A 72,089-nucleotide genomic window follows, 5' to 3' on the forward strand; every position below is an offset into this window, starting at 1 on the left:
TTGCAATACATTCTGCAAATGTGTTTTTTTTATTCAAAGCCTACACCATATGCTAACAAACAAAGCTGCTGAAGCCTTAAAATATTATTATATTATATAATAGCATTGTTTTACTCACATTTTAGACATTCATTTTGACCCCACAAATATAGTTTATTTTTATATGTTTTCGTAAAGAATATGATTTTATATGCAGCCTTTTGATAATAATAATGAATTTAGTTTGTCAAATTTGAATATTTGCTATTTCTTTGCTCTTAGTAAACTGAAAATAAGTTTTAGATTGTAGGTCAAAAACAAGCTATTTAAATGGGCAAATGTCTTTAAAAAAAACAAAAAAACTTGACCTTTTTTTATTTTATTCATTTTATAGCCTGCACCTTATGTTAACAAACAACGCTGCTGGACCCTTAAATATATATTATAATATAACATTATATAATATAATATAATCCTCCACCTAGACCCACAAATAGCCAGGATTAGCAGCCACGCTGAGGTCTGGCTCGAGGTGACCGTCTGGGCGTGGTCTGAGAGGGAGGACCGCACCTCCGAGGCTCCACCAATCCGAGAGAAAGCCGGCTTCCCCTCAAACCAGATGGCCGCTGATATATAGCTTGAAGACGAAGCTGATGCAACACTGGCCGGAGATAACACAAGCATCACGTCAGAGCGCTGTACTAAAGCTCAAAGGGGGAAACTGCATATCATTCTTACGAAGCAAGTCAGACCAGAGTTTCTGCTGCTTTTCAATCCTGCACATTAACCGGTGAGTAAACTGGTTCCGTTACATTTCCTGTAGCGCGCTGAGATTTAGAAACTGACACGTATGGTAATAATTTAAACAATTGAAACCTGATTCATCAATTTGTAAAATTGTGTATTTCATACTTTGATAACACTCAGCTGCTTCTATTAATGTGCTTCTTTTATACCATTTTAATTAGCTTTTTTTGGCCTTCTTATGTATCTAGCGTAATAGTGACGTATTGAGCTCAGACGGTGAGCCAAGAGGCTGCTTTATCCCGGCGCATTGGCCTGGTTTCATTTGTCTGGCTGGATGGTTCACTGTCCCACAAACCCCCTTTTAAAAAAATCTGTTAGAGCTAAGAGAGCCACTGTTTTCATTTTATGAAGCAAATTCGCCAAGTCCCCCATCATACATCACCACAGTCCACGTGGAAAAGCAACCTGGCTAAATGGAGCTCAGCAACCCTCTTATTACGAAACTAAATGATAGACATTTCTTAAAAAGATCCACCACTACGCGCCGCAGCAGGTGCCCAATGGGAACAGCTCGAGCCCCCTGTTACACAACTGGCTTACAGGCACGTAAAACTATGTTGGCACAACAGTGGACATGTGATGGAGGGGAAAGGGTCAGCATGCGACAAGAGCGCACGACCTTTTTTTACTTTTGCGCAAAATAGTCTAAAACTTTGAATTATGCTGTCAGTAGATTAGCTCCCTTATATTGATAATAATAACAGTCTTGTAAATATTACATTAATGCATACATAATACATTCTGTATAACACGTACATTTCAGATCTCAGTAAAGTCTCCAAGAAAAAGTTTCCTAAATCGTTCTAAAAAAATTCCAAAGCCTGTCACAGTGATTGTGCCGACCTGTTCTTGGCACTGTTTTCGTCCCACACTGTACGCCCTCTCTCCCTGATTGGCTCTCGGTGAAGGCAGGGCAGTATAAATACCCTCAAGTTACTTTCTTCCTTCCTTTTTTTGGAAGAACGGAGCTCTCTCGGTAAGTGCACTTCTGAAATGATGCGTTGCGCAAAATTGGAGGCAGCTCAGTGATGAACGAGTGAAGAAAAAAAGTGCTATTTATGAAATGAAACTTCCTACGCTTTAATGTCTTTAAATGGTTGAAAGCATGTAAGTGTAGCAATGTACAATGTGCTGACTCAGTCTCCCATCCTCTCTGTAGTCGTGTGCGCTTCTTAAAAGTAAATGCATGATTAAAAATATGTAGAGAGTAATTTAATGTTTGCAAAAGTTAACCGTCTGTGAGTGAGACGCTCGATTAAGTGTCTGGTCTTTGGGGTTGCTATGAGCGCGAGTGCGCCTCTTTGGAAACAATAGCCCTGTATCATTTGCATCAAACTGAAGCCTACGTGTCTCTCCTGCTGGCACATTATCCCTCCACCCCCAGGCCGTTTCATTGTAGTTTTTTCTGCGAGTTTCACCATTTTTCGGCATTTGAATTTAAGTAAATTAAGTCGTCTCTCCCTCAGTGCCAGTTATGTCCCCTGTCTGTCTGTCTGCCTGTCTCTTGGCGCCTGAGGTCTGGAGAGCAGCCTAAATCTACTGACAGAACTCCACAACGTGGCCAAAAAACGTACTGAAAGCGGCCACCAGATGATGGCAGTCGAACATTTTTAAAAACAACCAGATGTAAAGTTGCTTTCAATAGACTGATGGAAAAAAGGATAATTTTCCTGCTCTTTGAGTCGGGGAAAAAATCATGATTCAAATTTTTCCTCTTTCAGCCTAAAACGTGATTTTTTTCTCTCTGCAGGTACCAACATGCCTGTCATCAGAACCCTCAGCAAGGTTGCCAAGCAGGCCCTGCTCAGCACCCCAGGGTGCGGCTGCCAGCCCCTAACAGTGGCTGTACGCAACATCAGCTTCTCCCCTCGGCAGGTGACTTCAGATGCCAGCTTCCACTCTGTGTCCTTCTCAGAAACAGACCACCCCAAGGTGCTCATTACAGGTACGCAGCATCTTCTTTCAGTCCTACAGCTTTTTTTTCTCTTATCATGCACGGTAGCTAAGATGCAGATAAGTTATTCAAGACTAGCAGGATTTTTTAAAAGTTAAGGCAAACCAAATGTAGGCGTCAAGTGTTGTGACCTTTTTTCTTATAGCCCACTCTCCTAAGTTACTTCAGTCTCTATGGAAACCAGCACTGATAGTTATTAGCTGCTGATGTGTGCAGAGATGATAGCGACTGTCTTTCTCTATCTCACACAGGTGGCCTGGGACAGCTCGGGGTGGGGCTCGCCAAATTGCTTAGGTAAGACTTTGCACAAATTACACATAATTTGCTCACAGCTGGCGATTGCCCAGTTGTCAAATACACTTTCTGCAGCATTTCCATGTTCAACACTGATTTCCTGGTTTACAGAAAGAGGTTTGGAAAGAACAACGTCATCCTGTCCGACATCAGGAAACCTCCAAGCAACGTTTTCCACAGCGGTGAGTCAACTCACGTACTGTTGAATTAATCGGATTAAAGTCATCAACATGTACTTCTTCAGTGTCTAGACAGTGTTTCATCACATCAAAGATCACAAAGTTGCGTCCCTCTGACTAATATGAGAACCTTTAAAAATTCTGCCATTTAGTAATCAAGGTTGTTAATGTGTTACAAATGTACCAAAGCTTTATTGCAAAATAATTGAACAACTGTGTTGGCAAATAAAGGCCTGTCAAGTTCCTATTGATTTTTTTATGCATGCGCAAGAGGAAGTCACATTGTCCTAAAAAATGTTGAAAAGTCAATATGTGACGCATGATGACTTTGTTCTGCGTTTGTCCAGTAACGAGCTGGCCAAACATGTGATGAATGCAGCAGCTTCGGGTTGTTAATTAAATTGAACTGGAATACATCTAGCAGGAAAAAAACGCATAAAGAGCAGGTTATTTTTTGTTTGAGAATTGCTTCTAATAGGGATCATATAATAATAATAATACTTTTTTTAATTCTTTTTTTTCAAGGCTTGAAAAATGCATGGATTTTGAATAAAGGTGCTCGAAAATGCTTGAAATTTAGGTTATATAGTGATAGAATGCTATCAGAAAACATTATTGTGGTTGTTAATAGCACAATATCATCTAAATTAATGTGATGAAGTGAAATAATCAGTTTACTTTATCTACTGTGTCCAAATCTGTAATTTACCTCAGCTGTAAAAGTGTAAAAATGCACCTTGAAAATGCTTGAAAAATGCTTACGTTAGACTCTTGGTATGGTGTAGGAATGCTGAAATGGGAAGATAAGCAATCTATAAGAAGCTTCTACTTCTTCTGCTTAATAATTATACAATAAATGGTCATTAAATGCTTTATACAAGATGAATTAAGCTGTTGTTTTATAAAATCTTCCATCCTCTCTATCACCTTCAGGCCCCTTCATCTACTCAGACATCCTGGACTACAAGAACCTGCGGGAAATTGTGGTGAACAACCGCATCACTTGGCTGGTTCATTACAGCGCCCTCCTCAGTGCTGTTGGAGAGGCCAACGTGGCCCTGGCACGCTCTGTAAACATCACCGGTGAGCTCTTGCTTACTCCATCTCTCTTGGTCTAAGAGGGTTATCATTTGAACTGTCTTACCTTAAATATATGTGCAGAGAAGTGTCCTAATGGGATGTTTTTTTAAATCCTTTCTTAGGGCTTCACAACATCCTGGACATCGCAGCCGAGCACGGCTTGCGTCTGTTTGTCCCCAGCACCATTGGTGCCTTTGGTCCCACTTCTCCTCGCAACCCTACGCCAGATCTGTGTGTGCAGAGACCTCGCACCATCTATGGCGTCTCCAAAGTCCATGCTGAGCTGATGGGAGAGGTTCGATTTCTCTCTTTCCTTTTGTCAATCCAAAACAAGACTCCTCCTCTGCATATATTGGCATTTTAACATAGCATTATTCTCTATGGACTGTATGTACCTGTTGTTCAATATGTTATCAACCATGGATTCCTCTCTTTTCTCCAACAGTACTATCACCACCGCTATGGCCTGGACTTCCGCTGTCTCCGCTACCCAGGAATCATCTCTGCTGACTCCATGCCCGGTGGCGGCACAACAGGTGAGAGGAGAAATTGTGACCATATACAAGGTTTCCATTTTAATGGACGTCTATTCCTGTAACGCTGCTGTCCAGTCACAAGTTTGTTATGTAACTGACTTTTTCCAGAGAGTTGTCGTGGCTTGATGTATTTTTAGGCGAGCGGATAACTCGATGCACTATCGCCATATCTTTACTTGTCTGAACACACCCTCCTCAACACACCAAATCAGTTTCATAACCACAGTAAATGTTTTCTCAATCAAATAAATCTGCAGTGATGCACTTCACCTTTTTTTTTATTCCATCAGATGACTTAATTTCAGTATTTTTTTCTCTCTCTGTCCAGACTATGCTGTGCAGATTTTCCACGATGCAATCAAAAGTGGCAAATTTGAGTGCAACTTGAAATCAGACACACGGCTGCCCATGATGTACATCGACGACTGCCTGCGCGCCACGCTGGAGGTGATGGAGGCGCCAGTTGACACGCTGACCATGAGGACCTACAACATCAACGCCATGAGCTTCACTCCCGAGGAACTGGCCCAGGAACTCCAGAAACAGATGCCCGAACTGGAGGTCACATATGATGTTGACCACGTACGGCAGGCCATTGGTAAGTCACATTTAATACGTTAAAATATTGAAGTGCCATTGTAATAGGTAAGATAAGATAAGATAGAACTTTATTAATCCCAAAGGAAATTCTGGTTCCAGATTACTGCAAGTTACAAAAACAACCACAACAAAGGATAATATAAGAAAAACAATGAACAAAATAGGTAACAATAACAATATATAATATAAGTATTACTATAAATATATATATTTTTTTTAATAAGGTATTTGACCATAGTCAGTATATTACCTACAGTACATGGCAGTTGATACATCACCTGTTGGAAGAAGAAGTTAGTACTAAGAAATGTACTGCTGTGGACGAGATTAAATGCAAAATGTATTTTAGCCATCACATAAGGCCCACCTGAAACAAACACAATATGAGGGTTTTTTTTGACAGTCCTGTTTAAGTTTACATGGGAGGAAGTATTCTATGCTCCCTTCAAAGCCACCAGACTCCATTAACAAAAACATAAAAAATAATTTTACCTCTCAGAAAACAAGTGTTGCTTGTCTACTGCCAGACCAGCAACTCCCATGATTTTTGAGGTAAAATTACATTTTTGTCAATGGAGTCAGATCCCCTCATGTAAACTTCAACAGGACTGTCTGACTGCATGGTAAAATGGTGAATTTTTTTAGATGTAGCATACTAAAATTGATACTGATTTTTGTTTTGATTGATTTTTCTAACTAAAAGTACCTCTTACAGCCCACTTCAAAAATCTATCCCTTCAAGACAAAGAGGCTATTGACAAATACACATCTGAAGACAGTTAGCTTTAATTAGAAACCAATTCAGGCTGTAAATAAAAGCCAGCCAGCTAAATTATTTTCTCTGTTTCTTTCCAGCTGACAGTTGGCCAATGAACTTCGATGACTCCAACGCGCGGAAGGACTGGGGCTGGAAGCACGACTACGACCTCCCAGAACTCGTCCAGACGATGCTGAACTACTTTGGCGCGGAGACGCGCATGGCTCGTGCCAACTGAGGATGTGAAAACATCACTCTGAGTTTCCTTTGTACATAATGTAAAGACTGACCAAAGAGAATAGAGAAACATGGCCTGTACATAGTCGTTCTCTCACTTCTCTCTGTAAAATCAGAAGGGCTCTGCTTGCCTGGCACACCGAGTCTCCAGAATGTGATGGTCGGGCTCGACAATCCTCCCCGCTCCTGTCTCCTCCCTGCTTCTTTGCTGTTTTCCCTCTTTCTTCTGCTTGGAGAGTTGTGCGAAGAGCAGTCTGTCAGTGGAAGGCTGCAGGCAGTATCAGGGAAAACAACGTGGCCTGTGAAAACTTGTTTGGATGGAAACGAAGATGCATGTTGATGAATTGTGCAAAATGTGGTAAAAATCAATTTAACAGCGTGAGAATGTTGCGTGTATTTTTTTCCACCAGTTTTTCTTCAGAGATCCAGATCGGGACGGGTTTCGTTTTCTGCTAAATTTCAAGGGGTTGTCCCGGGGCTAAAATCAGGTATTGAGGGGTGTGCAGATACACAAGTCGTGTCCTTTTGATGCACTTTACACAGATTCATATCTTAAATTTACTGACGAGTAAATGAGTCTAATCACCTGATACGGTGCATCTGTATTTTTCGAGAAGTGCGGAGCGATAATTCTTAAGAATTGTTTTTTTCTGTTTATTCCACGTTACTTTATTTATTCTGTCTGTTTCATCGAGTGAAAGCATTTCTTAACACTTTTGTTTCTGAGCGTTTCTGTCCACTTTTATGTTATATTATTTTTTTTCATCAACTCTGTGGGAATATTTTGGACACAAAAGGGAAATGTGGCTCTGCACGCCACATCTTTGTTTGGCCACATTTGGTGGTTTCTGTACTTAAACATTTTGTATTAGAAATGTTGCAACTGGTTTTTATGTGAAAGTCTGTCTATTCTTTCAATCACACAACAAGCTTTGACAATAAAACCTTTTTCCACATACCTCTGACTGTTTCTGTTGGCATTCTGACACCTTCACAACCAGGACAACCTAATCTCTAACCAGTTCATCTTGGCTCTTACATAAACCTGCCGCAGGCACTTTTCTTCCCCTCTGGGAAAATTTGAGCACAAATATGTCACAGTTGACTTCTCATGAAAACAATGATCTGTTTGTCTTCACCAAAAGAGATTTGGATTCGTTAAATTTTGCCAGAATTTCCATTTGTTTTCAAACCGTTGAAAGAAACCGAGCAGTCTCAAAGAGTTGTGCATTATGCAGCACCAGATGAATCGCACTTTAAGCATTAGTTGCTAATAAAATGTATCAGAGCATGCATTTAGTGATCTTAAAGGTCATTCTGTAGATCAAAGCTTTTTATGCTCTGACATGCAGGATCACTCGAAAATGCAATTTTCACATTCATGTCAAATTTGACGTTAATTGATGCAACTTGTGGAGCTGTCAGCCCCCCCAAAATAATTGAAGGGTAAAAAAGGTCACATCGTATTTCCAGCATTTCTGAACAGGTTGAAACCGGCTCTGTCTGATTATATAAATGAGAAAATATGCAGAGATGTGTTTTTTACTGCAAGGTGTGAAGACTTGGCAGCCCAGACCTGTAATTTAAATGTATAAATAACTTTTGTGTGTTCAAGCGAAAGGGACTCAAAGCATCGTGCGACTGGAAGAAGAGCTGAAGTACACGTACGTGGAAATTTGAGGACACACGTCCAGCTGTAGAGAAACTGTTTTACACAGCGTGATCCCACTGTACTCGTATTTCTGCTAAACTGTGGTGCTGTAAATGCACCAATTTTGTTTGCACCAGTTGACCTCAAACTGAAATTCCTGTTTTGTGAATCATACTCGAATCATACTAGAATCATAGTGCAGGTGCAGCTGTAAGTGGCTGTTGTTGTGGAGCCAGATCAACACTGGAGATTCTACTTACATAATGTGAGCTCTAATAAATAACATTATTTACATTTACATTTCATTCATTCATTTATTTGATTTTATTTATTTTGTCAAACTTTACTTTATTATAATTTTTTTTTCTATTTTATCTCAGTTTATTTCTTGCATCTTTATTATTATTATTATTATAACATTTAAATCTATTTTAATGTCTTTTATTGTAATTTTTTCATTATTCTTTTGTCTTTTTATCTAGCATGTTATCTTACTTTTATTTCTCTTAATATAGTTTTAAAAAAAATTGTTTTTAATTTTCAATCATTTTATTGTCTTGTTTCCATAGTTTGCTCAGAAGGCACAAAAGATGAACCCAGATGAGAAAGCGTCCTCCTCAGCACATCAATAAATGCAGTAAACCAAAGCTGCTGTATTGTCTTCAGAAAATGGGATCATAAACTGCAACCCTGAGGACAGCAGTGTCCTTCACTGCACGCTTGATAGCCTTTCTTCAATTTCTCTGTGTCAGTAGTTTAGCTGTTCCCTGTGACCTTGTTTGGTTTTGTTTTGCAGCTGAAAAGAGCTCAGAGAGCACACAGACAGCCTGAGTGCTACGAGAAATTTGCTTCATTCAGCTGAATTAAGCGTTAAGTAAAGTGAGGCGCATTTTTCATTTGGTCTCAATCATGAAACCACTCAGACTGAAGAGCGCGCAGGCTTTCAGTTCAACCAAAGCCTGCAGGAGCTCTCATCACTAATTAGCACCTCTCCTGTGTGAATGTGTGTCAATAGAACTGCAGGTGTGCTTGTTAGTTTTGGCAGGAAAAATGATCATTTTCTCATCACAAATTTCCACAATCCTTCAAAAAGTTGTATGCTGTTTGGGTTTTTTTCACACTTCCTTGTAAGTAGGAATGATTTCACAGTGTTCTTGCATCCAGCAGAAGTTCTGCAAATAATATTATCTTTGTTTTCCTAAGATTTAGCAGCTTGTATAACAGTGGGCAAACAAAACAATCTTAACACCTCATGGATATGGACTCTAAAGTAGCTTAGTCATACTGACCGGCATGACTACAGAAGTATGGCCTGTGCTTTCAATGCAGAATTTTTTTGTAGTTTTTCGTTATTTATAAAAGAGATTCAGCTCACAGAGAAAGATAGGACAACTATGCGTGAACCAAACAGTATACCTGTCTTTCTTACCTGTAAATACTGTAAAAACCCTTTTTGAATACAATTACATTTCTGTCGTTCCTCATATGAAAGACTGCAGTTCATCTACCTTGGAGCTTGGTAGAAATGTGGAATGGCAAATGAAACATCAATATTTGCACTGGATTTGCAAAGCTCCAATGTACAGTTCTAATTCAGTTTTCTTGCCCTCGGGAACAGAGTGCCTTTTTGCTGACATTTAGCTGCGAGTGTGAGATGGTCTTAACCCTTAAAGACCCATCATAGACCACTTTTAGACCAGTGGGGGGCAGGGGATTTAGAGATAGCAGGTCAACAGTTGATGCCACATAAAGTGTTATACATCATCTGAAAAATAGGAACCTGAAAATTAATTTCTTGCAGCTCAACAATTCAGTTAGGCGCAGATTCAAATTCTGTGTATGTCTTAGAAGTTGCTGTCAAAATTTGGGGGTTGATACCATTTGTTCCACAGATGTGCTGCAAAATTTAACCATATTTTACCACTTAACAATTGATGGTCTGAAATCACTCCAAAATACCACTCTAGGACACATAGATCTCGAGAAACACCCAAAAAGTCTATCAGTGGTTTGGCATCAAAACTTTTTGGAGATTTCTGCAAGAATTCCATTTTGTGACAATTTGATGGCTGCTGAAACTGCCGAGAAACCCCCTTGTTGTCAATATACTTAGGAAAGCTTTACATCATGTAAATGCTTTAGGTCTCTAGTTTGTGGTTGCAAAGTTTCACGAGGCTGTGATTATCCTAGAGGTCACGGCAGCTCATTTTATACAGCGAGGTCAAGTTTCTAAAGATGGTCCCATTACAATGAAATGGCTACCATAGGGAATTACATAACAAAAAACAAAATACAATTGGGCTCATTGAATTCAGAAGAGTCTCAGCTTTCCACTGATACCAATTGTTTGCAATTCCAAGACTGTTAAGGGATCCCAGTATGCAGAAATATCCAAACACAATAGGCCAAAATAACACATTTAGAATCTAGAAATGTTTTCAGGCAAATCAACATATAACTGTAAGGATGTACAGCACATACAGGCACAAGTGCAAGCAAGCCCAATGCATACATGCAGACTGTTTCAGGGGCAATACATTCCTGCACACAAATGTTGTTTTTCATGTGTGTGAATGTGATCGAACATGTGTGCTTCCCAGACGAAGCTTCCCATTGGAGGCTGCTGAAGGAAGGTGTTTTGAAACAGAATGAAAGCACATGCGACGGCCCTCACTTTGACTCCTTGTTCTCTTTCTAGTAAGGGGAAACCTTGCCTCTTATGTAACACAGTCTCCCCGGGTGCACACATACACACACACACGTTTGCAAGCCCGCCTCCCACCAGCCAATCAGGAGGCTTCCTGGGCCGCCCGGGCCCCCTGAGTGTTTTGTTCGTCATCGTGTAATAAGATTCACACAGTGTGCAGCAGCTTATGCTGGACCGGGGCAGAAAGTGAAGGACGAGACGTTAAAAGAAGGCCGGGGGAGGGAGCTGCTGGGCGGTGGGCCAGAAACGCCATAACACTCTGTGCCACAGCTGTTATTCCACATGGAGACACGTTGTCATGGTAACAGAGCCCAAGACCCCCCCAACGCCACCACCACGACCCTCCTCTCACCCTCTCTCCTCAGGAGAAATGTAAAGACCTACTATATATCACCCTCCCACAGCTACAGGTTCAGTCTAGTGGCTCTCTTATTCTTTATTTGTTTTACACTCTTGGTTTAATGAATGACTCAAATAAAGAACTAAATTTCTTCTTCTGTTTGTTTAAGAAATGCTCCTCCAAAGCATTTTAATGTCCCCTTTCTGCTCCAGTGGCCTGGAACCGGTCTGATACTTTAACGGTCAGAAAATCAATTTTGACTTTGATGTCATGGTCACATTTATGAGCTCTATGATCCAGTGATGCCTGAGCTATAAATCCTGAATGACGTTTTTGACCCGATCTGACCTTTACATGGCAAGTGCATGCTAAGGCGTTTTCTTTTTCATCTTAAATCAGGACGCAAGGGCTGTAACTTACATTGTGAGCTTCTTTGGAGCACACAGTCTGCAGTCTGCCAGGCTGCTGACACGGTTACACAAGCTCACTTTAATCCCGAGCTTGAGGAGGTAACTTTAACTACAGATTAGGACAAGATGCTGTGGTGTATGAGACTGTCAATATCTTACGTCTTATTGTACATATTTTACATTCAAGCTAACCATTTTCATTTTACAGTTACCCATGAACTATATGTTTAAGTTATCTTTAGAACCAAAACATCTCTATACCAAAACCAAACCGCCACCCTCAAAAAACTGAAAATCCATGCCTACATTTCAAGAAAATGTAGGCACGGATGGATTTAACATATTTAATATACATTAGAATGTTTTTTGCTGGTTAAACTAAAACACTGCAGGTAAAAACATTGTTTTTCATGAATTGGCTGCTTTCTTTCCTTTCTCTTTTTTTTTATTTTGGCCTATTTTGCTTCTATAATATGTCTTCTTTCAGACTAAAAGAAAGAAAATAAATGACTACAAAATGACTAAAATTTTACTACAATTTGTCTAATTGTGTCTGTAGCTTTCTCCTAATACTCACCAACAGTTGGCATTAGATAATGCCGCATTCGCATTATTTAGAAATAAAATAAATTTAAAAAAACTTAGTACAAATAATAATTGCCTTATTGTATGAAATCAACTGGGGAAATGGCATGGCAATATCTGTTAGGTCCTTACATACACCAACATTTTCAGCTCCTTTACTATTTATATTCTTATATTCCTAAAAACATGGTGAAAACTGATTTTGATTGAGTTTTAAAAAGAAATTCCCTCTGTAAATATCTTTTACTCTAATAAGTCAATAAAATAAAACATTTTTTTAAAAACATTGCTTTATCCAATAATTCAGATTACTGTTTTGGAAATATATCCAAATTAGGGCATATTTAATTAGACAATGCCTCATTTTCATATTTAGGCATGACATTTCAGACCTTGTAATGCAAAAAAAATAATGTAAGTAAAGAACTGGGGAAGTTTCATGGTGATATTTACAGTTAAAATGCATGCCCTGTTCACCTCTAATAAAAAGTAAAAGTGGATATGACCAGGGGACATGCCCACGTAGAATGGTACCTATGCTGCTGTACAGACAAGCAATGCAGAGATAAAAATAATTGCATCTTACGAGAGAACATCAAGGCTAGATCCGTGTCAGTTTCCTAGAAACTAAATGAGAACCAATAAAACTGAGACACATTAATGATTTGGTTTTTACACGTGTCCGATCACAATCTGTCCCTGCCATGGTCTCGTACATCAGGCTTTCATAATCATACTGCTTATCACTCTTTAATCGTTTAATTTTCACATCAACATTCATCTGACACCAATTTCCACGAGGGGGAAATGTTTCCTTAGTGACATAATTTCTTGCTTCCTTTCTAAGGAAAACAACTCCTGAAGGTGACCTCTGGCGGCCTTTTTCAAAGATCTACAAACATCTTTGTGTGGCTTTCTAGCACAAATAAATATTAGGCTAATTTCTTGTGTCATTAGGCACACAAGAATTGTAAACAGCAGGCTTGTGTCAAGTCTACGGTTTTTCCTTTTGATATGGCTGATAAATTTCCCCAGAGAGCTTTTATAATCCATAAGTAGCTCAAGGACAATCACTGGTGCACTGTTTAAATGTAATCTGCTAATAAACTAACTAAACACCCTCACAGGAACTCTAAGTCATCCTGCAAGCTACCACTTTCCACTAATGTTACTGATTGATTACTGGTTGTCTATTTAGGTTTGTGTATGTGTGTGTTTTTTTTTTTATATATATTTTGGTTAGCAAGTTACATAAGAGGACTTCAATATTCATGTTGAATCCAGTTGGTCCAGTGTGAAGTGTTGCGTGTAAGCTCATGTTTCAGATTGGACGTGTTTCTGTTGGCAGCAAGAGCTTGAAACAATACCCAGTCCAAAAACAACAACACAAAAGTTTGAATGAGTATTTGAAACTTGTCTTTTTCTTTGTCCCCGGCATTTAAAGAAACTTCTCAGCTCGGCACTGTAATAAGATTTTCATGGTCCCTTGTGATATTGCAATATTTCTGCCAGTAGCCAACAAAAAACCAACAGCTTTATACCAGAAACTGCTGAAATGTGATCTGGAAAAGGTGAGGCTCACTGCATCACATGGTATCAGTAAAAACATTATGACATTGGCTGCATGTATTGTAGCAAGAACACATTATGCAATGCTGTTTGAGTTGGGCAGATCAGTTTTGGGTGGAGCTTGATGATAAAATGTGATGGGGTGATATCAAGTGATACTGGCTGATCACAATTACAATATTGGCCAAAAGATATACTGATAAAATCGTCTTAATGTCCTTTTTGCAATCATTGTATCCTTGTTTCAAGGATGATAACCTCTATTGTTAGCATTGTTTTTGCAACATTGATGTAATTGTTACATAATATGACAATTATTTTCTTCAATATGATATAGTGTAGGATATATTATGATTATATATGATATTATTAGGCTATAGTTTTGGGTTCATTGAACCTGGGTGACCCAGGACACGTAGTGTTTTTATGCTGTGGCGCCATCTGTTGGCAAATATAATTATTTTCAATGATAAGAATAAAATAACGATAATTTCAATCCTTAAAATAATGCAGTAATTAGTCCACTTTTCTCCATATGGAAGACGACAAACAGTAAATATTTTCATAAGAATTATATTTACGACAAAAAACAGCGTGGTCTTATATTTTCGTCAGGCATTTTCTGGGAACCCTACGCGGACGTCGCAAAGCTGTTTAAGGACCCCAGGATGTCCATGCTTGCTGAGCGTAAGTACATTTCTCACAGAGTTTTAACGGTTATATTCCATTCCTTTTTCGATGTAACGTTATGTGTTCATATTATTTGTGTTCGTTAAAAACATCGCCACCGGCTGGCGAGAGTCTTTCCTCTGAAACTATTCAGTATTTCGTACTTGTTAAACTTATCGTGTAGCTAACATTAGCATTAGCATCACTGTTGCAGTCTGTGTAAACACGTGTTGGCGTTTTAATTGCCGTTACTTGTCATTAGTTCAGTTTAATTCAGTGTATTCACCTTCATAGCCGGATACTTGTATTTATTTATTCGCCCTCTGTTTAATAAACCTGTTGTTAGCTATGAAACATTGTTTTCTCGTGTTATTGTCGGATGCTGCAGTGTTAAGCATTGCTTCTGGTCTGATGTCCTTTGACAGTTGTCAACCATTGTGTTTACATGCACCTGACAGCTCATGTTTCTTTTATCTGGGCCGCAACAAAGTTTTGTATTATTTGCATAGAATTGATAAAAGTCACAGGGCAGTATAGTTACAGAGCAATAGGGTTACCTATAAAAACATCAACAAATACAATAATGTATTCATATAGCATCTTTGAAAATAGCGTTTACAAAGTGTTTTGATTGACAAAGCCAAGCAAGATCACAAGGCAAAAGGCTAAACAGTGCAACCGAGCAATAGCATGACCAAAAAACAAGTAATATTTTTCAGGGGGGAAAAAAAGCATAATAACGCAAATAAATAAATAAATACATCTAGATATACAAACTGAAAACGCAAATAAGTAAAAGCCATATACACAATAAAAATATGTTTTAAAAATGAGATAACAAAGGAAATTACATCACATTATGGCAAGTCTATAGAAAATGGGGCTTAAGAAGGGATTTCACTAATTCTTCGAGCCTTATCTTCTCAGGCAGGTCGTTCCAAAGCCCTGATGGCACAGTCACATTTAGATTTGAGCCTTGACATGATATCATAGGAAAAAGAAGGATTATCTGTTTTATCTTAATTCTTCGCAATGACATGTTTTGTATGCATAAGGTTTAGTGGGCGTCACCTCACAGTATGAGTTACTTGACATGCTCCTTATGTAATGTTGTTTTGGATGACTGTTATGTAATGGTGTTGCTGCACTCTCTTCAGCCCGGAGGAAACAGAAGTGGTCTGTTGACCCCAGGAACAGCACCTGGAGTAATGATGACTCCAAGTTCGGTCAGAAGATGCTGGAGCGAATGGGCTGGTCCAAGGGCAAGGTGAAAGCCACTTTTCTTGTTGGAGGAAGAACTTTGCATTATAAATGGAAATGCTGGTGAACATTTGTGACACATATTTTATATCCTCTTTTTCATGTGAAGGGCCTGGGCAGAACTGAGCAAGGGTCCACTGAAAATATCAAAGTAAAGGTTAAGAACAACAACTATGGTCTTGGTACCAGTGTCAGCCATGAGGTGAGCACACCCAACACTTTGTGACACTAGAATAATATAATGTTGTTGCTCTGTTCACTGTTTATATGGTGCATATTTTTTTATACATTCAACAATGTAAGGGATGCTTTATGAAAGGATGATTTTTAGGAGTACTCTTGAATTAGACTGCTTTACTTTTAGCTAGGTGTACCAAATATCCAAATCAACTATCCAAATAAACTCCCATCTTGCTTTTGAAGTTCTTGTCTGTTCTGCTGTGTTGACATTTTCTGTGTTCACAGGATAACTGGATCGCCCACCAAGATGATTTCAATGAGCTCCTTGCTCAACTGAACAACTGCCATGGTCAGAACAGCGGCACGGGTATGTACAAACAGCAGCGTTAATGCCGCCTTTCACAGGTAGTTTGAATAGTGGCAGAAGAGAGGCCCACCAGAATTATGCCATCACAACATGCAGACGATGTGCACTTTTTAATGAGGCATATTTTGACAAACTTGGACACGAGGAGTCATTTGCAAGAGTGCAACGTGTTGAATATAGATAGCGTACTGGCATGTTGTTGTCATAAGTTGGCATTAACTACTGTTTATTTAAACACAGTGATAAACCTGTAACATTTTTGCTGGAGAAACAACATTCATTGTTAGCTTTAAGGAGCTAAAAAGTTGTTACAGACATGACAACATGCTAATGTTAGCCACAGATGCAGCTTTAACATTAAACTGCTGCCACAACATGATTTGTGTTTATGTGGTAAGCCCACTGGTTGAACTGAAGCAGCTAATGACAATGTAATAATTTTCATTGTATTTTAAATGTAGTAAATGTGTACATGGGAGAATAAATATGAGGCATGTTCATTAGTCTGCCCTCTCATTGGCCCTCACTCTGCAAAAAAATGACCAAAGTCAACTTTTGGACAGTGGCAGAGCGTTGAAATGTTGAATGTTGAAAACGTTGTTATGCTGCTGTCAGCGGACTTTGCTCATACTGCTGTTCTCATAGAGTATTAATTAAACTGGTCCACTCTGTCGCTATTGAAGCTGCTGTAAGATGTGTAATGTTTATATAATGTACTGTTTATAATCAGTTGTTTCTTCAGAGTTGCGTTACTTATTACAATTATATCTGCTAAAAACAAAGTTTAAGGCCATGCACTAAATTTGTGTGATAACTTACATTGACACTGTGTTATCTAGAGTTGATAGATGATGTACAGGTGCATCTCAATAAATTAGAATATCATAGAAAAGTTTATTTACGTCAGAAATTCAAGTCAAAGTGGAAATAAGACATTATATAGATCCATTGCACACAGAATGAAACATTTCATGTCTTAATTTAATTTCTAATTATAATGTTTATGGCTTACATTTAATGAAGACCTTAAATTCAGTATCTCAAAAAATTTTGAATAATACAAAAGACCAATTTTAAAAAGTATGTTTAATATGGAAATGTTGGCCTCTGAAAAGTATGTCCTTCTATATGCACTCAATACTTGGTTGGGGCTGTTTGACTTGAACTACTGGAAATGGACTTTCCTATGATATTCTAATTTATTGAGATGCACCTGTATGCTTTCAGTGATAACCTTCCCTACTGTGGCTCTATATCAAACTCTACATGACTATACTAAATTGCAGCGTAGCCATCTCTTTTTGTTTTACTTCGTTGGCCAGTAGAGGCCGCTGCACTGCAACATTTCGCATCTAACTTATTATGAGTATCTTCATTACTGCTGTTCTGGAAAACAAAGCACACATAGAACACTGTTTTATCTGAGTTTGCTCAGCTATGCAATGATACTGAACATCTTAAATTTGTAATAATGTGAACATGTGATATTTATTTTGTTACATTTTCTTATATTTCTGTAGAATCTCCACCACCAGAGGAGCCTAAAGGATTTAGCTTGGAAGCAAAGTCCAAGACCTCCAAGAAGAGGGTTCATTACATGAAGTTCACTAAAGGTGGGTGTATGTTTTGGCACCTGACAGGTCTGTACAGCTACAGACGGAGATCACAGGGATAAACATAGCTCAGGAGGATTCTAATTGCGCACTAGGTGTTTTCTTTTCTTATCCTCAACCGTCATTACATTGATTACCTGTAAAACTATTTCTGTAACAAATTCAGCCAGACAGGACGTCACACCAACTGTTTTTCTGTAAGGGCTCGCCTAAGTTGAAAAATGAAGGAGTTGATAAAGAACTTCCAATGCATTGAAAATGCGTCACATAATGTGTTTTTCTGAGAGATAAAAGAAGAAAGCAAAACAACTTAATTTATGTGAAAACAAAAAGTACACAATGATTTCTGCTTTTAACTATTTCCTTAATAATTTGGTAATTATTTATACATTAAACTACTTAAGCTTCAAGGTACATTTGTTGCATTGTACCACACAGGTTGCACAATGAAATGCACTTGCAGTTCCTTTATGTAACACAGCAAAAACAAGGAACAGTATTGCATTCCAGTAGTGCATTAGAAAAAAAATATGCATGGGGAGGAATGCAAACAGCAGCAACAAAAATGCTGCTGACATCTCTGGGCAGATTATTAAGGCAGTCATCTTGGCATTAAAAAGTTAACCTCGGGGAAACTTTGTCCATCAACTCTGACTCGTTTTTGGCCCCAAGCATAATTAATGCTTGAACATTTTTCTAATAGACTTATGGCTATATATGTAGTAAACAAGCATTTTTTATGGGAGAGAGGATTTGTTTTGTTTATTATCATGTGTATTGGTTCATTAATACCTACCTAGTCATGCAGACTATCTTAAGGCGTGTAGAACCTGATAATTTAATAAATTCCTGATAATGTAATAAAGTGCATTTACCAATAATGTAATACACTTTTTTTTTTTTTACCAATAATGTAATAAAGTATAACATTAATCGGAGGTTATTACATTATCAGGTGAGCCTTCATTTCGCAAGTCCTGATAATGTAATAATTCCCCAATATTGTAATAATTTAACAGCAAACCACTCATTACTTGGGTTCAAGTGGTGATACTGTGTAGACAACACTAGCTCCAGAGCTCTAGCGCCACCAACAGGTCAAAGTTGAACGTTTATTAACTTTTGACCCGTTCATCCGTTTTTCACAAACGAGGTATCCATGACACACGAATGCATTCAACAGCTTCTTGAAATCTAAAGGTGCTTGGTGTTATACTTTATTACATTATTGGTAAAAAGTGTATTACATTATTGGGAAATGCACTTTATTACATTATCGGGAAGTTATTACATTATCAGGTTTTATTCCATTTTCAATAGACTCAAGTGCAGATTTTTATTACATTATCGGGGTTATTACATTATCGGGAATTTATTACATGATCAGGTTCTACAAGGCGTTCTATGGGAAGTTTTTTATTTGGGCTTTGCACCATTTTTGCCAGTAGTAACTCAAGTGTAGGCCTCTACTTTTTTAGTTTTCCAGCTGTCAGACAGACAGACAGACAGACAGACAGACAGACAGACAGACTCCTTAACCCTTCGCTGAGCCTTGTGCACTTGGCTCAAACCACAGATGCTGATCAGAGCTCTGTCAGCCTGTGCTGGGTCAGTTGGCCCGGTCATTGCTCGGGAGGTTATTAATAACTCTTCCTTCTACTTTCATTACTCCTTTACACGTCAGGAAGTCAAGATTTGCTGGTCAAGGCCAGTACACTGATAGGCACGAGGAGGAATTTGGTGTTCAGGACCACTGGAGACCAGAATGAATAACCACTAGCCCATCTTTTACTGTTGATGTGCTTTTAAGCTTGGAGCATATTGAGTGATTACAAGCATCATTTCTTAATAAGATTGTTGGGGTATTATTTAGTAATGTTTTTTTCTGGTCATTCGTAGCTGTTTATTAATTAAAGGAAGCTCTTTTTGTTATAGTAATTCTGCAAATCCGAGTGAAAAAGTAATGCAAGCTCATCAGATATTAACATCTGTTAAAGTAGTTAATCTATAATCCTCATCCGTATCTCATCAGGTCAACATACATGGGAAAATAGAATTTCTCAACTTTCGCCTCACCTGGAAGAGTCTTTTTATATTTTACGTCATTCAGTAGCAACTTCCTGTTTCCTGTTTGGGGCATCTGGCATGTCCATTTGCTGGCCCCCCAAAAACAACACCTCCCAGGAGCTGCGTGACCCATTAGATGACCCCGCCAGATAAAACGTGGCCTCAGTCTCTTCCCCAGACCCTCTCACCCTGTTGTTGTGATCTTAATTTGGCAGCAGCCAAGAAAAGACCATGTCCCTGGTGGATCAGATGCATCATACAAGGTGCACTTAAGACATGAAGTACAGACATTAGTGTGTGATGATTTCCTCCAGACGCTCTCCTTTCTGCATGCTCTATACACACTTTATTCAAGTCACACAACTCACTAAAATGGTGAATTTTTGCTGACTTTTCTGATTTGTGCAGAAGTGCCTTTTTCTCAGTTGGAGTCTCGTATTGTGGGTCCGCGTTTGTTTTCTGCTTTCATTATGAATGCATTCTTTTCGTCTCTAATATCACCTCACATTGTATGCAGCACAGCATGATTTACCATATTTGCTTTGGAAATTTGGATTTGTGACCAACAAATGTTTTTCCCCTCCTCAAGGAGTTTTTTTCTGTTCTATTTTAAAAAAAAATGTTTATCAGCAGAATTAAGATAAAACTTCTGGCCCAATTTTCATAAAACTTGGTGTAGGGGTGACGGATAGGCGAAGGAATTTAATTTAATTTTGGACTGGATTGGAATCACAGGCACACATTATCTTTTACTTTTAGTTAACATTAGAAGAGAGGGCTTTTGATCAGAATTCATGAGAGGTTGGAATAATTGGAAAAATAAGCTCCCAACTGGAAAAAAGTCAGAACAACATCTTGGAAAGTCTGTGAAACTGTAGGTACACATTTAATGGATCAACTGATCATTTCCTTTGCTTTTTATTGTCGTGCAAATACTGGAAAAGGCTGATGTGCTGTTTGAACACTGAGAAACAAGATGCAACACTTTCTATGTCCGTGTTGCTTCCAAATTACAACTTAAAGCTCATAACATCATCTAGACTGTTTTTTTTTTGGTTCAAATTTAGTCAAAATATGTCTAAAATGCATCAAACTTTGACCATTTTGAATTGCTATAATTAGCATAGTGAGTATATTTAGACCTTTGTATCCTTGCAGCTACATTCACTTACAACAACCTCATTGACCCCATGAAAACTGCAGACAATACATCACAAAGAGTTTGAGCAGTCATACGAGACCTACATTCATCTGTTGTCTATCACTGGATATTTGTGTTAATGGTGAACTTGGCCCTCTGTTATCATCTTTGCATTTGAATGCACTTGCACCCGAACCTGTCGTCAACTAATAAAGTCTGATCCAGCAGGACTTTACGTTCTAATCCATTTGAGGAGATTCCTTTGAGTATCACCACAAGCTGTTTATAAATGTCAGAGGAAGCTAAAGAGCAGGTAGCAACCTGACTGTTTGTTACATTAAGACAGCTGACCTCTTCGTTCCACTATGTTAATTTTCTCACAATTTTCTCTAAGAGAAGGCAGAGCAGGAGGCAGTGTAAGGGAAATACAGATGGGAATGTTTTCACAGGAATTTAATCTTGAGTTTGTTTGTTCCTTTGTAGGCAGTACATTTGTCTTCGGCAACATAACACCACTTTAACTTGTTTCTACTCCAAAGAGGCGGCTACTGTTGTCATGCAACAGAAAAGACGCTGGCACTTCTTGTTAGTCCATAAAAGGTGTATAAATTGATCGGAAACTTGAGAGTGAAGTGCTCCTCCTCCTGCCTTGAATGCTCTGACAGGCTTAAACTGTCAGGGCGGTTGACTGGGAAACTGTCCATTTTTAAATTGATTATTATACGTAGGATATTTAAGGTCCTCTCACAGTGATAGTAGGCAGCTACATTCTTTTATTCATGAATATACTCTTATAGATTTTTTTTTTAATAAATATCTCCTTTTGTTGGCATCACCTTACTGTGTACAGCTTGTGCTCTGGATCGGCACGGGCAACCAAGGAGTTACCTGGAAACATATAACCAGCCACGCCTTTTTGCATGATCCCACTCACTGCTCCGATGCCGACTCCCCTCCCTGTGAAGCTGTTGCCAAGTTAAGACTCGGTAATAGATTTAGTGTTGCTAAGCTCGTTACATGAGGGGTTGAAAAAGTCAGTACTACTCATAGTTCTGGATGTGCAGAGATCAGGAAAGGGTCAACCATTGAAAACCTGATTTTTATATCCAGTCAGATAAAAAATATTACAAGATATATGATTTGCATGGTCTGTAATTGGTTACTAATTCATTGAATTGCTACTGAAATACTCATCTACTCATTTGTTACATCTGCTAAGGAGGTCATTGGTTTGTTTGTTTTGGGGACGTTGGAACTAATTTCGATACTCTAAATGCAATTTGGAATGGTAAAAAAGGAAATACTATTTAAATATGTTGCTGCCATTTCTCCTGAAGCAGCAGCAGCGACTCTCCAGCCTGATCTGAACTAGTCAGCCCCACGCACGTTTGCTATTGCACTGCAACCTTTCTCCAGTGCTATCAAGTAACATAGCGGGCTAAAGCCAGCTAGCTCAGTGACTCAAACTCTCATGCTATGACAGTAATGACAGAAGCAATGCCAGACCAGAGTGGACACTAGGAACATAATGATTCCAGCACGGTTTAAAATATGATTTGGTTATTGAAAAATTTTATAAATTGCTCTTGTGATATTCACAATAATTTGGAGAATGTTTGACCATTATAGGTTATATTTTGCTCAATGTTGACTGTTTCCTGGAATTGATTTTCTTTTTTCAGACCGATTGAAGAATCTCAGTTCCGTCAGTTGTCAGAAATAGGGATGGGTGTTCGGAAGGAACCTGCCAACTGGATTATCTATAACATTAATGATCAATTAACAATCATATTTTTATACATACTCCAGAATGTGTAAAAACATGCACACATGGGCAAAATAAAAGATATGTATACAGTACTGTTTTGATAACAGACGCTTTTATTTTGAAAGGAAGAAAAAAAACTTCCTGTCGATTGTAAAATAACTCAAGTGAGATGATACTATAAAGACAACGTCAAGTAGTTCAATGTTTTAGCCCCCGAAGAGGCATGAGGTTCGGTTTCACACTAATCTTGCATATTTAAGTGTGTTTTGTGTTTAAATAAGTTTTGGATAAAATGAAACCAAGTAACCCTTTTGGTTTGTGTACCTTGAAAGTGCTAGAATTCTAGTATTTAAAAGCCCTACAAACCCTGTATTGGTTGATTGGTTAATTTTGTATGAAATCTGTAGAAATAATAATGCAAAACAATGTTGTGGCCACAGCAGCATGTGAGAACCTTCCAAACATCTTCCTCTGCGTCTCAGCACAGGCCTCCTCCTCCTCCTCCTCCTCCTCCTTCTTACTCTCTCCTGCTTTTTATTGATATCCTGTTCAGGCTGGTTCCCTCACTGCCAGCACTGAGGATTGATGGCCTTTGTTTGTGGGGAAAGGCACCAAAATCTCTGCTGCTTAGGTCCGGGGCCCAGAGCATAAACCAGTAACCCAGTTTTAATTGCTACCTCCATCTATCACCTGTCATGGCAGTAAGGGTGGTTGATGCAGAATTTAACTACAGCCCTCCGTCCGTTGCTCCGTGTGGTTGGCTTTATTGCAGTTTCTGTACTTTTATTTATTAGTTCTTGGAGAAACATATCTACCTTTTGTTCTGCCTTTAATACTGGTGGGATTTAAATGACGAGACATCATCTGTCAGATTTGTGTGTTTTTCTGCACAGCCACAGTGATTGGTCTGGTCCGACTAGTTATCTGTCCTGGCAGTTGTTGCCGTTTCACTGGTGTCCTTGGAAACCAGCGTGTATCCACTAACACTTTCCACTGCACGACAGCAGCGCACATGCTTCCTCCTGCGTAATGGCATTCAGCCACCTTCTGAACGATTACGCTCCTTTTTATCTGAACATTGTTATTTGCACTTTCACCTGAAAGCCTGAGAATTTTGACAGGCACTTCCCGATCCAAACAGCAGAAAGGTCGGGTTTGGGCATAATTTTACGCTTGACCCGAGTTCACTAGATGACAAACACCACAGCCTTCCCCCATCCTCATTTATTTTAGTTTGCAACATACTTTCTTGGTTTTACTTCTTAGACCTGCATGTGCAGCGACTTTCAAAGCCAAGAGCAGGGGAGATAGAGGTTTAAAAGCAATAAATAACCAAATGTTATCAGAGCCCCGCTGAAGGAAGAGGATGCAGCTGTACGAACAGGACCTGGGCCTGAGACAGGCGACTGTGCTCCAGGAGTCTTTGAGGCCCGGCTTGAAAATGGGAATCCGGAGGCGTGGCATAGCAGACCTTGTCGTCGGTTTATTTTTCTTTTGCTGTTTTATCCCTGGAGCAAGAAGCAAACCACCCAAGCCTCCCCTTTCTTTGCTTAGCAGACTACCTCCCCCTACCTACTACTCCCAATACACACACACACACACACACACACGCTTTCAACTGCAACCATTACAGGTTGCTCTTTAGATGTCTGATTTTAAATTTATTTATTTTTATTTATTTTATGTTTGTTGTGACTGAATTTTTTCTGGTCACCTTTTGGTAAAACCTTAATTCCAAAGAAGTTATTATCAATAGAAACAGCATACATCAGTGTGTATTTACAAATATAAGGGTCTGTTTGAACATTAACTCTATTTTCTTAGTTGAATCTATGTCCAAGTATTAGCAAATCATCACATTCTGTTTTATTCAATGTTTTTAGACTATTTTTTTAAAGGTTTCTGTGAATTTTTTTTATTTTATCTTATTTGATTTAGTCATATTAAAAGAGCCCAAAAAACAAAATGTTTTAACATGAGTTTGTAATTGCACTGTGATTTTAATTTAAATTTTTTTTTTTTTTTTCCTTTTAGGAAAGGACCTGTCCTCCCGCAGTGCAACAGACCTGAACTGTATCTTTGGGAAGCGAGGAAGGCCTACAAATGACCAAGAGCAGGTAAGAGGCATCAAGATAATCTTCATTACCTACAACTTCATTTCATTTTAACCTACAAGCACAGGCTAATGCAAGATTTCTAAAAATCCAAACAAAATAAATCCTGCACACTGTTGTTGGTTTGGTTTCACTCCATCACAAAACAACCTACATATAAAACACTGATCCAAAAGACAGATTCAGTCCAACATGAAACATGAACATGCAGAAACACAAACCAATAAAACAAACTATAAACGACATATAAAACTAGTGTAATGCATATAATTGAAGCATGACACATGGTATAAAAACTAAAAGTTTAAATCACTCCTTTCCATATTTCCAAAGTGTGTTCAAGTGATTTCATCATTTTTTATCATTTGTGATCAGGCAAACTTGTCTGTAGAACTTTTTGTGCAGTAATTATATCCAAGATAGGAAATATGTTCATGACTGCCTGCAATAAAATTAAATGTATTGGATTTGGTCACTCGCTGTGTCACTGCATTATATCCAGTAACTAAATGTAGAGAATACTCGTAATCAAAGGTGTAAATTACTCTTTCTGTAGAATTTTCTTTTTTAAATCGAGAGGTCAGCCCTGTGATCTTCTTAACCCAGTCAATGTCAAGTGTTCATACCTGGCCATACCTCTGGCCAGGTGGCTTGAGCTTATCCGCCTCTGTCTTGGTAATTAAGGGTGACCACTGGTGCTGATGCCTCCATCAGCGGCTGCGGTATCATGTGATCCTTGTGCTTCTACAGGGTCCAGCTCCTGAGCAGCCTGTGGCTCTAGATTAACCATGTCACAGCATACAGCTTTAACACCGCCAACAGGCCACTGATGGCGGCAAGAGCACCTAAATCCAGTTAAGGGATTTGCACTCTTACCCCGTACTCCTCTCTCCGCACTTGCCTTCTTCTTCTTCTACCTCTGTCTTGGAGCGCTCACATCAGGTAGTTATACTGCCAGAGGGCATTATTAAAGGCAAATCAAAATTGGGGTGAGGTGTGCAGAAATCTGAAATGATGACGCTTGCAAAAAAAGTTCTGTTTTCGCTCTTGGCATCGGCGGACGGTCACTTCAAACGTCACTTTGCCATTTGGCGTTCTGCTGGCTCTCATGCTTTTTGAAACTAGCTCACAGGCTCAGACAGGTACAAGTTGCATTTCAGGCCCAGTAACTTCCATTGGCTTCATCAAAAACAAATCCCTATTATTAAATTAACCTGTGCTTAATCTCTTCCATTTATTATAGTATTTTTATTTGAAAATGGGCTGCCTTGGATAAGAAAACTGTTTGAGTTTTAGAAATAAAACACAAGTGTCTGCTAATGGAACTTGTGCACCCAGAATTTAGTAGAACTTATGTACATTTACATGAACTATGGTCGAGTTACGCCACCATTTACATGCATCACTAAGTTGCAAATACTGATCAATAAATCCTCATATTGCAAATCTAAAACCACACCAATCCCCCCAGTGAGATTTACAAATAAATATTCAAATATTGGATGTTTTGAATGCTAATATATATTGGCCTTTTAAAGTTTTGCATGAACATGAACTGTTGGATTATCATTGTAAAGAAATCAAAGGTGTCACAAGCAGACACAGAACTTCTATTTAAATAAATCTTCGTTTAGCAAACTGGTATTTCTGGTGTCACAAGTTCTGCTGACTCCATACAGAGGCAGAGGGACAATGACAAATGTAGCTTTTGGACTCGGAGACACACAAGCCTCTTGCTGGCTTCCTCTGTTTATCTCAAGCATTTGGCTTGAAGAAATTGGCATCTTAAAATCCATAAATTGCACGAGAAAAACCTTTCCTATTCCCCCACAGGTGCCGAGCCATAACATCACAATGGCTGCTGCTCCCCAGCTGATTAACATTGGAAATGCAAGCAATACACACCATCTTTTCCTCCCTAATCGTTTGGTTATGGGTTGTTATTTTTCAGCCAGGAGGGACGCCATTGACCATATCGAAAACACTGAACACAATTACAATGGCATCCCACGAGGCCTTGTGTTGAAGCCCAGCAACATCTGAGGTTGCTGGGAAGAGGTAAAGAGGGTGATGGACCAATCAAGCTCGAGGCATTGTGCAGGATCTCCTGTGAGTGTGTCAGTGACACTGCCAGTGACCCCCAGTGCACCCTGATCTGTGCTTAACGTACTCCACCATTACTGTTGCAGCACAAATTACGCGCTTCTATATAAAGACCTGCAAAAAGACCTGTGTTCCTAACTAGTGGCTGTATCACCCTTTGGTTTAGTAGTTGAGTGGATTGGCAGTGGTTTGCACCAGTCGCATTATCACATATCTGCATCCTGACAAGGTGAGGCAAGGAGACCCGACCAAATCTGGATCGGCTTCTTCAGCGCTGCCCTCCTTCCCGCTCATGAATCTTCCAGCACTTCACCCACCACCCACTGCTGTCTCTCCAGCCTCCCTTTCCACCAGTCCCCCACTGCTGGGGTTTTCCTTCCTCCGCAGTGATGTGCTTCCTGCTCGCCTCTTATCGCTGCTCACAACGCTCCCTGAAACGCAGACAGGCAGACACGCACACATACACAGCTGTCCCACATGCCCCTGTTAGTCAAAGGCAGCACTGGATGTACTGAAAAAAGCAAACGAGCACGTTGGAGAGATTAAACCCCTTCACATTGACTGCTTGTATACAGGCAGCCACTAAGTTTCATCCATTATTGCGTTTTACCTGAACACCTCTCCTTCTAAATTATATTTTCCTGTAACCCTCCTGTCCTCATAGTTCAGTTGTGTTATTATTATTATTATTAGTCACCCTTTTAGCTGCAACAAATCATCATCAACTATTTTGGTGATTTAACCATGAAAGTATTTTTTCAGCCTCTCTAATATGGAGATTTCCTCTTTTCTCTGTTTTGTTAAACTGAATATGTTTGGGGTTTGGACTGACAAACCAAGACAATTTAAGACCTCACCTTGGAGTTTGAAAGAGCTTTTGATGTTCTTTAAACTATCACAGGGCCAGTTGCAAGAGGAAAGAAGAAAACTGAAGATTACAGTACACTGGCTGTGTGACATAAAGATCTAAACAGTCTATATCCGACCCCCAACAGACTTAAAGGCTTGTAAATATATATTTTTATTTAGATCATTTCTTTGATTTCATCATAGTTGGATATTGGATCAAAGAATAATTGAACAGGCCTAAAGCAGCATGTGAAGTTTGTCTAAAGTATTTGATTATTTTTCGATTCCACATATTATAAACCGTTTGATTTAAGCCACATTTGATGACATCAAATCAACAAAGCCATAAAAAATATATCTACAATGATGTATAATCTAATAATAATAATGATAATAATAATAATAATAATGTTTAGGCCTACAAGGCAGGGGAACTATTTAAGAATACGTAGTAATAACAATGTTATTTAAGATTAATATTAATTGAGTTAGTATTTGTCCAGTAACTTTATGTACCAGCACTGTGTGGAGGCATGTGATATTTTTTCTTTTTGCTGTAGTATAACAATCAAAGCAAAGATACACTCAGTGTCCATTTTATTAGGTTCACCTGTACAATGTAGTTTAGTCTACTTTCATGATGCCCTGATCATGACCAGATTTTTTTTTCTTGACACTTGTCATCAATCTGTTAATTAATTTAATATGTTTAAGCATCAAGGTCGTAGATAGTGGTGTTGTTGTGTTGAACTGCATTATATTGAAAGGCAGTTCTAATATTTTGCCTGCCTAATTGCATGTACAATAAAAAGTATAATTAACACTTCAATATAAAGCAGTGCGGTACAACAACACCCCTAACTGTGACCTCAGAATTAAACATATAATAGGACTGAGACATTTCTGACAAATTATTTCTTTAATGCAAACCGTGATCTAGAAGATAAATGGTTGACCACCGTTTCACCTCATCATGTAGCTACCTGAAAAAAGGTATGCTTATTTACTCTCCCTGACCAGTGAGGGTTACCAGGTTGTGTTGGAGCACCTGTCCATCTGCATGGCTCTCTGTTATCCATCACCCATCCCACGCCTGCAAGCCCCCTCCATCTCCTGCTTCCTCTTGTGCCCCTCAACACAATTACTCACGGCATGACAAACGACAGGCTCTCTCTGCCGAGATATCAAAAAGCCCCGGCCACTTCTAAATGAAGGCACTTTGGCAGCCCTGTGCTCCCTGTGCTTATCGGCGGGCGAGCAGTGCCCCTGGCCGTCCTGCGTCCCCCCTCTCCTTCCTCCTCCTTCTCCACCACCGTGCCCTCCTCAGGGGGTTTAGTTAGGGGAGCCACATGGAGGGCCAGCCCGGCTTGATTTATCTCCCTTGCCCCTCTGCCCGGCCACTCAGGCAGGCCGAAAGAGCCGACGAGGCTCCAACGGGCCTCAGCTCGAAAGCCCGGCATTAGCTGAAATAAACCATTCTGCCGCCCAGTGAAAAATGTCCTCTGATTGGCTAATTAATCAGTCAAAGGGGAGCGACGCGGCTTGTGACTTGAGGGACCCAAGCGGGCGACCGCAGAGGGCCTGCTGATAAATAGACTCCCCGCCGATTCATACATCAACAAAAGTTAGTCATTTTTTAAAGCCGCCAGCGCAGATGAAAGGTGGAAACAAGCCATAGGTTTATTTTTCCACCTACATTTCCTTCTACATTTCTTTTTGGGTGTGTGTGTGTGTGTGTGTGTGTCTTGAGAAAGACAAAAATTTAGTTTTGTGGGGGGGTGTTCTTACTGTTATATATAAATTTTTTTTAAAAGCCTATTTTTATTGAAAAGTATATGTCTTAGATATTGACATTTAAACTTCATCGTTTTAGTGGATGATAAAGAAAATGAAATTAGATTTCATATTTGAGTTTTTCATTTATTCTTCCAGACATTACATTTTGTGAAAAATCCCCAGCATCATTTATAATGTAATTCGACTGTAGCTTAATGCAAACTGCAGAATTTAATTTTCACCCCTTAATCAGCCTCTTTATCAGTACACTTAAAAATCCCCATCTATAATGAATTCACTTTGACAGTCGACAGATACGACGATATTAGAAACCTCAAAATTGTTACAACATCGACCCGTTCATTAGTTCTGTACTCCTTAAAAACGTCAGAAGAAAAATGGTTGAGTATAATTTGGTACAAAGCTTGTTTTGACGTCTGAACCTTTCAGTCAGACGGTCGGTACGGCTCACCCTGCTCTCGGGTCAGCGTGACCCCAGCGGCCTCTCCCACTCCCACTCCTGCTCAGGCACAAAGGGCCGAGGATCAGGCCTCATCGGGTGGCACCTGTTGCAAGTCTTTCCTGCCCACGCGTCGTCCACATGAAGGATCGCACGTCAGCGGGGGCTCCCCCGATACCACCGTCTTAAGGAATATGGGGCAGGGGCGGCGCGGGTTGGGGGCCCGAGCGTTTGGCAGATGCGTCGGCAAGGCGCCAGGGACCTGATGGGCGGAGTCGAGCGGTGAAACTTTGCTGACGGCGCAGAAGCAAAATATCTTTTCACTACAGAAATTGTCTTCCAACTCTAGAACGGGTTCACAGGTTGCTGCTGAGGCCTGTGCACTGCCGAGTGAGTAGTGTTGTTGAATTGTGACTTTTAAAGTGTCAAAATTATTTGTTACTTTGCTGATGGTTGTAGAAGATCCATAAAATGTTTTCATTATATCTTTAGTTGCTATAACCATTTAAGACTAAGACGTCTTTTTTTTATTCAAGCAAGTAAGCACATTGAAAATTGGTTTACTATTTTTTGTCTTCCATTATTGTTGTTCTAAATGTTATTTTTTTCACATGTTGACCCTCATTATTAGGGCATAAAATAATAACTGGCTTCGATGGCTTAACACGTGGCCAGCATTACGTATTTAAATATTTGTATCAAGCTGTTTTATTGTCTCACTTCTATTCTTCAAAGGGTTAAGTGTCTGCCCTGTCGGTCTCCACTAACAGGATTATTCTTTACTTACTGCTGAGTTCCAGTGCATTGTGTAATTGACAGTATAAATAGAAATTCGGCACCATAGCAGCTATTTTCTTTTTGCTTCAGATGTCCATCAACCTTAGCATTGATCTGTTGAAAGGGGAATGCCGGTGTAAACGTGCGTTGTCGCAGTGTGGTTGGCGCAGTTTGAATGGGCCAGTGCACTCATGCAGGGTGCTGGTTTATTGTGAAGCTCAAGAGCTCTAATTCATTCTCAGATAACATCTAATTGCCTCAAGCTAAAGCTCTCCCTTTCTTGAGCGTGTTTGTTGACAGGCCCTTTTGCTTCTACCGCCGAAAATATCAAGACCCGCCAAACGACCCACCCCCCTCACTCCACCCCCTGCTGCAAAGACACACACACACATTTACCACCTACCTCCCTGGCAGTTCTGTAGACTGCTCCCTCCTGGCCATGCCAGCTCGCTGACACTTACAGATTAGCACAGGACAAAAAAGAAAAAGAGGGCGTCCGTCTCTTAGTTACGGGCCTAAGCTAGAATACATGGGGCCAGGGTAATTACCGCCTGGTGAAGCTAACCGCCCAAAGATTTCCAGCCCTCTCGGCTGTTTACAGCCGCCGACTACCGTTTAATCACTGACTCTTTAATCTAATAAATCACAGCTGGGGAAAATAATCACTGTATCTTCCCTCTCTGGGGTCGGGGTGGGGGTACCCCGTGCTCTTGAGGGGGGCATTGTCGGCAAGCGTTTGCAGTGTTGAACAAGCACAGGGCAGTCATGCTGCATGCATAATGTTGTCTTCATTTGTTACTTATGATAAACGTTCTCGCACCGGGCACAAAGTGCAATTTTTCAACCCCCTTTTTTTTTCCTCTCTCGTCTAAACTACACACAGAAAGTACACCTTTTGTAAAAGTATTGCTTTGTGGAAGCTTCCATGTGTGGCGTTTAATGCACTGACTGTACATCATATTATAGTTTTTAACTTTGTTACTTGTGTAAATATAATTTCAGCAGAAAAATGAGCAAAATATTAGAATCATATCTGAGGCAGTGACGTTACTTAAAAAATATTGATGGTCCAGCAAAGGGTGTGCTTATTTACCAGGGACTAAGGTATCCACCTGTTTTTCTGTCCGCCCACATCAGGCTCATGAAGGATGGGCTGCTGGACTCGTGTGCTCATCAGGGAGAGACAGCTGGCTAATCAGGGCCTGATCCATAGACCTTGAGTATCGCCAAATTTATTATTGTGGCAGGACAATGAGGGCACACTCATGCAATTACAGACCCAACCAATATTGGCTGGAAATTATTGAAGAAGAAAAAACGGCAAGTAATGCAAACAGGCAGTTTTTAAGAAAATAAATGGGCAACTGCACCTTTGTCAAATGCTAATTAACATGTGAGCCAGAAAGGGACTTTATAGCATTTTGTAAAGCTGATTAGTAAGACACATTTATATTTATTTATTAATAACTTTTACCACATTTGATACAAGTAAACCCCCAAACCTTGCATTTAAGTCAAGTTTACATTGGTAAACAAGGTTTTTCATGACCAATACACAGAATATGTACCATGAAAAGCCCTGTTTACAATCTGCAGCAAACAAGACCGAAAACCTCCTTTTAATCTGGTTGTCTTAATTGCCAGCTTTTATTATGACATTTTCCTGCATGGGTTGTTGTTTGACACTGTTTTTTACTCAAATGGTTAACCAAGAAAGTGGTATGTTATGTGTATGTTGGGTATTGTGGAAAAACTTTAGAGTTCGATGCTCCATTTTATAACCAAACACATTCAGTTTTAATTGTTGCAACAGGGAAACCCTGAGAGCCCTCAAAATCCCAATGCTTTGCCACACAAGGACCTTCCAGGACCTTTGTGTTCATGATAGGAATTGTGGGGAGTGTGATTAAGAGTTGGATGGAGGTCTTCAGATTCCTCATTTTCCCCACAGTTTAAAGAGACACAGAACAAAGTTAAACTTTATGAAGCTTTAACAAGAAAATGTATCATGTCAAGATAATATGATCGGCACTTGATAGTCTTTCGTAAAACAAATTAAGATTAAACGTGTCCAGACATGTCCTGTGCTGATCCTGATGGACACATTGGCTAAATGCAGTCCATTTCCTGTCCTTTGTTATGACCTTCAGCCAGTTGACAAATGACAACACTGATTCCAGTTGGGACGCTGTGTAAAATTTAAAACCTGATTGTATCAAATTCAGAGTGTGTGTGTATATATATATATATATATTTCTTTTTATTGGTTTTTCACTTTTTATAAGCACAAACTTTAGAAAACACAAAAAACAAAAGGACAAAACAAATAAAAGAAGTCCCACCCCAAACTAACAGTGAGTGATGTGCTATATATTTCTATTTATACATAAAACAAGTAAGTAAATAAAAAGACAACAGGAGACAGGTAAACGAAGAGCACATACATAAAATAAGTGAAAGGGCAGACAGTCGTCATCTTCCAGGGACAGGTGAAGACTTATAGCTTCTGTAAAAACAAATGCAATGGTTCCCAGATTGAGAAACCTCCAGAACTTGTCCGATTTGTGATTAAGGCCATGAGTCAACTTTTCGAGAGGAATAAGAGCAGGTGTGGATATCGCAGATTTCTGCTCTTATTCCTCTCGAGAAGTTGACTCATGACCTTAATCACAAATCACAGATTTGGTGTCCGTGCCTGAGAAATAGTCTGGAACATGATTAAGTAGATAGAAAGGAGTCAACAAAAACTGTTTACCAGTGACCTCCTGGATTACAGAGTGAACTAGAGTGTACATTTACAGAAACAAAAGTTTATCAGTTTGAACATTTACCTCTTATACCCCACCTGTATTGCTGAGGGCTCAAGGAATTGCAGTATTTATTTGTAGTGTTATATACACACTGTGTAGGGCATTAAGAGGGGACCACTAATATCTGTCACACTGCCAAATGGCATGCTGGGTACATTCAAGAAAAAATAAATAAAAAGAGAGCGGAGATGTCACATCGCTGCAAACTCAAACATTTCAAGCATCAGCATTTAACTCTCAGAATTAAGGCTTTTTGTTCCTGGAAATGGCCTGGTTGGCAATAACTTTTGGCAAATGTCTCATCTACTCTGGCACTGCTAGGGGACACAACTATGTTATGGCATGCAGCAGTTCTCCAGAGAGCTGCAAGAGTCCAAATAATCGGGGCATTCTAAACAGGCATGTTTTTAATGGGCACCGCACTAGTGTAGGGGAAAGATTAAAATAATTAAACTCTTTATTAGCAAAGACTCAGTTTTAAAGGCTTTGGATTGACATCAATGGCTAAACACTTAGTTGGGACATACCTAAAAGTATTGATTCTGGAATTTTATTCTCTCTTTGGATCTGAAAACCTTACGGCGCAAGTAAACGACTTTGTTTACTTTTTTCCTAGTCAGTCAATTAAATTTCTCTGTCGATCTTGTTGGGTCAAAAGTTTCACATGCACTCCAGTGAACCGTACACCATCCATCTGCTGGCTTGATTGACTCTCCTCCTGAATATGTTGGCCTCAGTTTCTTTGGCACCTTGGCACACGTCTTAGCGTTGGCTTTCCATCGGCTACATTAGCAGGGAGAGATAGAACTGGAGTGTCTTGAAGGAGGCGGCCTGTTGAATGTCTTCCCACCCTCTCCTTTTCTCTGGGACCCTCTGCGGGCCCTCCCTGTGTTCCCTGCCCAGCCCCAGCCCCCGCCAGGGGAGAGAGCGGAGCAGGAAGGGCCCCGATAGCCAGCCAGACCGCTCCTCTGCCGAAGGAGCCTTATCTCAGAACTGCACACAGTGCACTGAGCGCATCCTTTTCCTGGGGTTCTGGGTCCGGGAGGAGGAGGCGGAGGAGGAGTAGACATGGTTGTATATAGGTGTGTTCTCCAACCCCCTGCTCCTCTGTGTTGTAGCCTGGGACTGCCTTTCTCAATCATTCCTCTCTAGCTCCACCAGTTATGTAAACTGATTTTTATAAATTGGTTGTGTTCCTTCTTGAGGTTTAAGTTTCATGTAAATCGCTTTTCAAGGTGCATTTAACTGTTACAGGAAATAAACTTTGCTTTTCAAAAATTTGGTTTGGCATTTTAAATAGTAAAATGTTATGGTAGATTTTGTTTTTCTCAAGTATTGGCCTAGAAATAGTTGGGACACTGTGAAATGTTAATTTAAAAAAAATGCATGAAATTGCAAATTTGGAGGGTATATTTATAAAAAACAAAGGTTTATTAGTTTGAACAGAGAATGTTATGTCTTTGAACAATTTTAAATTGAATGTATGTCAAAATGGATTAGCAAAATACAGTATTCTGTTAGATTTATGTTTCAGACGTCCCTACTGTTTTGGAAAGGGGTTCTATCTTGTGGCGTGAGAAGGTTTTACTTTCCTTCACTATGCAGTTTATACTGAAGGTTTAGTCTTTGTTGCCAAGACTTCACCTTACCAGTTCAATAAGTAAAAGTAGTGACAGAAATGTAGAAATGAAAATCAAACTACATAAAGCTGACTACAGTCTAACTGACTACAATATAAGTCTGTCTGTACTAATTTGACTTTCCATTAACAATTCAGGAGTGTAAATTAGTAGCAGGTTTATTAAAAAAATATTTAAGTACATTGAAACATTTTTAAAACAAGAACAAAATGTCACTAGTCAAAGAAAAGACAGTTTTGCGTATTAGTACTACACACAAAACACTTGTAAAGGAAATTAGGCATACTGCGGTGAATATATTTTTAAGCTCATTATATTGCTTTTTTGTGATTGCTATTTTTTGTGACTATTATGTCAGTAAAATATTATCATGAAGCCTGCCTATTGGAATACATTCTGAGGTCGTCTCATGCCTGCTGTGCACAATATGATATGACACTCACACAGAAATGGTGTGTTAATAACCGTCCAGATAAAATAACGCACACACCTGGAAATGGGGGAAGAAGATCTCAAACATTACTGCCGAGTCGTTTCTTAGTAACATGTTGCCTTCAACAAAAATCTCCAGGGCTGCCAGTAATGCTGACTGGATCTGCAGGTTTATATCCACACTGTATGTTCTTTCTGTGTCCTGTCGGATCATGGTCTAATGGAGATCCCCAGGCAGTGAGGACCAAGCTCCAGCCACTTCCCCTGATGAAGGAGATGTTTCTCTCTCAGTCACTCTCCTCTTTTTTTTTTTTTTCACCCTCTCCCTCTCTTGAGAGTAATTTCACAGGCAGTTCTAAAGTGGCCCCCAGCCATCTTCCCAAATCCCAGTTACATGTTGTTTGGCGCTGTCAGCTGTAAGCCTCATATCCTCTCTCCCAAGCAGAGAAGATGCCATTGTGCAGTAACAGGGAGTATAGATTTTCTCTGGGAAGTTGGAAAGTTTTGTCTAATGGCGCATCACCTGAAGGGCCTGATCCCCCTTGTTAGAAGTTGGGGTTCTTTCTAGTCGAGGTCTGAGGTGGCAGAAAACTTTGTAGTCCATTTGAACACCTGCCTTGTCATTTAGCCTCAGTCATGTGCTTTGTGACTATGCAAGGCATCTGGATCCATCCTTTTTAGATGGAATACAGTACAGATTAGGAATAAGGGTTGGGTTGATGGAATCGTCCATTATTGACAGTTATCGTTGTGATTTAAAATCCCTATAAACACTGTAAAAAGTAACATTTTTTATTTATTTATCAACAGTGTTTAGATAGATTGTACTAGTGCAGCTGAAGGTGAACTCTCAAGTTTGAACAAATTCAAAGTAAAAGAATTTGTTTGAAATAATTAAACCTTTTTACAAACACATTTATCTTTACATTCTATGAAATGCCCACATTTCTGGAAGAAGAACATCATGATCAATAAAAGACATCCTTTTATTTATAATGGTGAATATGGTTTGGGTTTTGTGCCCTTCTGATCTTATTGGTTTGTATGACTTGCGCACACGTTATCATCATCCATTGTGATGTTTAACAATGGACATCGCCATATGTCAATTTGCGAGATTCCATCTAGCTTTGGAGTTTTCTAGTAATTTCCATTCTATATCACAAATAGGTCAAAAATGCTTTTCAGCTTTAATTATCGCAGTTAAAAGCAGGATTGGCGATCTACAGAAGTTAGCCAAATGCTTTTAGTGTGGTACATTCAACGGAAAAAAGGGCAGTATTTCACACTTGCTGCCCATCTTTTCATAGAAAAATTTAAAACTGTGATTAACAGTTGGTAGAACATAGTCAAGACTTAAAAGTCTAACATTGGCATAGCTTTCAGTGCTCTCTCTAGGTCGTCCTCAGACGAGCCTTCCATCGTCGTTTCCAGTCATCCCGGTTCACCATACATCTGGCCAGTTCATTGGTACTTTGTGCTCCTGCTGGAAAAACAAAAATATGTTTAAATTGTAAGTGTAATCTAGTTGTCTAGAAGTCTAAAGAAACGCGGACTTAAAGAATGGTGACACTCTAAGAGTAAAGTCAACTGAATATGCAATAACTCATGTAATGTACACATATGCTATACTTGGCATACTTTATAGCTTTAGTATTGAACCAGGGGTATATTTGCAGTGCAATCATTTCTTACCATAATAATCAATATATTAGGCAGTGAAAAACAATGGTTGTTTTCCTTATGGAAATATATTGACTATCTTTTTAGTCAGTTAAGACTAATGGCATGTAGGGTTTATTTGAAGTCCCCAGTGGCTAGTTTGGTATTTTTTGTAAACAAAAAATAGTGTATGAGGGAGACCAGTGCATACGCAGTAACGTCACTTTGTATTTAAGTCTATTTAGGTCCCACAAGACCTGTTCAGATCTACATTCGCATTGTTTTACCAGCCCATCCGTTAGCTTGTCTGTCTCAATCAGTGTTGAGGGTCAAAGTAGTGTAATCTGAATGTAAAAGCTTAAAGGCCAAACCGTGAGGTGACTCAACACAACACTGCGTTTTCAATTCATCTCTAATCTGTAGGGTTTGAAAAATGCCGTCCACTTCGCCATCTCTGAGGCAATACACAGAGCGGCAGCATTGTTTAGTGCGACTCTCAGGAGGAGCTCCTGTATTCTTCTCGACAAATCATTATGCATTGAGTAGGCCATTAGGAAAATGAAGACAAATGGGTCGCAGGGGTGAGGTGACAAATTGTTCATGCTGTAGAGTTAAAATCTAGACCGTGTTGTACCTCAGTTGTAAAGTGGTCCCTGTTAAATAATATGGCCTAAAGGCTGGAGAGACGAGTCTGTGAGCAGACTGACGAATGTCCTCAGACTGGAGACAGTTTAACCAAAGTGAATGAATGAGTGCAACTCTTTCTTCCATTTTTAATAACTATTTTCAGTGTTTCAGTGATCACCTCCTAACTGCCTCACTGGAATCAGTAGAGGCCTTTTTTTGCTCCGAGCAGCTTTCACTTTGATCCCAAAATAGGTTGTTCTCTTACAGAAATGTGTGTATTTGACATTGCTTTGCTTATTGGCACACATCGAGGAGGTACACAAATGAACAAACACCTGCCTAAATTGTCATTTCATCTTCTGAAAGTCACGTTGAAGGAGGGAACAGAATTATGACGACGTGACAAACACTAGCCAAGCAGTAGCAAAGAAGAATATACTGTCGATTCTCGCCATTCATTTTCTAATTAAATTCACCATGTATTTTAAAAGAGAGTAGTTTTATCAGTATAGGCATGTCTGAGTACTTGATGTGATCTATGGATACAAAAGGCAGATTTATTAAAGGGATGGTTCACGGTTTTCTAACTGGGGTTGTATGAGGTAGTTATCCATGGTTGTTTTTTATCACCTAAAAACAAAATTAAGAAATATCAGTTGAAGTGTATGCTATATTTACAATATGTTCACAGCTTTACCTTGCTGTCAGACAGAACGTATTCAGTTCCCTCCAAGCAAACTGAAACAAGGCTATGTTCTCATCAAGGACTTCATGGACAAAATCAGTACTTTTACCTCCCAGATCAGATGTATTGCTGTTATTCCTGCCACCTCTCCAAACTATCTCATACAAACCCACTTGAAAAATTCCCATTTCTAAGTCACATTGTTGTTTCACAAATTGAATTATAAGATTTGCAATTATTACTTCCCATCGGATGAATGGAATATACAGTACTGTGCAAAAGGAAAAAAATGCTGTAAAATACGAATGCTTTCAAAAATAGAAATGTTAATAGTTTATTTTTATCAATTAACAAAAGGCAAAGTGAGTGAACAGAAGAAGTATCTAAACCAAATTTGGTGTGACGACCCTTTGCCTTCAAACCAGCACTAATTCTTTTCAGCATTTTTCACACGGGCCTAAGACTTTTGCACAGTACTGTACCTATAATTATTTTAAAAACGTGAAATTATTTCTGAAAGTGAATCTTTATATTTGTTGTCCAAGCTGCTCTTAATGTCGCAATGTAAACTGTCAAAAATCTGTTTTACACTGACGACTCTAATTCATACCTTTTTTTTTATTTTGAAAAGAAAAACAAAAAACAAAGAAGAAAAAAACCCTGTTTTTGCTCAGACAGACAGATTGCATTTAAGGAGCTGACAGTGCAAGGACACACAGCTGGATGTGTGGAGCCACATTGTGTTGTAAGAAGATGATGATAAATGTCACATGAGTGACAATAAGGTCTATGATGCTTATTTAAAGATGATCCTTTAACACCTATTGTTACTTCAGCATCCTATTTTGAGCTCTTTTCACTCACTGAAATCTGCCTGGTTAATCTGTGCATGATGACTGACGATCACTTAAGCGCCTTGGTCCGCCATTGTGTGTGTCTGTTTCTGTGCAGTCTCTAAATGCTGTAATAAATTCTGTATCTTCTTGTGTGTTTTTGGTTTAGGAGAGCAACAGCAGTGATTCTCAGAGTGAGCCGGAGAAGACTTTCACTCCTGCTCCCTGTGTACTGGATACAGAGTCCATCACCAAAACTGTGAAAAGTACGCTCACTATGCAGGAGTACTTTGCACAGCGGATGGCTCAGCTGAAGAAGGCTCGTGGACAGGCCCAGAGTGAAGAACCCTCAGTGGAGACAGAGACCTTAGATACCCCTGAGGAGCCCAGCCCCAATGATGACACAGAAGAGCCCAAAAAGAAGAAAAAGAAGAAGAAGAAGAGCAAAGAGCCAGCTGATGAGGTGGAAGTTGTAGAAGAGAGCAGTACCGCCGCTCCCATCGTGATCCTGGACGAAGAGGACCAACAGCAGGAGCAGCTGGGGAAAAAGAAGAAAAAGAGGAAAACGGTAGAAAGCGATGGAGCTGCAAATGAGAACTGTAGCGCCACCTCTAGTGTGGAGCAGAACTGTGAGGAACTGCCTCCATCCAAGAAGAAGAAGAAGCATAAAAAGAAAGATAAGGAAACTGAGCTTCTAAATGGACATGGGCCAACCGAGGATGTAGTACAAGAGGAGGAGGAGGTGGTGGTGGTGGGAAAGAAATCCAAAAAGGACAAGAAAAAGAAGAAGAAACGCCAGGAATAGGGCAGAATTAATAGAATTGTCCTCCAATTCCACCTGTCCTTTAGGCTTCTCGGGACTGATGTTATAAATGTGATCATGGGGACACATGTATACGGAGTTATTGCCTTTATGTCATCTGTTCTCTTTAATAGATACATTCTAACAACGTGTTCATGGAGAACAGGAAGTTAGACATTTGATCACATGACAGAAAAACCTGCAATATACATTGTTGCAGCAGACAGTAAAATGCCTTGACTGACAGAGAGTTAGACATTTAGGGAAATACTCTAAAATTGTTTTCTTCCTGAGAGTTAGATGTACAATAAATATGAAGTTAAAAAAATAGTGCGTAACTCCATAAAACCACGTAATTTTTACACTCTGTAACGTGATAAATGGTGAGCTTTAGAGTTGCTGGTAGTTGTTACTTTTAGACCAAGCCAGGCTAGTGGTTTCCCATGTTTACAGTCAGTATGCTAAGCTAAGCTAAGCTAACCAGCATCTCGCAGGAGCTTCATATTTAACAGACAGACATGAGACCAGTATCGACCTTCTCATCCAACTCTGGGCAAGAAGCAAATAAGTGTATTACTCAAAATGTTTAACAATTTCTTTAAACTTTAAGCTAAATGTGTGTCTCTATATGTGACTCTTCTAAAATGAATTCATAGACACCATAGATTGATGTACTTTTTAAACAAACTAAGCAAAATTTTTCCATCAAAATATAAAAATTATTAGATAGGCATCTGTCTTATGGAACATAATGGGGCAAAATTGCTAAATTTCAAAATGCTACCCATAGATTTGGGTCAGTTTGGTGATTTTATGCATTTGTGTCTTACCATCTTATACACATCAGCTTTACTATTTATTTAAGCAACATTTCATAAATATCTATTTTTTCTTTTCTTGTCAGCAATCTTTTTTCTTTCTTTTTTTCTTCAGACATAATTGATTAATAGACCCAGATACAGAGCTTGTCAAATTTGTCAGAACAACTTTGATGTGATATGAATTGACTGATATGAACTGATGTAATTTGCTTCATGAGCTGTAAAAAAACAGTTTAGTGCTCGAACAGGATCAAATCACTTTTTAAATAAATCCAAATAGCAATGAATGTGTTTGTTGTTTCCCCTTTATAGTTGAAGTGAAACGTAGGTGAATTTACAAGAGTGGTGAGGACACTTAGGTTTACTTCAGTGCTTACTGATATGACAGGATCAGCTGTAAAGGTAATCTGAAAACACAGAATTACACTTCCAAACATCCAGCAAAAGGCTTTCACAACTGTCGCTCTTTCCACTTCAAAATATGATGTATGAGGTTACGAAATATTTTCTTTGACTTGACAGACAGACTCTCAACAAGCCAGTCTTGTTCAGCAAAGAGAGTGGGAGGTGTGAGTCAAAGGAGGAAAAAGGAAACTGCAGCTGTCCAGTCTTAGACGTCAAAACAGCGCAGCATTCCTCCTCATTATTTTGGGTTTGTTAGTTATGAAAAACACTGACATTTGATTGGTTCATTTGTCATCATGTGATGTAAACAGTTCCCGACTATTACGGGAAGCCTTCTGGGTGTGTAGGTGTTTCTCTTCTCTCACTCCTCATACTGTCGTCATTATGATATAATATAGTTTAATAATAGTTTATTAAAAGACACGTGAGGATTAGTCTTTATAGATAAATGGAATAGAAGTACAATCTGGAATTCAGAATAAACGGTAAATTAAAAAAAACAAGCAAATGTTTAAGAACTTGTACCTTAATCTTATTTGATCAATTTCCTTTTTTTTTTTTTTTAAAGACCCTTAAAATAATTTGATAACATTTTACGTTAAAAAATGACTCATTCGATTCAATTTTATTCATTCTTTTCCTTTTAAAATAAAAATCCTCTCATTAGTTACATGACTATACAGCCCAAGGTTCACACAGGCATGGAAAATCTTGAAGTCATGGAATATCAAACCCTTGTTTTCAAGGCCTGGAAAAGTCCCCATAATGCAACCTAACCTCATTTATTTTCTGTAGCTGTTGACGTAGCTATGACACATGTAACCTGTTTTCTACCACTTACTGTTCATATTTTCCTTCCCGCATGCTGTCCCTCCCTCCATTTATGCCACCTAGTTCAAATTGTTTGAATTCTGATATGTTTGACAGAGCCAGACCCATATGGGGTTTTTGAGATCGATGCAATACTTATTTTAGAGGGGGAGAATTCATCGATAACCGATATGGTGACTGATACAGTAATTATTTTAGCTGGAATGAAGATAGATATTTTTTGTGGATTGAGCACTGATTTTTCACCACTCTGCAAATGTACACAAAGAGCTACTTTATCATACATAAAACTTTATGAAATAATATTTAACAGTTATAATTATACATGCAATTGATAACATTGTCAGCCAATTCTATAAATGCTAGCTGAGAAAATAAAGAATAAATAGGAATAAAATGAATAGCTAAATAAACATTACTGATCAGTTTCAGTCAATTGCTGACTATTTAAAAAAAGAATAAAGCCCTTTCTCAAGAACACCAAGCAACATTTTCAGCATTATATATTGTGTAAAAAAGTTTTCATGATGGCACATGTCAGACAGAATATATACTGATACTGATATAACTTTTAATAGGCCAATATCGTCAGATAATATCCGTCAACCAATATATCTGTCGGGCTCTAATGTTTGAATAATGTGTGGCCAGGTGGCCAGAGTACATTTAATATTTCATGACTCTCCAATGACATCATGGACATTTTATCATGAAAATTAAAAATTTTGCCCGTTAACGTGTGGGAACCATAAACTGTATTTGTTCAGCCACCACTTTTTATTGCCTTATTCGCACATAGTGATGCTGCTTACTTTTATTTTGAAAACTACATTAAAACGATACATTGGAATGTAATAACAGCGGTTATGTGTGATGGAGAGAAAGAACAGCAATAGGAGTGTTTACATTTAGTGGTTTGGAGTAATAATGCTCAACACTGCAGTTTCATTCACAAACTGCTTGAATTATGTTACCATAGTGAAATGTCCTGATGCAGCACATACACAGAGACTAACCCCCTCTTCAGGTCTCCAGTAGCCACATGTCTTTTACACTGAAAGGGTGAACAACAGCAGGCTGATAGCGGTCCCACCCACACACCAGTTAACACATTAGTCATTTCAGAAACCCCCAGTTCAAAGCTTTCATGCTACTACGATGTGAAACTTGAGTCTCACACATTGTTGGTCTCACTGTACAGTACGTGTGCTCACTCACTCCATCAGCTCACACTTGTTCTGTTCTGTTACGACCTTTACCGGCACACTGACTCCACATCAGCGTGGCTCATGTCAGAACAGCTCGGCCCTATATATCACTGATGTGTCTGCACTATCTGTGGCTTCAGGTGCCGTATCCTGTTCCTGTCACACAAAGCTCGAGCTGACACTTCAGTTTGATGGTTGGGAAGATGTGTATTCCAACTTCAGACCTGTGTTGCCTGTGGATTAACTCAGGAGGAAGGAAGTTAAAAAAGAGTTAAAGCCACACTATCTGCAGTCAGGTTACTCCCTCCCCCCGTAAATATGACAAACCAAATACTATCTGACCTGTGATCTCTGTGTGTGTGTGTGTGTGTGTGTGTGAGTGAGTGTGAGCTACTCCATGGCTGCAGCCCAAGAGTATCCTGTCAACAGGAACTCCTGGATTTGATATGCACCCGCCTCTGGCCACAGAAGGAAACTGATTTATTTGTAGTGTGTGTTCAGTGGTTTTATCTCTTGTGTCACCCACACGTATGTTCTGAGGTTCAACATTGATCCGCACCCAGAAAGACCCCCCTCTGAGGGAATGTCATTTTAATACAGGCGTCTGCATTAGATTTTTAACAAGAATTAGGTGAGAAATACAGCTGATTATAAAAACTGAAAATCATTATTTCTTTCTCCCTATTTAAAAAAACAAACAGAAAAGGAAGTGTTGTTTGTAGGACCGTGCCACTCTGGCATGCTTAGAAATTCAGAGGAAAGTAAACACGTGTGTAACATTATACTGCCGAACAGGTTAGATAAGATTGTCAGGTGAAGGTTTCCTTGTTCACTAGAAAAAAAATCTGAAGTTGCCAAATCTCTCTTAGTCACCTGCATGTATGTAGTCAACATGACAACTTAGAAATTGTTTTCCTCGAATGGTTGCAAAGGATTTCTTAGTTTGATTAACTTAGTTCCCATGTGAATTCAACCCAACTTACCTATATAAAAATAACCATCAAGAATGAAAATAATCAGGACCTACAGAGTGACTTATTTTGAAGGATGGTGAGTTTAGTTTGTTCGTTATCTGTCAGTGGAAAGTGTTGTTTTGTTGTGAGGCCGGTTTAAGTAGTTAGTGGTGTTGAAATGCTCCTCTCTCTCTCTCTCTCTCTCTCTCTCTCTCTCTCTTTCTTTCACGGGGCTCAACTTGCAATCAAGGAGGAGCCGAGAGTCCTCCGGGGCTTCTCCTGGAACCTGCTCTTCAAATATAAAGAGCTCCCCCCATCCACCAGGAAAGACTGAATCATAACTCACAAGGAGAAGCTGCTGCTGCCTGAGCATATCTTCTCAAACCAGTGCTGACACCAGACTGTAGCCTGTAGCTCCAGTGATCCACTCAGTGTGTGAAACACCGCTGGATTTTTTTTTCCACCTGTAATTTCCAGCTGTTTAGTCCAGTGATCCTACACAGAGAGCATAACTTGTCAGTGAGAGACAGAGTGAGAAGCGCATCTGATAAGTTTTTGGAGAGGAGAGAGCGCGCAGATGGCAGCCCTCATCAGCGCGTACTCGTCGTGGCCGGAGTCCTTCGAGTGTCCTCCAGGAGACGGGGACGTGCCCGACGGACATGGCCCGCACAGGACCCCCGTGGACAAGGCGCCGGAGCCAAGGATCAGACGGCCCATGAACGCGTTCATGGTGTGGGCCAAAGATGAGCGCAAACGGCTGGCGGTTCAAAACCCGGACCTGCACAATGCCGAGCTCAGCAAAATGTTGGGTGAGAAGTTATTTAAAGATTTTATTCATTATTATTTGTCTTATTTATCTTATTATTATTATTATTGTTATTATTATTATTATTACTATTATTATTATTTTTGCTTTTTACTATTGTTGTCATGATTATTGCTGCTACTTTTTAACGGTCCACTCGGTTAATTCCCCTCAGGCCTCGGCTGTTTTACTGAAGTTTTCAACTTGTTAAAAAAAAAGGATAAATAGGCCTACATCAAATAAAATAGACTATTTTCTTTAAAAAAAAAGTTTAGTGTTACAGAAAGAAAACGAGTGCACGTGTTTAATCGCAGTTGCTCATTAAGTTAGACCAAAATCGATCACGTAACTTATGATAGTGTGCAGCGCGTCGCACAAATCCGCAGAATTTAAAAGTTAACGTCTCTGTAAAACCGTAAAATTCGTTATGACCATAAACACAGAACAGAAACAAAGGACAGAAATGTTTCATTTTGGGTTGGATTTAGGCTTCCTGGATTAGTGCTTTAATGTTAAGCTCAAAATCTGGCATTCTCGCACGGAAATCATCTTAAACCAAATTCTCAGCAATACATGCAATATAAGCTTTAATAAATACAAATACAATCCGCACTTGTAATTATCTTAAAGTAAGGCATTTATTACACTGATTTAATTGAATCAAAGTCAACTCAAACAAAGTACTTGTAAAGTAAATGACAATGATTTGAGTTGTTTTAAAGTAAGGGGAGACTTATTTTATTATTCTTGTTCTGTTTCACAGTGCTTCTTAACTTTGTTTTAATTTTTAAAAACATGTTGAAATCCCACAATAATTCATTTTAATTCAATATCTTAATTATCCAATGGACATGTATAAGCCTTAAACTTTAAAAATGATTGAGAACATTTTTATGTGTATTTTGCAATATGTATGAATTCTCACTGTGTATGAAAATATTCTGGGCTTTTTATTTATTTAGTTATAACAGACTTTAAATATGAAATAATAAAAAGGTGGCAAGGTACATTTCAAATTAATGTGTTGCAACCTTTTGAGATTTATAGTTTTTCTTTTTTTTAAAATCTGTCTTTTTTTCTTGTAGGCAAGTCCTGGAAGGCCCTGACTCCCCCTGATAAGAGGCCCTATGTGGAGGAAGCGGAGAGGCTCCGGGTGCAGCACATGCAGGACTACCCCAACTACAAGTATCGGCCTCGCCGGAAGAAACAGCTCAAACGCATCTGCAAGCGAGTGGACCCTGGCTTCCTCCTGAGCGGGCTGGCCCCTGATCAGAACGCCCTGCCCGACCAGCGAGCCCTCTGCCACCCCCTCGACAAAGACGAGGGCAGCCCTAATGGCATCAGAAGCGGGTTCTCCAGCCCCAGCCCTGCTCTGCCCAGCGTCCGCAGCTTCAGAGACCCAGCCGGGTCCAACAGCAGCTTTGACACCTACCCCTACGGCCTGCCCACCCCCCCTGAGATGTCCCCCTTAGACGCCATGGACCACGAGCATGTACCCCCCTCTTATTACTCCACATCTGGTAGTTCCTCCTGCTCTTCTTCCTGCCCAGATGACCACCACCAGAATCAGACACACATGGGCAGCCCGCCCCCTTACCACACTGACTACACTCAGACCCAAATCCACTGCGGGGGCACACACATAGGTCACATCTCTAACATGTCCCAACCTGGAGGCGGCGGCGGCGGACTGATCCCCGGCCATCCACTGTCCTACTACAGTACCTCATCTTTCCCACAGATTCACCATGGGCTCCATCAGGGCCACCTGGGACAGCTGTCCCCTCCACCAGAGACACAGGCTCACCTGGAGACTCTGGACCAGCTGAGCCAGGCCGAGCTTCTGGGTGAGGTGGACCGCAATGAGTTTGACCAGTACCTGAACTCCAATGGGACCGGGTTCCATCCTGAGCAGGGCAGCAGCATGACTGTCACAGGACACATCCAGGTGGCTTCCGCCGCTACTGCTTCCGCCAGTAGCACCACAGAAACCAGCCTCATTTCAGTGCTTGCAGACGCTACGGCGGCTTACTACAACAACTACGGCATCTCGTAAGCACCCGTTACACTTGTGGCTGATCAGAGACACTACATGGTTTAAAATGGGTGAAGAAATCTGGGGCGATGTTGCACTTGGGTGCGAGTATGGGAAATATTTCTCTCTCATCTGTAATTTCAAATCCCATATTAGCATCAATGAGCAACATCATCCCAACACCTGAACCTTGAACTGATTACTGAGCAATATGATTGTCTGGAGCCGAGCAAAGAACAATTGGAGGAATATGAAGAAAGGGAGATGGACAACTCAGGGATGCAGACACAAAATACTATAGTATGCCACCTCCAGTTGTCATGACATTTCTAAACCAGAAGAACAATCGTAAAGACTTGTCGTCCACTTGTAAATGTCACCAGTTACTGTTGCCACTGCGGCATGTACAGAAGCTCTTTAGAAGCTAATTTAAGTCCTTTGATGTTTCGCATAAATGCTAACTGTAATGCTATTATCGACGCTTTCCATTTCGAATGTTTGTATTATATGTTCTCGCTCTCATTAGCTTGGGAGTCTTACCTCAGTAGTTGTAATTGGATGAGGTTTTAGTTGGACATTTCTTATGCAATTTAACAAAAACAGTGTATAATGGAAGAAAAAAGGCGTTTATACTTCTTCTCAAGTACTTAATAATATATAATCATAACCTCTACGATGAAAAATAATAATGGTAACTATAACTGTATGCTGATTTAGGTTTGTGAAAGACAATAATTTAAAAATAAAGTTCAATTTTTATATTAATGCAGTTCCTACTTTGATAATGCACCCACAGACAACATACCACAACTATTCATTTCTACTCATATACATAACATCTAATTAATATATTAAAACTCTTGAATTAAAAAAAAATGAAAAGAAAGGGTTTTTTTCCCCAGGTTTTCACACACAGCTGAGGAAAAATAGCATATGCTGTTTGTCCATCTTTAATTCAGTGTCACACCATTTTTTCGACGATTTTGGGCTCTGTCTTGCTGCAAGTGTCCCATTCTGACACCCACTCCCATGCTCGCTTTTTTCCACCCTCCATCACATCATCCTTCTCCATGCGTCTCCTCTCGCTTTCATTTCATCCCGGTTCAGAGGATTAGTGTAAAACAGGCACAGCCGTCGCCACCCGCCTCCATCTCAACCGTCCCTTTGTTTTCCCGGAGTCTTATTCTGGGTGCCATTCTTAGGCACTCCGGACCCCACTGCCACCCCCACCCCCTCACCCTCGTGTTCTATCTTGCTGATGCAGACCTTTCGTAATCTGTGCAGAATAAATAAAAAAATAAATCCCAGGGCTTCGTTGACTGTTTTACACCCTCCTCATTTTTCTCTCTTTTTTAAAAAAAAAACCCCTCTCCTCTCCACTCCTCCCCTCTCACCCTCTCTGTTCTCTTGAATTTTTCTTTTTCGATAAAAGGAATTCAGGGGGCTTTTGACAAATCCTGGAGTCTGGCTGGTCTTCCTGCATTTTTTTGGGAACGGTTGAGTCGTGCTTCTTGTAAAGAGGATGTGGCGGAGGAGCGGTGTTTCCTGACTGATAAGGGAAAAGCCTCTCTCCGTCAGGATGTTTGGGCCTGGCTGGGCCCTGCATTAAAGAGCCAGAGAGAGGGAAGGGAACCCGCTGTTCAGCAAGCGGGAGGAAACACTGCCGTGCTGATTAGCATCTAACTTACCCGTCTTTACATACCCACCACTTTTCAGGAGAGGCTTTGTTAACCTGGCCTGTCGTACCTTGACCACAGATTCACCACAAACATCCACACAGCACTCTTTCATACTCTAAAACCAGGAAACTCTTGTTCCTAAAATAACCTTTCTTTGATCCAACCATGATCGTGTGCTTTTGACACACCTTGTGATTAAACCGACCAGAATGACAACATTCATCAAGTCCCGGTGTTTGTAGCTACCCGATGTCATGCTCATTTCTTTGGGGTTAGATCATTACCCTTTGTGCCTGCAGGGGTTCAAAACTCCGCGGAGGGTCCATTTGTGTGCTACCATATTTTGGATGAGGGAGCGGGCCGGGTGGCGCCCCAGGCATGCGGGGTGAGAAAGTATTCTGTGGTTGTCAGGGTCAGCTTAGGGTGCTGCGGCAGACTCCCTTGGTAAAGACGCCCTGTAATGTCTCAACAATCATATCCACTACCTCAGGGTAGGACACTGTAACACGGACAAGGACAAAGACTCAAGAAAGCATCATCACATTAGGATCAGACTAGGACACACAAGAAGACGGTAGACTGGAGCATACATGGCAGCATTTCACCGCCATATTATATTATTCCAATAGGCTTTGGTAGTTCAATTTATCTCACATACAAATGACCCAGAGAGTCATTATGGCCACTATAGGGGTTTAGACAAACACTAAAAATACGAAAAACAGTCTGTCAACTTGATGACGGTGCATTTTTTTAACAGTTCATTTAGCTGAAACCATAAATCACCACCTCAATTTTTAAAATCAAAATTGGCAACATACGGTCACCCATAAAGTTGTAATAATTTTGTTTTCAGACACATTCCTTTTAATTGTGGTTTCATTTTCATTGTGATATGTTTGGAAGAGATTGGTTAATAAAGTTTTGAGAAGATATACACTTTATCTGGCAGTAATAATAAATCACAATGTCACAATCATATCAAGGAATGAGTTAAAAATATTTTATTCCAACTTTATGGGTGACCGTGTAGATTTGGCTCATCAAACTCAAAATACATGTTACATATTTACACAGTGGCTGATATAATAAGCAATAATATGCATTTCCTACAAAAATCAGATATAATCGCACTGCAGTTTTTTTTTCTTATCTGTAGTTCTCCTTATCAATCTAGATTTTTGTTTTGGTGAGAGTTGCCAAGTGATGGTGTTTTTTTAATTGGCCATAGCGATGCCTTGTTGTGAGCAGTTTTATGCAGGAACTATGGGAGTAAGGTAATATACACGAAACTGCTCTAAGTAAGGTCTGTGGACACTGTTGTTTAGTTCTCCAAAATTTATTTCTTTTGCAGTTTTAGCACCACACACAATCTAGTTTGGTTATATTTGAAAGAAGGCAGACATCTCTACGGTTGATCCCTCCAACATTTGGCAACTCACATCAAAACAATATAGACTGATAAATTGCTCTACAGGTAAGAGGAAAAAGGATTTTTGGGTGAACTGTCCCTTTAAATGTGATCAACCCCCTTATTAAAGTGCCTTTGTATGGATAGGTAAACAACATTAAGCACACGCAGTGGCCAATGATACACTACTACACATCTCCTGTGCAACAAAATCCCTACTGCAAAATAAAAAAAAAAGCTATTTTTTTAACTGAGATTTAAGGATGCTGTGACTTAAGTTTTCGGGAAGTGAGGGCAAAACACTCAACTTGTCAGCCTCAATCCTTTCCCCTCTAGCAGTTGACTCATCGTCATTGTAACCTTTAGTCAGAGGCGTCTGCTGAAAACCTGACACAGCCGTCGCTGCTGTTTTAGCTGCAATAAATCAACAAGAACGGAAAGAGAAAATAACATGTCAACAAACACTGGCGTGACACTGTTGCGACCGCATACACTTTTCATTTTATATACATAGGCGCTTGCTGGGATTATCTGTAAATCCTCATTTTCTTTGAGAAGGAGGACTTTAATTTGCCTAATTGAATATTTCACACATTTTCAGGATCACAAGATTTACAATATTTGCGACTATAAGGACATAGGCTGAACAAACAAAAGCGCCTCCTCCTGTTATTTCTCTCTGATTGCTGACTGGCTCAGTTCCAGTCTCAGGTCAAGCCTGTGGAATGAGTCTGTCAGGTAGTCTGTTATGTTTCCTATTTCCTCCTCTGCCGTCATGTCACTTCCCTGGGCAAACAAACAACTCGGTGGGTCTAACTCAACACCAACTGTCAAGGTAACAACGTAAAGGCTCAGTGTGTGTGGACGGGGTGCGGAGGCTTGCACAGCTGTGTAAAGTATTATCCATCTGCTGGGACCGAGGTGAGCCGTGATCACTTTAAATATCGTGTGGAGGAGGCTGACTGTCTGGTTGGTCCAGCATCTATTGTGTAGCCGGCGAGGGAGCATCCAATCACGTCACATTTGGAGGTTGACCATTCGTGTTATATGATGTTATTTGCGTATTAAGTGTAGGTCAAGAGGAAGTGGCTGATGTGACTACGTGACTAAGGCATATAATGCTTCAGACTGAGATGCCCTTTAAACCTACATCCTATAGATACTATAGGTCATTGTGGGTTTGACTTAGCTTTTCTTCTGGTTTACTTTAAGATTATAAAACATTGCAAACATATGCAGCTGCACATATGACAATTATTTTCATTTAGATGCAGCAAAGTGATCATTCAAAGTGATCCTTAGGGAATAATCACGTCTTTCCTGTTAAGCCTTGCAAATAGAAAACAACAAACCCATTACAACCTCCTCATCACAGTAAATGCAGTGAACTTTACACCAAATTAAACTAGTCTGTGCGACGGATAAAGACACACTTACATCAGTAAATGTTGTCGGAGTGCATTTCCAGTTGGAGTGTGTTACAGCAGCATAATAACCTGTTTACAATTTGTACTTGGCCCTAAATCTGGCCAAGGAGGAAAAGAAGGAGGGAGAAAAAAAAGCATGCACACACATCTCACAGCAAGGGATTATGGGTGCAGCTATTCTTCATCTCATTGTGGCTCAACAACAGGCAGAGTGTGGGGTGGCAGGCAGGCGTGTACGTCGCCGGACGAAGAATGGACCAGACTCGTCGAGGGACAGGTGCCATGTGGCAGAGGATGTGCGGGGACACAGATGGGGACCCCTGGAAAACTTGGGGGACTGTACGAGCAGCCAAGGGCCTCCCACCCGTACCTGTGCTGTGAATGCTGCAGCTGAACGGGATCCGGCACCTGTTCTAAGCAGATACAGGCGACCGGCAAAAGCGCAGAGGGAGGCCAGCACATGGCTGCCAACCCGGGGAAGGAGAAGGCTAGATTTCCATTTACCCATAAGCGCGGCCTGATTACCAAATCGGCACAGGCGGTAAAGCTTGTGCTCCACTGCAGGATGTGCAAAAAAGGATTGAGAAATGTCCAAAACTATGTGCGTTTCACTAAACTCCACACTTTGATAAGAGCGTTGTGGTTGTGTATTAAAATATTTCACTCAAAGTAGAATGTGCACAGAAAAGTCAAGAAGTGTTAACACTTATAAAATAGCACAGATGTATTATTTTTAAAACAAGTCATGCAAAATTGTAGTGGATGTCCTATTTTTGCCGCCTGGCTCGCATCGTTCCCCTCCTCTCTCTTTAATAGCATGGCCCGCACTGGTCTATGTATGCTGCAGCGCTATCTGGCTTGTTTTTGACTGCTGCAGATTCTCCCAGGGGTGGTGTAACTCTTCACCTCAATGTGGAGGAGGATGTTCCTATTGTGCTTCCTAATTGCAATGTGGTTGTTCCATTTAAGAGATAGAACATCCTTATCTGTTCCGCGTGTGATCCCGTATTGTGGGAATAACTGGAGGAGGCATTACGTGTTTTCTGATTCGTGTTTCAGTTGAGATAATTATAATATTTTCTCTTAATAATTTTCATTTTCTGACAATTTTGTTTAAGACTGGGATGGGGCGTGCAGTTAAAGGATATGGCTAATTCCTGCAAAGTTTCCACACTTGTGGAAAACATGAGCTAATACCATGTCTGAACATTTAGGAGTTTTGGGAGATGGCTCTTTAAAAGGGCTACATGTCTTTGATCTGAAGTCATTCCCCATCTTTTTCCATTTTAGTGCCCATGCACACACTGCCATCGAGGCTCCGGCCCCCATCGCCCTGCACCAACACAGTTTACTCAGCATGCATCCTGAAATGCAGACGCACTAATGATTTAGATGAGTGATGTTATAAGTTCAGCGGTGTGAGAGAGCCCCTTTTAACAGCTACTGTGGACGATAGACAAAGCAAACCACCGGGCTGCCTGATGACAGCTGGTGAGAAACTCATTAAGTTATCATTAAGTTTTGTATATTTCAGCAAATATCATTCATAAAACCAGCGTGAACATCATTTATAAGACATATCAGATCGTGAAGTTCATTAAATAACTTAATATACTATCCGACAGTGAAATAGATTTGCACTGCAATTTGCTGATCCAGTCAGTAGCACTAAATAACATAGTCATTTTAACAATAAAAACATTTTGTATCTAGATTACAAATTACTTTGAAATCTAAAATCACATATTATTTAAATATGGCATTCCTAAAACATTTTTTATTTATTTTCTTTACTGTGAACAGCTTTAGAATATTAGAGTTCTCTAATTAAAAAAACCCAAACCAACTACTTTTGATTTACAATTTTATTGTTTGGGAGTAATCAATTTTGTTTTTCAACTTTTTTTTTGCAGAAGTTTGCAGTAGTTCAACTTCATCCACATTTGCAAGGTGATTCAAGTAGCCTAGTTATATTATTTATCTGGCCATTTTTGTAGCTAACTGCTTAAAACAAATCCTCATCCTCCTCATCTCTTTCCCTCTTCCTGGATACTCTAGGAAGTAGATCCTTGTCTTTTCTGAGGTTATCTACTCCTCTTCCTCATTCAGTCTCATCTTGGATATTTCAGGAAGTGGATCCTTGTCTTCTTTGAAATGTCATCCTTATCTTCCGCATCCATTTATCTATTCTTGGAGGCTCCCGGAAGTATCAATCAATCAATCAGACTTTATTTGTATAGCACTTTTCATACAAGAGAGATGAAAGTAGATCCTTCTCTTCTTTAACTTCATCATCATCCTAATCCCCTTCTCTCTTTTTGAAAACTTGTGAAGGAAGTGAGTTTTCTTCTTCATTTTCTGGTGTGAAATCATTCTCATCACTGTCCCCACTTTGACAGGAGATGTCCCAGCTGCTGCTGCTGTCAGCATTGCTGTTTGCAAAAAAATTCCACCATCTGAAATCTCTTTGCTCCTTTCCATCTTCTGAATAGTGCTGCCTGAATCCACCAGGCAGTGTGTCTGGTTGTTCAACCTGCTGGTTGATTCCAACCTCCCTTTCAACCTAAGCAGTCACTCCAACATGCTTAACATTACGATTGTTGAGGTCACTGCGATCCAAGGGGAAGTCTAAAGGTACTGGTATAATCACCCCGAATATAGGTTGCCTAAAGAACAAGTGGATGTTTTGTTGTCTGTCTCCTTGTTCGTTCATCTTCACTGGTTAGTAGTTGTGTTGATTGAACAAAAGTGAGCTGGTCTGTAATCTGCAGAGCAGTTACAAACTTGTAGTTGCTGTTATGAAACAAAGGTATATCTGAAATATTTATCTTCTTGTCACTGTTGTGTGTGTGTGTCTGGCTTTATATTTATTTTCTAATCACCTCAGTGTCTTAGATAACCATTAGCGGCGTTAGCTAGTCAATCGGTATTGCACCAATGTTAGCATGATTTTCACAGCTTAGCCAACGTTAAGTCACTTTGGCTCAGCATAAGCTGGAAAGGAGTGAAAGCTGACAGAGGAGAAATAAAAATTAACTGATGAAAAGCAAAGAGGAACGAGCTAAACTCTGTAGATCTTAACATACACTCCTCATAAACCTGACTGTGGTTTTCTTTCTTTTAATACCCAGCTAGGCTAATGTTGGCTGACTGGCTAACTTCAGTATTTTAAGATACAGGGCTGACTATAAAAATGATTTAAAACAACATGTTATTATTAAATTAATGGTAAATATGATAAGCTAACTGTGTCAAATGAAGTAACTAACTTAAGGATAAAAAGCACTGCAATGTGATCACTGGAGACTAAGCTAACATTACTGTTTACTTGACAGGAAGTAAATAAACGTGCTCTTTGTAAAACGGATACAAGTGGTCCATTTGTCTGACAAAAAAAAAGGAATTTTCAGATGCCATGGGCTCTGGAAAATTGTTATCAATCTTATCAATAAATAAAATACTTTTTGGCTCTAATTCATATTTAAAAGTATTTTAATACCCAGCTAGTTGGCTGACTGGCTAACTTCAGCATTTTAAGACACAGAGGTGACTATAAAAATGATTTAGAAAAATGTTAAAAACATTATTAAATGAATGGTAAATACAATATGTATAAGCTAATTGTGTCAAATGAAGTGACTAACTTAAGGATAAAAAGCACAGCAATGTGATTACTGGAGGCTAAGATAATGTTACTGTTACTTGACAGGAAATAAACAGAAATGCCGTTTATAAAATGGATAAAAGTCATACTACATTGTGCAAGTGGTCCATTGGTCAGACAAAAAAAGGTATGGCAAGATGCCATGGGCTCCGGAAAATTGTGATTAACCGTATCAAAGTTAAAGGAAAAAAAAGTGAAAGGAAAAAAAAGTAAAATACTTTTTGGCCCTAATTCATATTTCAAAGTATATTAGTTCAAACACAAAGACATCCTGTCCACATCTCTGGAATTATAAAACTGTAAGAAGTGTAAGAGTCAAGATGACTGATCAGTGATGCAAGTTCCTCCATACGGGAACAGCAAAGCCCATTACAGCTGCTTATTCAGAGATAAAGTACGTCAGTCATGACACACAGCATTTCCGCTGCCTTGATGTGTGCTGTTTACGCTCAGAATTTCTGGGTAAGAACGCTCCTGACTGACCTTGGCAACGGGTCACTCTGGCATCATTTCCACGCTCACTCCCATTCCTCCAACCTTTACGTTATGGCTGTAATATTCGGGATGTTGTTGATGTCTGAGCTTGGAGGAATCCCTTCCTGCTGGATGCTCGGGCCTGTTTCCTTAAAGACTTAACATCAAAAATGAGACGCATGGAAATGACTCACACAGTTGTCCCCAGAGTTCAGACACTTCATCTAAAGTACCATGTTGACAGGTTCAAAACAGGATATGAGCTGGATAGGTCTATGTTTATTGCAGATGGCGGAATACTTAAGAGCAGTGATAGCTGAAAGCTCTGATAAGCAAATGAAGCAGCGACAGTCACGTATCCACTGTGACCTTCAAGAAGGCACACGAAGCCTGATTTCACTAGCCGTTAGACTCAACTAACAGTGTGACTATGTGACTAAGCTATCCATTTTCCAACAAGAAGCTAAACATTCAAACATATAATATATAGACTGAAGTCGTTTGATGTTTTGGCTTCCAAGACACTTCAAATGCTTCTTCACTCCAAACAGCAGCCCAGTGCATGTGGGTAAATAAACTTATATCAAGTCATTTTTCACTACTCTTTGAAGCACACTGTAACTGCAAGACTGACCCTGTAATTTGGTAAATTGTGCTTCTGAAAAATATTACACAGTTTGCACTTTCACAGGGCAGTGTTCCCAAGGCGTTTGGAGCTAAGAATCTATAAAAACCCATTAATTACAATAGCCCATGACCTTATAGGCTAACTTATGCAATCTATAAACTGACCAATTTCTGCTTAGTAGTGGGATAATAATTCTACAGGCCCCTCAGACATATATTAAACAAAAGCATAAATTACATAGGCCACACTATTAAATAATCCCAAAAAAATATGGCATGTGTGGGAGAAAACATGCCAAAACCAATTCCTTTTGACGCAATTATTCTGTTGATTGGCTCAATGTTTGTGATGACATCAAATGATGGAGAACTGAAGATAAAGGTAGTGACATGAAGATGGACATATAAAAATCTTAATTCATTAAAATAGTTATATCTGTAACCTTTTTCTGCAGAAATTGTGCCTCTTACTTTTTTCAGTTAGGCTACCCAGCTTAATTTACATTTGTTGAATGGGTGCAAGCAAATAGCTGGGCTACACCTGTAAATTTATTTTTCTAACTTTTAAACCAGGAAGTTAGACTCCTGCCCTTTATAACAGTGGCATGCATCTAGCATGTATGGTGACAAAACACAAGTTACCCTCCATGGAAACTACCTACCTGACTATGAGCTTGGTGAAGAAGTAGGAGGGCTCTTGGTGTCATTTTGTAGCAGTTAGCATCTAGTGGCTATTAGGGAAACTACAGCCCTTTTACATGAACTAGAAAATTAAAGCCATGGATAAGGTGGGTGCTGTGATGCTGACTTTTTCTGATTGGCTGAAATTCCCTTTTATATTGTATTCTATGTTCTTTTGGCATAATATACTATGCCTTTTTAATGAAATGATGAAGTGACTTTTTATGAAAAATTTTAAAAGACACTTTATGGCTTAACCCCTAGTGGGCAGATCTCCTCTTTCCTTCTTTGCATTATGTCTTCTGATAACTTTTCATTTGTTTTCACAGCATAGCACTCATGCAGCACTCTTATCCAAACCCTGCATTGCTGACTGTAAGATCCCTTCTATCTAATTGCATTGTTCTGATTGATTTGTAGTTAATAAATCAGTTTATGTTATACCTGTTTGGCCCCCATTATTTCCTGTCCAAGAGCAATTTTGTTTGGCATGCACCACTATGACTTTTTTGCAATGTTTTAAATAGTATGGTATTTCAATTGTATAGAAAATTTACTCTGCAAACCAGCGTTTATCAATTCACACACACATTCATAAACTGGTGGCTGAGGCTACTATGCCACCTGGACATCACTAACTTAAACACACTCAGTTTGTGATTCTATATCTTCAGCCGAAGGATACTTCGTCAGTGGATCTCTTCACATCTTCTTTGGATTGTGGCTTTTGATTCCTTTTCTTTTGTTTTTACAGTATAGGACCCTACACTGTAATAAATTATTCTGTAGTCATTTCATTTTACTTAATATATTTGATAAAATGTATGAAATATAAATGTGTCCTTGATTTTGAGGCAGTTGTTTAAGTAACTTTAATATAAAAATGTTTGAGATAGAATCTTCTTATTTTGATCACATTAAATATATTCTTTATGTGTATGTAATTCTAAATCAAGAGCATTTTGAATGACTCCAACGCAATAGAATTAGTCCATTTTTAATTGACAGGCACTTCCTGTTAAGTTGTTATTAACTCAACTTGTAACATAGTTAGATTTAATAAATAATACTGCATGCAATCCGTTGCCTCAATTTTATTGAGTAGCTATTGTTTATCTTTTTTTACAGTGTATGCAGCACATTTCACTCATCCACTCCCTGCATTGCTCCCATCTATGTGTTTGCCTTGAATTGATTAATTTGTAATTAATAAATCTGTTTACCTGTGTGTCTCCCATTTCTTGTCTGGTCCAAGACAAGCACATGTACTAAACACATTCGCAATTCGGGATTCTGTATCGTCAGCCAAGCGATACTTCGACATTTAGTCTGCCTGGGCAAGAATTCGAAACATCTTTTTGTGATATTTTCATGGCATACCAGACAATGCCCTTTTTAAAAAAAAGTTTATCCTTCAAACTTTGTTGAAAATGTTGAAAGCATGTTTTTTAAATTAAATTTGGAGATCATACTGTACTTTGACATTTTATAAGAAATTTCACTCACTTTTTTAAATTACATTTTGAAAGGTATACTATACAATGATGTTTTTTTTAATTAAACTATGAGGTCATCATATTATATTATGATGTTCTATATGAAATTTGGACGGCATACTATACTAGCCTTGTTTTTCATTTTTGGACAAATTATACTACTATATTTATCAACAGACTATAATTTAGACATTTTTGTATTTTTAGGCGTTTTAAAATTTGACCTTTTTGACATTTTTCGACATACTATAAAATGGCTTTTTTTTCCTCAATATTTGACATCACATAATATTAGCCAGGCTAACATAATATAGTGTTATTGTATAATTTTTGGACAAACTATATGTACTATATGTATCAACAGAGTATGACTAGAAAACACTATACTATTACTTTTTTTTGCAGGGGTCACTTTGGAAATCCCATAATAAAGTGTATTTCTGTCATTTTTGGCTACATTATGCTCTAGTATGTATCAACAGACCATAATTGACCCAATTAAAGAATTTGAAGGCATTTAAAAATTTGACCATTTTTTAATCTATTTTGGGACAAACTATACTACTGTGCATGCTCCCGCACCTACACGTTAACCGCCTTCAAAATAAAAGCACTTTGCGGAAGCCCATAAGGTACAGTTGTCAGGATGGCCGAGCGTTCAAGTCGCAGTCTCCCCTTGAGGCGTGGGTTCGAATCCCACTTCTAACAGACTAACTCTTTTCTGCGTTTTATGCTTTCCACAGACAAAACTAAATCACAGATTTATTAGCAGATGTGAGACTATTCTATTTCCAAATATAAACATTGCTACCGTTTCTCAAAAACATACATTTGTAAACACAGAAACCCCTTCATCTTTGACAGCACAGTGTTGTGTTAAAGTAGGACACACATCTTCTAATTTAGAATTTTTATGACAATAATCCACTACTTTTATGTGATTTCCTTTAGCAGTACTTTCTTACATTATGATATGTAGATGTAATGGTGAAACAATTTTAACTTCGAAAGAGTTTCTTCTTATTAGATGCAGAAAAGCGTAGATATTCAGTACATTTTACCATATTAATTCTTGAAGAAATCAGATAAGGACAGTGCCTGGTTTGATTATGCAGGAGAAGAGGCTGTTTGAGTGCATTTGTATCTAACTAATAGGATTGTCAGCCCACATGTTAGCAGGCTGTAAAAATAGTGCTTTTTGTTTCTGCAAATAGATTTGCACATGCACAAAGATGCACAATATCCCCATGGCATGCAGTACAAGCACACACACACACACACACACACACACACACACACACACACTTCATTTACTCAAGCATTACAGTACATAGCACATTGTTGCATTTTAATTCACGGTCATGGTATTAAACACAAGCAGCAATATTGTCTGTTAACCTGTGATTTGGCATCAATCTCATTACATATATGAAAGCAAAATTTTTTGAGCTAAACCTCAAACTTGCAGATTTATACAGCTCAGAAATAATAAATAAATAAAAAACAGCAAGTGGGTAAATATAACAGGACATTTAAATTAGCATTCTCCAGAGGTTTTCTCTAAGTATAATAGGATTTGCCCAGAGTGTGGGCCTGCTACTGTAGGATTGTGTTAATGTTCTTTGTGGGTAAATATGGCTTCTTCTCTAGGTTATATTTATATTCCCTCCTGGTGATCCTCACTCTGAACTCACTGTGAAAGGTAAAGGTTAAGTGTGAACAGAGTTAAAGGTTAAAGAGTGAGCCGAGGTAAAGCCTGTCTGGGCACTAATTACCAAGAGGTTGGCACAGGTTCTTAATTCTAAAGACTAAACTGTATTAACTGAATGAATAAATTTGTTCCTTATGTATGTATGTTCCTTAGCATGTTGGCATAAAAATGAAGACCACTAATGTCAACAAATGAAAGAGCTTAGCTTGCCTTTTTTTGGTGCTTTTTTGCTTGTCAATGTTATCGCTCGCGAAATACTGAATGGATATGTCAGTTGGCTAGCTTGCCAAAGCTAACAGGATCCATGATATTTACTGATGTAATATGACAAACAGTGTTGATTTTAGTCAACGATTAATTAATGTGACCGTTGCAAAGGTGTATAACTAATGATTGCAATGCAAGGGAGGTGCAGCAAACTAGCTAACTGTAACATGAGTTAAGCTAAAGGTTAGCTAGCTAGCTGTTACTAAGCTACAGTGCATGGGCCTGGCTTTGGTTGATTTTTATTGTTAGCTAAGTAACAGAAGTAATATCATGTTCATGTATCATCATGATGATACATGAACATGATATTAACTTGATGCCGGACAGCACAGTATTTTTTTTTGCTATTGCCCAGGAAGCTAATCATGGCCACGAATATGAACCAAGCCCCCAGGAAGAGCCAGTCTGACATAGTTACAAAAGAAAAATGTTGGACATTTGTTGGTAAAGAGACATCCGTAAATCAGCATAACACTGTCTTGAATCCCAACCCCTGTGAAATGATAATTTCCCAATCAGAATTTAAATCAAAAACTTCTGGAAAGTCTTGATGAGCTGCACAATTATATAATTTTATCCCCATTCAAGTTAGCTGAGTGCTTAACCGGCTAGTAGCCTGATTGGCCGGTTGAAGTCTCTAGAGTGCTTCTGTGGGCCCCATTGATGCAGAACAGCCATAGAAGATCTTGGTATGCACTGAAATCAAACTGTTTTAGGTCACGCACCACTTAGCCACTTTCATAGGAATGAACGGGGCCCACCTCGAACTTTGGATCCAGTTCTATTTATACAGCCATGGTCTGAACTTGAGCAACATGATGCTAACTGCAATTCATGTAACAGTCACCAGTGTCATTATTAATAAGGATATTCTGAAAATGACTCATGGTACCTTTAATATCTCACTATGCAACTGTGTTAACTGTAATTACTTTCATTGTGCAATTTTTTGGTTATTAACCAAAATTACAGACTAGTTTCACATGTTATATTAAACCTTGAACTTGGGTTTAAACCACCAGTCCTGTGACTGGGGCTTCAACTTTGGTGTAGAGCTTCAGTAGTACTGTGACTAACAGAACAGGAGTCCTGCTGCACAGCAGGTTGCATACTAATTAGCGCTGGTATTTTAACTGCAGCCAGGAGGGGGGTACTAAGCCGGAGCGTCAGTGCTCACGTGTGAGCTTGATGGATGATGAGCTTCAGGACTCCCTGCTGTGACTGTGATCCAAACTGTATTGGCATGAAGAAGGCAAGACAGCTGACTGAAATGCATTTTAATCAAATTTAATTCAATGAAATGGAGACTTGTGGTTCTTGGAAATGATTCCTTCGTGACATTTTGACATGCTGGTGGCGGATAGAGTTTAAATGACTGTAAGCCCTTACACGGGAAAAAATATTTCTGAATTCAAACATTTAATTAGAAGATAAATCATCTCCTCTTGATGACTCCATTCAGCTGACTCAAACTGATTGTAACCCTGTTTCATTTGACTCTAAGGAGTGAGGGGAGGTGCCTTCCTCGCACAGGAAAGCCCACAGAGGACAAAACCACGTTCTCAGCAGTTACCGTCATGACTCAGCGGGAGGGTCTTTCTGCTATTTTCTTCCCATGAGTCAGGACACAATAAATCAGCCCACCTCGAGTTAACCCCACCTCTCCGTGACACATCAAGCTCCTTAAGACTGAAGACAGATGGCAGCATGGGGGCATGCCCCCACTGTGCGTGTGTTTGTGTAGGCTTTGTGGGAGTGGGTGCTCCCGTGATGAAGCACTTCTTGAAACTCATAGGGAGGGATCGGCATGCCGTCTGCGGGCCTCTGATAAGGGTAACCCCTCGTGTATTCAGTTCCTTTGTCCTTGAAAAGAGCGAGCTGACCCCAAGTGATATTTAGACAAGTACAATCTCACACACGGTATCTTTCGCATGTACCACATTCAGGTAAAACATGTATGATTTCAGGTTATCAAGCCTTTCACATGCTCCCTCACAACAAACTGAGGAGACGCTGCCAAGCAGACAGCTGGCTTGATGTAGGCCAATTAGCCGGGGGCAGTGCCTCTCTCATTAGTATCACAGTGCCTTGGAAAATAAATAGGTCATTTAAACGCTGCCATCTTTTCCCATTTATCTTGATATGGCCCCTGAGGCAAGTCTTTGTTTTGTGTTTGTAATATGCAAATGTGTATCCGCTTTGTTTTTGTGGTGATTACACGGCATGACGCAGCAATTAGGAGAGCTGGTGTCAGACGTGCAAGTGACACTGGAAAACTTGTTGATCTGTTGTTTATGCTGTTGCTAATTGTAACAGAACAAGAAGGCAGGTTTTATTAAGCAAAAATGAACATGACTCTTGTGACAAGAAGGAGGAAATGTCAAGGAGAAATCAAAACTAATATCTTATTTCAGGTTTTGTTTTGAGTATCTTCAAAAGTGCTTTAAAATGGCTATATAAATCTGATCAATTATTCTTATTATTGATCCATACCCTCCAGGAAAATAAACAAAAACAATACAAACACTAACACTGCTATACACAGAATCTGTGTATTTGTATTATTACTATTTAAAATTATTTTTTACAATATTCAATGCTTTACATAACAAATAAAAATATTCTAAAAAAATAATAAATGAAAATTTAAATATAATAAAGCAGTATATAAAATCAAACATAACTCAATTAAAAACTTTTTTCCCCTTTATTTTCACTGATACATTTTTAACCATATACAACGTCATGTCCCAGAGATATATATTGAAGCACTGTAGAATTTAATTTAATATGTGAAAGACTGAAAACGTCAAAAGAAAATGTCATATTTTGAGGATTAAGAGAGTTCTGTTTTGAACTTGAGTCACACTGTGAGAAATCTGTCATAAGAGGCAATGCTTCTCTCAAAGTGACATTTTTGACATTAAGTGGCAAATTCACTCAGATCATAACATGTTCTGATAGTGATGGATTTAATTATCTTTTCTGTCACTATGACAAATATGTACAAATTTGTTTATCTCTCTTCAGACACAGAAATCCTAAAATTTCACAGGTGAAGGTAAGGTTTGTGGATAATGTTGAAATTCATTCAGGGAAATGAAGGAAGTCAAACAAAACAAAAGTTGAAATCGGCACTTTGAATTGTCATTTTGAACTTCCATTAACAATATCTACATATTCAGTAATTAACATAAAAGATTTTAATTAAAATAAATGTCTGTTAGGAAATTAGGATCTTCAAAATTGCAACAAAAAGTCAAGTCAGTTAATTATTTTTAGCCCAAAATCAACACTTACTCAGCCTTATTTGTAGTTATATTAACATCCCAAGTTATTGTAACAAGAATCCTTTCAAATTATAACCAGACAAGTTGGTATATAATAAGAATGTTTCACATTTTGCATGTATTCTGTTTTGCTCACATAAACAAGTAACCAATATGCAATGTCGGAGTCAAAATCCAGCAGTATTTCCCACCATATAATGATGAGTGATGGGATAAAGGTGGCAGATAAAAGAAGGGACATTATGCCTAGTCATAGCTTGTCACTGAGCCTTCAGCTGCTTTCTAAAAGGGTGTTTAACTCCCTTTATGCAATGGTGAAGTCCAAGTCATGTGTCCAAAGCCTCAGCAGATTTCAGTCCAATCTCAGAGTGATTAGCAGGGCTTTTCATTCTATCCTTAGCTTCCCATGTATGTGATTAGCAGGTAGGCCCGCTTCTGGAGGGAGGCTTTTGAACTGGTTTCTTGCATCGCTGCTTGAAAGCGCTGCTGTTTCTTTGGGTTTTTACATCCTACATGCTGTTGCTTTGTGACTATTCATCTTTAGTTTTGTTCTTTTATGGCTGAGGATCATGTAAGTACAAATGCTTAGTCTACTGTATATACTGTACATTTTGTCTGGACTGCTTTATGTGGTGTGCATCAGAAATATGTACTCATAGCTACGACTGACACAGGAAACTAAACTTACAAAAGGTTGAAATAAGTATGCATTGGGGTTGTAGTTTGTTTATGTGATTCACACAAAGAAAGGATGCAATAATCCATGTTAAACTGGATGAACTCAGGCTGGCCTGTATGCAGGATGTGAATTTTATTTTCCTTGTTTGAACTTTTTTATTAGGAGCCTCAGTTGGCAATCATGACACCTTAGGGATAAATAGCATTATTCTAGGGATCCAAGGCCACATATGTTTCCTGGTCATAGTGAATAAAGAAAAAGCAAAATACTTTTTGCATTAGTAATCCAAGTAGTCGCGAGTTTGCACAATAACTGTCTCTGCCATATTGCCACTACATTTTGCAACTTTGCAAACTGTTGTAGGCTTCTTTCCAGTATGGTGGGTTATGTTTATATACCTTCCCTGCATCTTAAATTGTGATCACAAACCTTCCTATGGCATCTGTAAAGTTTGCATCCTGCAGAAAGCATCTCTGAAATAATCAAGAAATGTTGTAATTTCTATCAGTGGCTTTGCATTTTTGCAATTTCATGTTTGATGTTGAGCTTTGACTTGTATCTGAGGTCATAAAACATACCTATGCAGGGTTGCTTTCCTGTAGAACACAGATGGATATTATAACACAAGTTATCCAAACTCTGTGTTCTGTTAACTGAATTATGATTCACTTGCAGAATCCTAGATTATGCAGGACTAAATATTCTATATGATATTCTAAGACAAACAAAATGCCTTTGTAGGTTATAAATGGATGTGCTTTAGACTTAAGGGCCGATGCTGGCAACATGACATTTAAGAGTATTTACAGCACTCAATTACTGGTCCTTTCTCTGTGCAAATGTTCAACACTTGCTGCTTTACTTGTTTACAGCACTGCTAATACAAAAACAAGGACAACAGCCAAACCTGTTTCTTTATATATGCCAGTCAAGCTTAGCCTATTTCTTAGCCACAGAATTTGACTCATTTCATTTATTTGCATTTCATAGTGAGCTCGCATCCCTCTCCATCAGGCGACAATGAATTATCTTTACCTCCTAGTATTGTCACAGTAAGCATGCATTGTGCTTATTTCAGATATTTCTGCTTTTCATAGGTAATCCTTGCATTATTGATCGCAGGAAGAGCTGGCTAAGAATGTGTTTTCTCCAGTGACAGTGACAATCACAGAGGTAATGTCCACTTTCACTGCTAGCAGTCTTAAGCTTGTTATTTAAAGTCACTTGGGGATTTATTTGTGGCTGCATCCTCATTATCCCTGTCTTCATTTACTCTTTGATCTTCTCAGCAGTCAGTACATACAGTATGTAACAACCCTGTCATGTGTTGAAATGTAGTGGTTATTGAATTCAACAGCCGATAAACTGTGAACCCATTCTTAGTCTGGATACATTTGTCTGTTTTAGGGAAACCAATATAATAACATACATAGAAAATGTATGACTATAAAAAAAGTATATGAAAGAGATTATGAGAGCTTGTTAGTCTGTGAGCCAATGCCAACAAAATAATTGTCTACAAGGTTAAAAAGACTCTCTTATGCACCAGCCCTACTCAACTACTCCACTTTTTTTGGTACTCCATTAGTCAAAGTTGCTAGTACCTGGAACCTGCTCTTTTTTTAAATATCAACTCAGCCATAGTTTTAAGCAAGCTGAGCCAATATCAAAAGGTGAAGTTAAAACTCATGGATTTGTCAGAGAGAAATGTCACTATTGCAGCACAGGACTTCCAACACAGACCTGCCATTTTTAAACAGCCAAGCTACCGTAAATAGCTATGTGGTTTTTGTTATTCACTCAACCCAGGTATTAAAAAATGTCAGCCTGCATAATCTGACCAAGCAGCAACGAGAACGGTTAAACCAATGTGGGAGTGCCTTAAACCTGTATTCTTTCTAATTGCCAGCATGGGGTGATGCCACTGGTTGCAAAAAGCAGTCAGTTTGTGTGTAAGTCAATAGAAAAATGTCACTAATTATAACATCATTTATTGTCACAGTTAACATTTCTCTAATGATTTTATAATATCTATAATTTCAAATCTTTGCCAATGTAGCATGATATTCATCTTGTAAATTATGGTTCCATTAAGAGTTTATGGTGGGACTATCTTGTGATTAGCAGGTTGCTACCACAGTGCACTGTACTGAACTTTTATCCTTTCACAGTGTGTTTTCAGTTCATCCAAGTTCAAACATTTTGGTCACTGTTCAGTTGGACGCTCGAAGGAGTTGGCTGTTCATTTTGAATCACATTTACCCCTTGCTAAGCAAGCTAGTTAGTAAGCTAGCACTAGCGTTAGCTGGTGACATAGCATTATTCCAGCTTCTGATCTGTTCTTTACATGCTGGTTGCATAAAACGAATATGGCAACAGCCAAAATGCCAAACGCGAAGCTTACCGGACATAATTCAGAAAATAATACCGGAAGTAGATTGTGGGCATAAGCCTGCTTTCACTATTTTACATGGCCTTCTCCTCCCGTTCCACGCCTGTTTCACAATCTTATCTTTTTTCACAAGAGCACCACTGTTGCATCATGGGCTTAGGGCTGCCCAAGGTGACTGTAATTGGTTTAAAGAAATACAAACAAGCTGGAGCATTTTTCCTCATATAGGGAAGTTAATGAGTGCAGCCAGATCTTTCTCCAGAGCTGTGAAGTTAAGGCTGGCTTTGTGAGACTACAGCCCACAAATCAAAATTTGCATATTACCATGCTCAAATGACGAAGTGCAGACTACCTTTGTTTATATACTGCTATAGCAATCAGTGGAGAATCCCACCTACACATAAGAGGTAACATCTGCAGTGGAAAACGAAATACAGAAAATGACCTGTTTCAAAAAATGAGTTGAGTCGAACCATGCAGTGAAATGAGGCACTAGTGCTTCTAGGCACAGGATAAATTTAGAACAGTATTGTGTTGTTTAAACCTACAGCCTTGAAGGTGTCTCTTTGCAGGGATTTTCTCTTTCAGATGAGCCACATGTCAGCCTGCATCAAACATGTTTAGGTTCTAATTCAGACTTAAGTACTTAAGAGAAGATGCTGTGGAGCCATGCTGCGTTCCCAGGAAAAGCTTGAATTGGCATAAAAATGCAAGTGCAAGTTCACTGTCTGCACACAGGTCAGCCAGGGAAAAGGTCGCACGTAAAGGACACAGGGATTTCTACCTTGTTTATTCCTTTGGCTTTGCCTTGAACATTAATGTTTCTGTTGTTTTTTTTCTTTCAGCCTGGATCAGTAGGAGCCATGCGGATGTGTGGTGCAGCACCTTCCCCTAGGCAGCACCGGAGAAGCATGACCTACCCTCTTCTTCTTCTGCTCACCTGAGCTCCTCCATCTCCCAGAGCAGAGAGACTACCACCCAAAATGTCCTCCCACAAACGCAACTTCCAGTGCTTCAATGCTGTAGGTGGTGAAGGCTCCCACAAGTCTTCTCTCCCCTTCAAGCATCACACCAGCTGGCTCCCCAGGATCCACCACCATGGCATGGTGGCCCATCACGAACCTCTGGAGGAATGCTACCTTTGCTCTAATTTTAGACATACCCAGGCGCTGGAAGCGTTGGAGACTCAGGACCCACCTTTGTATCACACTCATACACCGTGTCACCACCATCATCCACACCAATATGTTGTCAGGGGGCCGACCAGGCCTGAGGAGCACCCAGGGGCACATTCGAGCCACATTCATCACCACAGGCACAACAAGAGGGTGGTGTTGGTGAAGAACAGCGACCCCTCGTTTAGGAAGACCATCGTCCTACACCGCAGGAGTCTACGCAGTTTCGGACTTTTCTTAGAGGAAGTTTCTGAGCTCATGGAGTACCACATCAGGAAGCTGTACACTCTGGAGGGCCGCAAGGTAAGATAATAAACACCTCTAAAATGATATTTTTAACTTCTCTCACAAAACCTGTTGAGAGTTTGGGAGTACAGATTGTATGAGATTTTATTCTAATATGTGTTCAGGAAACTTCTTTTTCCAAGAGGAAGTTCCTGTGCTTGACTCTACCATCCCCTGTGTTTTACTGAATTGAAATGCACGCCCACATCTTAATTTAACAGCCCTATGACCTGCATTTGCCTTTAAAAAATTATCTCAGAAGTATGCTTAAACTGAAGTGTTGTTGCACATTGCTGTTATTCATGTCTGAGATTGAAAACCAGAGTGGAAGAGAGGCCTCTAGTGTCGGGACTGATTCTTTACTAAATCCCAACTGAGAGCTTTGTCAACCAGCAGCCCTACTGCAAACACACAATTTAATTTTCAGTTCAATTTATGACAACACTCGATTTTGAATCAAATCTCTAAACTGCATTTTAATGTTTTGGGTGGATTTTCTTAACAGCCCTTAGCTGAGGAAGATTTTGTAGAATAAAATGTTGCCCTGAAAAGAGAAAAAGAGAAATTAATTTTGAGCCCAACAGCATACAACAGACCTCCTGTGTGCCTTGGAGTTTTTGTCTGAATATGGATTGGTCCCTCTTTGTAATAAACAACACCATAAAAAAAGTATTATATGTATTGGATTACTGGCTCTATATTGACAAAAACAGTAAATATGCAAAAAACTTGAGAGGACTTTAGTATATATAGAGTATATTTAGAGTACTGCATCTTTTGCTATGTTAATAAATAGTGAACTTGGATAGATAAAACCTAAAAGGTGCACCCTCGTTTTTAAAAAATCTTGGGTGATGATTTATGCTTACTTCAAACCCCTGTGCCATCTATAACTAACTATGCTGTGCCAAAACATTTCTAAAATGGGAAAGTTTACCTTGTGCTCTAAAATCCCAATAACTGATGTTATTTCTATCCATATCCACATGATATTCTTTCGTATTTAGGTTTGACTGTTCAGTTTCTTTTACCAATATGATGCAATCTCATAGGAGGAAATGCCTAGACTAAACTAGATACGTGCAATTTGACATTTACACAACAAATATACTCAAATAAAATCAGTTAAATTTGGTTTGTACTTAGTAGTTTGTTATAAAAGTCTAGAGGGATAAATATTTTGCGTCCATGCACAAGGGAATGAAATGGGGATATTCCCTCACACACACATTTCAAACCCCATTAATCTTGGTCAAATCAGAGCTATTTTTGAGAGAGGAAAAACAGGTCAACGTTGAAACTCCATTCCCCTACTTTGATACCAGAGGTGTCTCAGAAATGTGTCTTCCACAGTGGCAATTAATTATCTTCACCTGGGCTTTATGTGACCACGGATGAAGCCATTCATCTGCCTTCACCAACATTGGATTTAAAATTCAAAACTGCACTTTCATCAAAACTGACTGCTTACAAGCAAAATCAAATCAACAAAACTCTCAATATTTTTTCGTCTGCATATTTCTCTGAGTTGCAGAGCTGTCAGTGGTGAACAGAAGCAGCAGGATTCAATATTGTGTGTCAGGAAAATGCAAAAGTACCCTTACATAAATTAAACACAAATAGAAATGGCAGGATTTTAAACAATCTACTTATTTTATTCAAAACATAATAAATGCAAATATGTGTAATTATTTAATATAGTGTTATGTGTTACATGTTATTTTAAGAAATTTTAACCTCCATAGTATGACTTTTTTTTTTTAAATAACCCCAGTGTGGTTTTAAAGACTTTAATTAGTAATTAATGTGTTATGATTAGCAAAAAATGGTAATATGGAATACCATTAAAGTATTAACTAACTAACTAATAACTAACTAACTAAAAAAGCCAGCTGGCCACCCAGCCTACAGAATAAAACCTTTTGGTAATGTAAATATGAATTTATAAATGAGTTAACGTAGATTAAAATAATAGATTGTTATAAAAAAATGACACTTTGTCAAGGATTATTTTTTATTCTTTTAAGGGATTTTTTTTTAGCTCCACCAAGGAGGTTATATTTTTAGTTTGGATTGTTTGTCTATTTGTCAGCAGGATTACAGGAAAAACTACTGGCCAGATTCCCTGAAACTCGGTGGAAGGGTGTAGCATGGCCTAAGGAAGAACCTGTTAAACTTTGGAGCGGATCCAAATCACAGGGCAGATACACAAATTACTTTTCACTTTTGTTGACATTGTGAGATGGAGGAAGACTGCGTTCTCAGAGTGCATTTGTAGTTTCCTAATGTCACATTTATTTCACCCTCTTTTTATTTTCATTTCCTATATTCGAATGAATGGGCCATGGTTATCACACAGATTTGGAACAAAATAACTAACCCTGAACCTCCGGAGATGTGTCTGTTCGGGGAGTAAACGGGACAGACTGCAGGGTGCACTCGCTACAGTGCATTCATTTAAAAAAAGAAATGTAAATAGAGAAAAATAAATGTCCCCTAAAACCTTGAATTATGAAATAAAAAAGTGACCTCATTTATTAATTTTGTGATTTATTTCAAACCTATGTTTCTTTATTTCAATGTCATATTTATTTATATTATTATTTCATATTGACTTAAATGACATTCCATATTATTCAGCCTATATAATTCAAATTACTATTTATTTATATATTTATATTCATTTTGCGATTTATTTCAAACCTATATTTCTTTATTTCAAAGGCATATTTATTTATCTGTCTATTTATTTCATATTGACTTAAATGACATTCCATATGATTCGGCTTTGGCATGGAGTTGCTAGGGAAAACAGGTCAGTGCACACTCACCCTTTAGATTAGCATTCAGTCATTCAGGCTAATCACCTGTGAGACAGTGATGATGGAGATGATTAGCCTGCATGATGTTAGCCATCCACTTCTGTTATTCACCTGCTCTGACATTGGATATAAAGAGAGACGTGGTGTGTCTGTAGTTCTGAGCAGGACGTGTCCTGAAGCAAAAAAAAAAAAAAATCAAAGTAATGATGTTATTGTTAATAAAATACAATGCTCAGGCTGTGTTTGCTTGTCTGTATTATTAAGTCTACTACTTTCTGCTGAAATACTGCTGAGCATTCCTCATGGTGACAACGGCAGCTCACCATTGCAATAATGCACAGTCATCTGGTGATGATTCCCTGAGATCATCCTGGATTAGGATATTTATCTTGTCTTTGACTCACAGCTTGACGCACAGCCTGCTTTTGTAGCGATTTTGGAACATTCACTTGCACAAAATAGGGGACAATGCACCGATCCAATTATAATATTATCATCATAGAGGATCCTAAAACTATGAGGACAACTGGCTGTAGTTCTACTGTATGTAACAAAAAAGACATTTACTAAAATCATGACTACAAACTTACAGCAGACTAACACCTTAGAATTTACACACAATTGCAAGACG

General features: G+C 39.1%; 3 protein-coding genes across 4 annotated transcripts; all 3 read left to right on the forward strand.

Moving 5' to 3' along the window:
* The first annotated feature begins 635 nt into the window (after nt 1-635).
* On the forward strand, nt 636-7,353 carry tdh (L-threonine dehydrogenase). 2 transcript variants are annotated; one of them, XM_059357128.1, is made up of 9 exons: nt 636-769; nt 2,537-2,731; nt 2,992-3,034; nt 3,146-3,216; nt 4,147-4,296; nt 4,416-4,588; nt 4,739-4,829; nt 5,158-5,427; nt 6,285-7,353. In XM_059357128.1, exons 2-9 carry the CDS (start codon nt 2,545-2,547, stop codon nt 6,422-6,424), a joined length of 1,125 nt encoding a protein of 374 aa, XP_059213111.1. In that variant the 5' UTR covers nt 636-769; nt 2,537-2,544; the 3' UTR covers nt 6,425-7,353. The 2 variants fall into 2 exon arrangements, with proteins under 2 accessions (XP_059213111.1, XP_059213112.1); XM_059357129.1 differs by lacking the exon at nt 636-769 and adding an exon at nt 1,742-1,762.
* A 6,974-nt stretch (nt 7,354-14,327) lies between these two features.
* On the forward strand, nt 14,328-41,428 carry pinx1 (PIN2 (TERF1) interacting telomerase inhibitor 1). Its single transcript, XM_059356220.1, has 7 exons — nt 14,328-14,372; nt 15,512-15,621; nt 15,724-15,816; nt 16,080-16,161; nt 17,682-17,774; nt 24,785-24,867; nt 39,688-41,428. Exons 1-7 carry the CDS (start codon nt 14,354-14,356, stop codon nt 40,321-40,323), a joined length of 1,116 nt encoding a protein of 371 aa, XP_059212203.1. The 5' UTR covers nt 14,328-14,353; the 3' UTR covers nt 40,324-41,428.
* A 3,415-nt stretch (nt 41,429-44,843) lies between these two features.
* Nucleotides 44,844-48,135, forward strand: sox7 (SRY-box transcription factor 7). The gene is made up of 2 exons (XM_059356219.1): nt 44,844-45,347; nt 46,429-48,135. Exons 1-2 carry the CDS (start codon nt 45,116-45,118, stop codon nt 47,397-47,399), a joined length of 1,203 nt encoding a protein of 400 aa, XP_059212202.1. The 5' UTR covers nt 44,844-45,115; the 3' UTR covers nt 47,400-48,135.
* The last annotated feature ends 23,954 nt before the right edge of the window (nt 48,136-72,089 follow it).

Source organism: Centropristis striata, chromosome 18, assembly GCF_030273125.1.
Source record: "Centropristis striata isolate RG_2023a ecotype Rhode Island chromosome 18, C.striata_1.0, whole genome shotgun sequence".
Lineage (NCBI taxonomy): Eukaryota > Metazoa > Chordata > Actinopteri > Perciformes > Serranidae > Centropristis > Centropristis striata.

Bases quoted from the DNA above. Each gene is read 5' to 3' on its own strand.
- tdh (XM_059357128.1), top strand. From the start codon at position 2,545: ATGCCTGTCATCAGAACCCTCAGCAAGGTTGCCAAGCAGGCCCTGCTC. The intron at 3,217-4,146 runs GTGAGTCAACTC...TATCACCTTCAG, and splicing joins AAGCAACGTTTTCCACAGCG to GCCCCTTCATCTACTCAGAC. The intron at 4,589-4,738 runs GTTCGATTTCTC...TTTCTCCAACAG, and splicing joins ATGCTGAGCTGATGGGAGAG to TACTATCACCACCGCTATGG.
- sox7 (XM_059356219.1), top strand. From the start codon at position 45,116: ATGGCAGCCCTCATCAGCGCGTACTCGTCGTGGCCGGAGTCCTTCGAG. The intron at 45,348-46,428 runs GTGAGAAGTTAT...TTTTTCTTGTAG, and splicing joins CGAGCTCAGCAAAATGTTGG to GCAAGTCCTGGAAGGCCCTG.
- pinx1 (XM_059356220.1), top strand. The intron at 15,622-15,723 runs GTGAAAGCCACT...TTTCATGTGAAG, and splicing joins TGGGCTGGTCCAAGGGCAAG to GGCCTGGGCAGAACTGAGCA. The intron at 24,868-39,687 runs GTAAGAGGCATC...TTTTTGGTTTAG, and splicing joins CTACAAATGACCAAGAGCAG to GAGAGCAACAGCAGTGATTC.